Raw genomic sequence first — 70313 nt, forward strand, 5'->3', positions numbered from 1 at the left:
TCCCACCTAAAATTTTTATTTTCAGGGAAACTTTGTGGCAATACTACTTCATAGTAGATGGTGTGTTTTTCCTATTTCACCGCATTAGAAAGCACATAATGCCTGGGGCTTCCAGATTTTGAGCCCCTGACACCTGCAGTCGCCTATGCAGTTCAAGACCCAGCCCAAGCACCTTAAAGCCAAATTTCAGCAACCCCGGAAGGACTGCCAGCAGTAAGGGGCGGGGCGTCGCACAGGCTTAGGCGGCGCGCGTGCGCACAGCGGCACACCAGCTCGGCTGCCGTAGTTCGCGTTTCCCCGCGGGCGCCGGCCTGTCATGGCGGCCGTCCGGAAGCCAGTGCTGCTCGGGCTTCGAGACGCTGCGGTGCACGGCAGCCCCACGGGGCCGGACGCCTGGACCGCCAGCAAGCTGGGCGGCGTTCCGGTGAGTGTGGGCGCCGGAGCTGCGGCGGGCGGGTGCCGGCGAAGGGTGTGGCGTGAGGGGGTGGGCGGAGTGCTGGGGGGCAGGGTCGGGGTCTGAGCGCCTCCCCTGCCCTCAGGATGCTCTGCCCGCCGTGGCGGCGCCCAGGCCGCGGTGCGAACGCTGCCGGCAGCCACTCGCCCTGGTCGTGCAGGTGTACTGCCCGCTGGAAGCCTCCCCGTTTCATCGGCTGCTGCACGTGTTCGCCTGCGCCTGCCCTACCTGTGGCGACGGCGGGGCGCGCAGGTAGGCGGGGAAGTCCCGAGGGTGTTCGGAGAGGCCGGGGCGGGCCTGCGGGGGCTGGGCGTCACGGGTGGACCCCTCACGGCCGGCTTCCTTCACCTTTCAGCTGGAAGGTGTTCCGCTCCCAGTGCCTGCAGCTGCGAGAGAAAGAGGCGCAGGACGCTCAGGTAAAGCGGTTGTCATTGGCCTATTACGTTTTGCTGGGATTTCACGATACTTTCCAGAATATCGTTTAGAGACAGACTTTTTTTTTTTTTTTTTTTTTTTTTTTTTTTTTTTGAGACAAAGAGTCTTGCTTTGTTGCCCAGGCTAGACTGAGTGCCATGGCGTCAGCCTCGCTCACAGCAACCTCAAACTCCTGGGCTCAAGCGATCCTGCTGCCTCAGCCTCCCGAGTAGCTGGGACTACAGGCATGCCCCACCATGCCCAGCTAGTTTTTTCTATATATATTAGTTGGCCTATTAATTTCTTTCTATTTATAGTAGAGACGGGGTCTTGCTCTTGCTCAGGCTGGTTTCGAACTCCTGACCTCGAGCAATCCGCCCGCCTCGACCTCCCGGAGTGCTAGGATTACAGGCTTGAGCCACCGCACCCGGCTAGGACAGACTTTTACAACGTGTTTTTTGTAGTACATTGGAATGGTTTTGGCTTTTTTACAGAACCACAAAATGCTATTTTCTTAAGGTTTTGTGAGTTCATTTTATTTATTTACCTTTTGCTTTTAGTCTGTTTTTATGGTTTCTTTCTTTCTTTTTTTTTTCCTTTTTTTCAGGTCAGCAGCAGCATCAGATTCTGTTTTTAATGGTTTCTAACTTCTTTGTTAAAAGAAGTTGGAGGCCGGGTGCGGTGGCTCAGGCCTGTAATCCTAGCACTCTGGGAGGCCGAGGCGGGCAGATCGCTCAAGGTCAGGAGTTCGAAACCAGACTGAGCAAGAGTGAGACCCCTTCTCTACTATAAATAGAAAGAAATTAATGGGCCAACTAATATATATAGAAAAAAATTAGCCGGGCATGGTGGCGCATGTCTGTAGTCCCAGCTACTCGGGAGGCTGAGGCAGCAGGATTGCTTGAGCCCAGGAGTTTGAGGTTGCTGTGAGCTAGGCTGACACCACGGCACTCACTCTAGCCTGGGCAACAAAGCGAGACTCTGTCTCAAAAAAAAAAAAAAAAAAGGGAAACGGAGACTTCCTCCTGGATTTCTTCAACAACTTTTTTTTTAATTTACTGTAAATTAACAGTTTATTATGTATAAAATGCACGAGGTACAAAATGATGTCATGATTTATGAATCATGATTTATGAATCATTTATGATTTATGAATATAGTATGGCATAATGAAATCAAGCTAGTTAACATATTCACCTCAAATACTTATTTTTGTGGTGAGAACATTTGAAATTTACTCTTAGCTATTTTGAATTGTGTAGTAGTCTGTTTTTAACTATATTCACCATACTCTGCAATAGAACTAAAAAAAATCCATCATGTTCCTGAGATTTTGTACCCTTTGACCATCATCTCCCCATTCCCCCCACCCCCAGCCTCTGTAACCACATTCTACTCTCTGCTTTTATGAGGTGGATTGTTTTAGATTACACATATAAGTGAGTACATGCTGTTGGCTAAAGAAAAAAAAGTTTGAGCTTGCTGTGAGCTCTTTTCAACCCAAGAGTTGAAAATGGCATGGGAATAGGGGTGGGGCAGGGAACCACAGAAAGGCATGATGAGTGATTAAATATTTTTGAGCTTAAATTGTGTACATGTATTTCTTTGATAATGTTTAACACACGAGAAGTCACCCACGTGTGCTTGAACGCCATTCCCTGGATGTTCTTCCAGAAACAGGAAAGTGGCTTTGCAGCTGAGGACTGGTGTGAAGGTGCAGATGACTGGGGAAGTGGCATTGAGGAGGTGCCTTCACCACAGCTTACCTTGGACTTTGGAAACGATTCTAACAGCGCCAAAGACACAGACTGGACTGCTCAGCTCCAGGACCTCCACCTGCAAGATGCTGTCCGGGATGCTGCTTATCCTGTACCTCCTGGGGAACAGATGGCCTTGTCCGCAGTGGTGCCCCAGTTCCTGCCCTACTACATCTGCGTTGCAGATGAGGATGATTACAGGGACTTTGTCAGTCTGGATCATGCCCACAGCCTACTGAGGGACTATCAACAGAGAGAAGGAATTGCCACGGAACAGTTGCTTTCCCAAAGGTGAGAAAGTTTGCTGCTGAGGTTCAGAGGGGTCTTGGTCAGGAAGCAGCCACGGTAGGTACCCTTCAGTTTTGCCCCAGGATCCGGGGAACCTTTTTCAGTCAGAACTTGCATGTGTAGGACCTTCCTGCTTTACTCCTCTTAGGAAAACGAGCCAGAGACAAGGGGATCTCCTCATCAGCCAACCTTGAGTTAGCTCGAAAACACTGCTCTATTTTTAAGTGCCATTAGGAAAATGAACATGGAAGAAGAGACAGAAGTGAGAGATGCCATGCATTTACAGAAGATGTGTTCACTATCTCTTTAACTGTCTTTTATATTTTTAAAGGTCTTTCTAGGTGAGACAGGTGAGTTAGAAAAATGCCATTTATTTATTGAGTCTTGGCTGTGGCTCCAGAACTGGCCCAGGATCTTGGACACCCTTCCATATCCTCGGTTCTCACCTGTAAAATGGGAGTGATCGTGGTATCTCTGTTGTCTACTTCATCAGATGATTTTGGGAGTCAAGTGAGAGAATAGATCTTGAAAGGCTTTATAAACCGAAGCACTCTAAAGAAGTAAGAATGATCATTTCTGCTATTAATAGAATTACAGCAAGGTATTTAGATAGATGCTGTGTTTTCTTACCAGAGCTACTTCACTTGTAGGCTTTTCCAGAATAATGTTAAAGACAATAATGTTAAACACAAACGTGTTGGTGTTTGAAAATAATCTGTAATAGAGGGAGTTGGTGGGCATAATGACTTTTTAAATTATAATTACCCAAGAGTTGAAAATGGCATGGGAATAGGGGTGGGGCAGGGAACCACAGAAAGGCATGATGAGTGATTAAATATTTCTGAGCTTAAATTGTGTACATGTATTTCTTTGATAATGTTTAAAAAATTATCTTGTTTCCTTTTCCAGATAGCATAATTTTCTGCTTCTCTCTTTAGTCTTTCTAGTGTTGGAGATGAAAAATATGAGAAGACTGTAGTTAAAAGTGGAGATCAGATGTTTTACAAATTTATGAAGAGAATTGCTGCTTGTCAGGAGCAGATTTTAAGGTACAGAAGGCACATTTTCTTTTATTTTTCTTGTTTATAAAAGCAATACTATTAGTTTGGAAAACACAGGAAGATGCAATGAGAAAACACAAATCTACAATATTCCCAAAACTAAGAGAGAATCACTGCCAAGACTTTAGTATATTACCATCACTTCTTTTTTATTTTTTGGATACATGTATGTATGTAGGTGTTGTGTATTTTTTCTTTGAGACAGTCTCATTCTGTTGCCCAGACTAGAGTGCCATGGCGTCAGCCTAGCTCACAGCAACCTCAAACTCCTGGGCTCAAGCGATCCTGCTGCCTCAGCCTCCCAAGTAGCTGGGACTACAGGCATGCGCCACCATGCCCGGCTAAGTTTTTCTATATATTTTTAGTTGGCCAATTAATTTTTTTCTATTTTTAGTAGAGATGGGGTCTTGCTGTTGCTCATACTGGTTTCGAACTCCTGACCTTGATCCGATCCTCCCACCTAGGCTTCCCAGAGTGCTAGGATTACAGGCCTGAGCCACCGTGCCCAGCATGTGTTGTGTATTTTTTAAAACATTTGTCTCTGATGCTTGAATCAGAAGGTATTAGGTATTATTTTTAAAAAAATAATTGGAATCATAAAATGGATGTTTTCTTTCTTTCAGTAGACATTTATTGGTTTTGAAGATTGTCTTATATTGTTAAAAAATTCTTAAGAACAAAAATATTTTGAAGTTTAAATTTTCAAAAGGTAATACATTCGTAAGGCTCAAAAGTATAAAAATAATGCATATGTATATATGTGTAAATACAATGAAGTCATTCCTTTCCAGCCATCCCCAGGCTACTCAGGTAACGACTGTTACTAGTTTACCTATGTGTCTTTCTACGGTCTCTTTGTGCATATGCAAGCAAATATGACAACTCGTATATTACTACCTACTGCCACACCCCCACGCTTTTTTTATTTTGAGATGTCTGCCTGTGTTGCCCAGACTGGAATGCAGTGGCTATTTACAGACATGATCATAGCACACTGTGACCTCAAGCTCTTGGCCTCAAATGATCCTCTGGCCTCAGCCTCCGGAGTAGCTGGACTACAGGCACATGCCATCGTGGCTGGCTTACCCCCTCCTTTTTTTTTTTTTTTTTTACACAGAAGGAAGTATTCTAGACACATTTTCTAGGTGTCCTGCTTTTTTTGAACTCCACACTATATCTGAGAGTACTGTATCTTTTTCATTACTTTGAGAGATTTGTTTACTTTTCCTCACATTCACAGATTTTTTAAATTGTTATTTTCAGTTCACTGTCAACTTTTGAATGAAGTTCTTTATTTCGGGTACAGCACTGTTTTATTTCCAGCATTTGTTTCAGTCTTTTTTAGTTTATATTTGTGTGCTAAATTTCTCATCTGTGTATGCCTGTTCACCTTTTCCACTAGATTTTTTTTTTTTTAAGATAGCGTCTCGCTCTGTTACCTGGGCTAGAGTGCTGTGGCGTTTGCCTAGCTCACAGCAACCTCCAACTCTTGAGCTCAAGTGATCCTCCTGCCTCAGCCTCCTGAGTAGCTGGGACTATAGGCACTCGCCACCATGCCCGGCTAGTTTTTTCTGTATATATTTTAATTGTCCAGCTAATTTCTTTCTATTTCTAGTAAAGACAGGATCTCGCTCTTGCTCAGGCTGGTCTCAAACTCCTGAGCTCAAATGATCCACCTTCCTTAGTCTCCCAGAGTGCTAGGATTACAGGCGTGAGCCATTGCGCCTGGCCTAGATTTTTTTTTTACATCTTTATTACTGGTATATATATATATATTTTTTTTTTCTTTTAAACTTCCATTTAATCAAATATTATTGGTATTTTAATGTTTTTGTCTGATAAACCCATCATCTTGCCCATGGGTCTCCTTGTATTAACTTTCTTTATGGGTTAAATTTTCCTGATTCTTTGCATTTCCAGTATTTTAAATTATTTATCAGAAATTGTATGTTGAAGAATAGTAGATACTGATAAGGAGTATTTACTCCTTATAAGGGCATGCCCCTTCCTCTGTAAGGACAGCAGCGTGGAGGTCTGAGTCCATTTAATCTGCATTTCAGCTGGGTCTGGGCTTTGTTGCAGCTTTAGATAGATTCACTTTGACGTTGGCTATCGTGCTTTGAATCAAGCAGTGACAAGACTTTCAGATATCTTGCTATGCTTTATAGCCATGCTGCTAGTTTTCTTGGCCTCTGAGAGATTTCTTTGCTTTCTTGTCTTGCTCCTGGTGCTCTGTAAGACAGGAAGGAAGGTTGCAAAGTCTGGCCTTAGATGTTGGAATGTGACTTCTGCGTTCTTTGTCCTAGGTATTCCTGGAGTGGAGAGCCACTCTTTCTGACCTGCCCTACATCTGAAGTCACTGAGCTCCCAGCCTGCAGCCACTGTGGAGGCCAGAGGACATTTGAATTTCAGCTTATGCCAGCATTGGTCAGCATGCTCAAAAGTGCTAATTTAGGTAAGAAGCCCTTTATTAATTTAAGTCTGTGAATTTCTGGCATTACTTAAGAATTTTTTTAAAATGAAAGACTATGTTTTTATTTTTGTTTACTTATAAAATATCAAAAGCAAATTATAGAAAATTTGGGAAATTAAAATTATTTAGTAAACTTCTATTTCATCCTATCTTATCACAAGTACTGATATCATTTTGGTTGATTTAAGGCCAAGTTCTTTTCCATCCTTAATAATTTTATCACATTATTTATAACCAAAAGTAATTAATTAATTAATGTATTTATTTATTTTGAGACAGAGCCTCAGTTTATTGCCCAGACTAGAGTGAGTGCCGTGGCATCAGCCTAGCTCACAGCAACCTCAATCTCCTGGGCTCAAGCAATCCTTCTGCCTCAGCCTCCCAAGTAGCTGGGACTACAGGCATGCACCACCATGCCCGGCTAATTTTTTTTCTATATATATTTTGTTGGCCAATTTTTTTTTCTTTTTATAGTCTAATAGATGCCACGGTTAGTTGTTTAGTTGGCCAATTAATTTCTTTCCATTTTTGGTAGAGACGGGATCTCCCTCTTGCTCAGGCTAGTTTCTAACTCCTGACCTTGAGCGATCCACCCGCCTCAGCCTCCCAGAGTGCTAGGATTACAGGCGTGAGCCACCACGCCTGGCCAAAATTTATTATTTTTAAAAATAGCTTTTAAAATGATTATAATTATTTTATCCTCATTATATATTTTTAGAATTTTTTAAAGAAAAATTAGAAGTTTTTTTTTTTTTTTTTTAGAGATGGGTTCTTGATCTGTTGCCCAGGCTGGAGTGCAGTGGCACAATCATAACTCACTATAGCCTCCAACTTCTGGGCTCAAGTGATCCTCCTGCCTTAGCCTCCTGAGTACCTGGGATTATAGGCACATGCCACCATGCCCAGCTAATTTTTCTATTTTTTGTAGAGATGGAGCTCACTCTTGCTCAGAGTAGTCTCAGACTCCTGACCACAAGCAATCCTTCCACTTTGACCCCCCAGATTTCTAGGACTATAGGCATGAGCCACCTTGCTCGGCCTGTAACCATAATTCAATTTTTTTTTTTTTTTGAGACAGAGTCTCACTCTGTTGCCCAGACTAGAGTGAGTGCCCTGGCTTCAGCCTAGCTTACAGTAACCTCAAACTCCTGGGCTCAAGCAGTCTTTCTGCTTGAGCCTCCAAGCCTCCTTCTGCTTGAATCCTTCTCAGCCTCCCAAGTAGCTGCGACTACAGGCATGCACCGCCCATGCCCAGCTAATTTTTTTGTATATATTTTTAGTTGTCCAATTAATTTCTTTCTATTTATAGTAGAGACCAGGTCTCACTCTTGCTCAGGCTGGTTTCGAATTCCTGACCTTGAGTGATCCACCTACCTCGGCCTCCCAGAGTGCTAGGATTACAAGTGTGAGCCACCATGCCTGGCCTGTAACCATAATTCTTTTTTTATTTTTTTATTTTTTGTGAGACAGAGTCTCACTTTGTTGCCAGGCTAGAGTAAGTGCAGTGGCGTCAGCCTCACTCACAGCCACCGCAATCTCCTGGGCTCAAGCGATCCTGCTGCCTCAGCCTCTGGAGTAGCTGGGACTACAGGCATGCGCCACCATGCCCGGCTAATTTTTTGTATATATATTTTTAGTTGGTCAATTACTTTCTTTCTATTTTTAGTAGAGACCGGGTCTCGCTCAGGCTGGTTTCAAACTCCTGACCTCGAGCAATCCTCCTGCCTCAGCCTCCCAGAGTGCTAGGATTACAGGCGTGAGCCACCACACCTGGCTGTAACCATAATTCTTACAGCTGTTTGGTTAGCCTTAGTTCTGTTTAAATGGATTCAGTGTTCACCACCATTCTCATAATGAATTTTTTTATTCCTGATCTTTTATTTTGATTCTTTTGCTAACAGCTGAATTTTATCAAGAATAGCCTTAAGCAGGGCTCATAGGTATTCTTGCTTCAGAATATGCATGCCTTTATATTTAGTGCCTTTATGTTTGAAGGGCAAACCCATGTATAAATTTTTTTTTTTTTTTTTTTGAGGCAGAGTCTCGCTTTGTTGTCCAGGCTAGAGTGAGTGCCGTGGCGTCAGCCTAGCTCACAGCAACCTCAAACTCCTGGGCTCAAGCAATCCTCCTGCCTCAGCCTCCCGAGTAGCTGGGACTACAGGCATGCGCCACCATGCCTGGCTAATTTTTTCTATATATTTTTAGTTGGCCAATTAATTTTTTTCTATTTTTAGTAGAGACAGGGGTCTCGCTCTTGCTCAGCCTGGTTTCAAACTCCTGACCTCGAGCAATCCGCCTGCCTCGGCCTCCCAGAGTGCTAGGATTACAGGTGTGAGCCACCGCGCCCGGCCAACAGGAGTTCTTGTTGCTGGTGTTTTCTTGGTGTCATTTTTAGTGGCTCTATTCAATGACAAATTTCTATAAACTCCTAGGATTTATTTTGTATTTTTTGCCTGAATCCTTTCTTGGCAGTAGCGTGCTCTTTTTTTTTTTTTTTTTTTTTTTTTTTTTGAGACAGAGTCTCACTTTGTTGCCCAGGCTAGAGTGAGTGCCGTGGTGTCAGCCTGGCTCACAGCAACCTCAAACTCCTGGGCTCAAGCAATCCTCCTGCCTCAGCCTCCCAAGTAGCTGGGACTACAGGCATGCACCACCATGCCTGGTTAATTTTTTTTTTCTTTTTATATATATAATTAGTTGGCCAATTAATTTCTTTCTATATTTTTTTATAGTAGAGACGGAGTCTTGCTCAGGCTGGTTTCGAACTCCTGACCTTGAGCAATCCACCCGCCTTGGCCTCCCAGAGTGCTAGGATTATAGGCGTGAGCCACCACGCCCCACCAATAGCTTGCTCTCTTATGTGATATATTTTAATATGGATTTTTCTCTAGACGGTTGTAATGAAGATTTGTTGAAATTTTTGTTTAATTTTTTAAGTATATTTTCCTCCTCCTTTTGAATAAATCTGCTTTCCTTCAATAGTGTTCAGTCATTATAAGGTAGACTGCGATGGATTGCAGCTGAAAGCAGGAAGCCCTGTTTTTGCTTTACCTACTTTTTTCAGCTTCTAAGGTAAAATCACTCCCTTTAGCAACACTAGTTATCGTTGAGCCTTTCGCCTTCACTTCTAGTAGCTTCTAATTATGCAACCTCTTTGTTTCACATTGAACACTTAAAAGGTGCCAGGCTCCATTCTAAGTATTTTATATGTATTAGCTTATTTAATCTCTCTCACAATCTTACCATCGTGATAAATACTACCTTTATCACAGAGAGGTGAAATAACTTGCCCAAGGTGGTAGAGCTGGCGTTTCAACCCTGGCAAGTCTTGCCCCAGAGTCTGCTTTGTCCACTAAGTGGGTACATTTTGAGTGTATCTCATAACTTTCTCTCTCCTGGAATCCTGGATATGTCATATTTTTCAGGTCTTTCTGTGGAATTTGGAACAATTCTCGTTTACACATGTGAGAAGAGCTGCTGGCCTCAAAATCATCAGATTCCCATGGAAGAATATTGTATTATACAAGAAGACCCAGATGAATTATTATTTAAGTAGAGCATTTCGTTTTATTTTTATAAATTAAAATAAATTTTAATGTCCAAATGTGTGTTTATTTTAACTCACAGTTGTTACCTTCTGGGTTTTTTTTTGTTTGTTTAGTTATTTGTTTGTTTTTGTTTTTTTTGAGACAGGGTCTCTCTCTTGTCACCCAGGTTGGAGTGCAGTGGCTTATCATAGCTCACTGCAACCTCGAATTGGGGTCCAAGCAATCCTCCTACCTCAGCCTCCTGAGTAGCTGGGACTACGGGCGCAAGCCACCACACCTGGCTAATTTTTTCTATTTTTGGTAGGCAGGGTCTTGCACTTGCTTAGGCTGGTCGCCAACTCCTGACCTCAAGTCAGCCTCCCACCTCAGCCTCCCAAAGTGCTAGGATTACAGGCATGAGCCACCACGCCCAGCCAACTTGTTTTACGTGTTTCCCTTTTTGCTTTTTGGCACCTGTGCTGGGGCTTTAGCCAGGACCTTCTGACTGTGGGCTGATCTATCTTTCAAGGGTCAGTGGCCTGTCTCTACAGTGGCAGCTCAGAAAGTGGCTCCTGTCAAGCCCAGAGGGCCAGCGTTCCCTGCACAGGCATCCCGGTGGGCATTCTAGGAGGAGGGGAGAGCTGCGGCAGAGCCAAGAGCAGAATCCAGCCTCTTGGTACTCCTCTGGCCTCTGCATTCTACTCCACCCTGTTACTGTCCCTGGATGGTGCCAGATGAAACCACTCGACCTGCTCTAGGTGCTCGAGGCTCTGGCTCTGTGACACTGGCCATGAGACTTGCCCATGTTTCCCAGCCCAGGCTCCTACCCTCACCCACTCCCGCCTTCTGCTCTTGTAGCATCATCACAGAAAGGGGTTCTGTGACACTGTTCTGGACACTGTTCCTGTACCCAGCTACCATCTTTCCAGGCTCCCCTTTCTTCTCTCACTGTTTATGTTATCAACCACTTCCCTTCTTCTGCCCCTTAAAAACAGTATGAAAACACTCCCAGTCGTGTTGAGACATGCGCTGCCTGTGTAGATGAGGATAATGAGGCCTACGTTATCCTGGGGTGCGGTTCTCCTGAGCAGTGTGTGACTGGGGAGAGCCCCACCTGATCCCACCCCTGGGACACTGTATGTGCACAAACTGAAGGTGCTAGTCAGTGAAGCTTCAGGACTGCTGGGCCTGCAGGGCCGAAGCTGAGCATAGCCCTGCAGAGAGCTTCTGATTCCTCTCTCTGCATGCTGGAGAAGCCACCACCAGTTTCCCTGTGGCACACTCTGCTGTGGGCAGAGAACGCCTCAGGCTGCCAGACCACTTACTCCAACTGGAACAGAAAACAGACTGCTCGGTCTGACAACTACAGCACTTAAGCATATTTAAATGGCCAGGGAGTACCCTCCTTTGATGAAAGGGTAGAGAAGAGTTGTTGCATAAGAGTATATTTTTGTGGATCAGAAGTTGATACAGACATTTTCAGATATCTGAGCTAGGTGTTATGTTTCTGCCTTATTAGAAACATAATGGAGACAGACTGCTTGTACTTCTGATCAAACATAGTTGTTTTTTTTTTGAGACAGAGTCTCACTCTTTTGCCTGGGCTAGAGTGCTGTGGTGTCAGCCTGGCTCACAGCAACCTCATACTCCTGGGCTCAAGCAATCCTGCCTCAGCCTCCCGAGTAGCTGGGACTACAGGCATGCGCCACCATGGCTGGCTAATTTTTTCTATATATTTTTAGTTGTCCGGCTAATTTCTTTCTATTTTTAATAGAGACAGGGTCTCGCTCTTGCTCAGACTGGTTTCGAACTCCTGACCTGGAGCGATACTCCCACCTCGGCCTCCCGGAGTGCTAAGATTACAGGAGTGAGCCACCCTGCCTGGCCAAGACATATTCTTGAATCTAGTTACACACATTTGTATCAGGTTTTATCTATGTAAATAGAATACAGATTAGCAGGGTCAGTCCCGTGATCCAGTAGAAACACATCTGTGATATTGTGAAGAAAACAAGATATAGGAAACCAACTCCAGTATAAACCCATTTAAAAGTAAAACTCTATATTGCTATTAAAAGACCTAGTTCTACAAAGATAATCACCCAGCAAAGGTCCTAAGGAGTAAGATTTGGTTGCCATGAAGGTGAACTTTCAGCTCTTACTTCCTGCACTTATGTTCTATTAGAATTTGTTAAGGTGGGCATGCATTTTATACTTCATACATACACACGGCACACCCTCAAAGAAAAAGGCTCTCAGAGTTAGGCAGCAAGCCCAGCCCAGCCCAGCCCAGCCCAGCCCAGGCCCAGAGGAAGAGAGGCAGGAGAGAAGGCAAGGAAGGCAGCTCCCATTCACAGAGTGCAGAGAGGAGGAAGGGCAGTATCTGTAGGAGGACATTTGTTAAGTTCAGCAGCAAGGTGAGGCCTTTGTGAGAGCTGAGCTGGTGTAGAGGAAGGACTCTCAGCAGCCCACTTTATAAGGGTACCTCCAACCATGGTTGGGTGCCCTGGTCCTTCATGCATCAAGACAGCGGCCTGAGTATTCATCACAGACTTGCCTGATGGTGAACCAAGCAGCTGATGAGAAAGACCACAGAAGTGAACCAGCGTTTTTCCGTTTTCAATCTTTTCCCACTTTCTGCTAAAAATTTTTTCCTGATTTTTAAAATTAATGTTTGAAGAACATGAGCATCTGAGAAACAAAAGTCTAAAGAACTAATAAAAATTACAATTTCACGGCACACAGATGCACAAAAGTATTAACTGTTGCTATTCCTGTCTTTTAATATATTTTGGGGTTTTTCTTTTACAAAATGTAATCATATTGTATACATGCTTTTGTATCTTCTTTATTTAACATTGTATTGTGAGCATTTCTCCCATCAGTAAATGATTTTCCCACAATATAATCTGTAATTGCCGCAAAGTATTTTTTAAAATATACATCAAAAGCTTTATATAATTTTTAGCATTTTTTTCCTCCAACTTTTGTTCTCATGACCATGCCAATGGCTACATTTTTTTTTTTTTTTCAAAACAGTGGTAACTGCCTCAGAACAAATTCCTAAAATTGGGTTGAATAAGTCAAAAGCTATGCATAATTTTAGGTTTTTTGAGTCATATTGCCAAATGGCTTTCTGGAGAATCTTTGCTTTAGAATCCTTATCTGGAGTTTATGGAAGTGCTTTTTCCGAATCCCTTGATTATTATCAAGGGTATTGAGTATTATAATTTCTTCTTTTCGCCAGTTTAATAGGTGAAAATAATCTTAATACTATTTTTTGCGTGTTTTGCATTTTAATATGGTTATTGATCATACTGTCCATTCTCTTTGTGGGTGCCTGTTCACATGCTTCGCCTATATTTTTTGTTTGGGTGGCACTTGTTAATTTGTAAGTAATTCTTTGCATACGCGGACGGACGTTAAGTTTCCAGACCTGTAGGAAGTCTTGGGGCTGGAAGCTCAAACCCCTAGGCCAAAAGGCGACCCTCAGGCTTCCCTGGCCGGATAGCAGGTCTGAGCTCCCGCGTGAGAGACACCACCAGCCCCGGCCGGAAGTCTGCGGGGCCTTCGCAAGGAGCCGGGCCAGGCGCGGGGCTGCCAGACCCCGCCGGTTGCCAAGGACCGCCCGCCTGTCGCCGCCGGGCGGCCGTACTGCGCAAGAGCGGAAGCGGGGCCGCCCTTCCCCCACCCGCTTCCGGCCGCGGCTCGGTTCTCCCGCCTCCGCCTCGGCCGCAGCTCGTGGTCGTCCCGCCATGGCTCTGTCGCGGGGACTGCCGCAGGAGCTGGCCGAGGCCGTGGCCGGGGGCCGGGTGCTGGTGGTGGGCGCGGGCGGGATCGGCTGCGAGCTCCTCAAGAACCTGGTGCTCACCGGCTTCTCCAACATCGACCTGGTGAGGGCCGGGCGCGCGCGCGCGCGGCTTGAATGGCGGGCCGGCCGGGCTGCGGGGGCTGGAGGCTCGGGGCCCCGCGGCTCGCGTCCGGAGCCGGGGGGCGAGGGCCGGCCGGGAGGCCCGGGGGGCTGCGGCGGGCCGCGGAGACGGAGCTGTGCGGCGGGGCTGGGGCGGGCCTCGGGACGCCGGGCCGGTCCTGGACTCCGGGGAGGCCGCGGCCCCCGCCTCACGGCGTCGATTTGTGGCGCCTCGAGGGTTTGGAAGTGGACGCAGCCTCGTTATCTTTTCTCCTCAAAACAGTTCCCCAACTGTAACGCGATGTGGCGGATGATTAAGCCCCTCACGGACGTTGTGGCCTAAATTCAGAGGTTCCCCCCTTAATTCGGTAGTAACGACCCGGAGCACGGGATCGCGGTAACAGCAACCAGCACGTATCCCTGAGCGCTTGTCCCGAGTCCGGCGCGGCCCCGAGCGGTCTGCACGCACTAACGTGTGTGTGTGTAGTCTCACTCCCACCCGTGGAGTGCAAACGCTGTCCTCATCCCGTTTTATTTCCAACAGATGAGAAAAGTTGAGATGCATTGAGGTTTAATTTAGTAGCTTACTCTGGGTCACAAAGCAAGGACAGGAGGGCTCCTATATAGCCTACGTGTGATCCCAATAGGTAGTACGTTTGCTTATTCCATTAAAGATGTTAGGATTTTTAACCTTTGCATTGGTGTACAGTGACGGGAAGCCACTGTGATATTCAATCAAGTTATCTCTGTGAACGTAAACTTTTTTAGAGATTGGAGATGTTACCTGGAACTTGGATGTGAGTTTGAAGTGTCTTAAAGTTGCAGTAGAAACATGGAATGAAAAAAAAAAAAAATAGAGGTGGCAAACTGAACTAATAAATCAATGATGAGAAAGGGAAGAAAAATGTACACATTTTTCCTTTGGTGTTTGGGTTAGTCTTTGTTTTTGTAGGGTTAGTCTTCATATCCGATTCTGTACCGCACATCCAAACATTGTACTTTAACGGATACCTACCGATACTTGTTTAAAAGAACTGTTTTGTAATAGACAATATAGTGAATTTGGGTACCTGAAAAATAAATGCTTATCCTTTATGTGGTTTAATTTTTCTAGTAAATTTAGAAAGTACAAATAAAAAATGTTTTGTCAGTTAAGTGTTTTGATGATTTTTGCAAATTATAACCCAAACCATTAAGATATAAGTATCAGATACAGCTTAAAACATGACACTTTTTTAAAATTATGTGTAGAAACTTCCTTCCACAGTCCTCAGGTAATAATTGTAAATGAAATCATGTATGGATAAAGACAGCAGAAGTTCAGTAAATCTGTTTTGCTGGGCAAACAGGGCATAGTAAAATTTAATCTGTTGGATTTGAAAGAGTAATTAGATTAATAGATTTTCTCTATTTTCAATACTGCTCAGTTCACATATATTTTCAAAAAGTTCACATCTATTTTTATGCCATCAAAGCGAGTTCTTGAAACATTTGCCAGGATGATTAAACAAAACAAAAATAATGCCATTCTTTCAAAGTGTTTTTGAGAAGGTTATCTGACATTAAATCTAGGTTCTTCTTGTATGCACTAAGTTATTTTTTATCAGTTTAACAATTTTAGTACGACTGGTTCTAAAAGCATTTTTTTTTTTTTTTTTTGAGACAGAGTCTCACTTTGTTGCCCAGGCTAGAGTGAGTGCCGTGGCGTCAGCCTGGCTCACAGCAACCTCAATCTCCGGGGCTCAGCGATCCTACTGCCTCAGCCTCCCGAGTAGCTGGGACTACAGGCATGCGCCACCATGCGCGGCTAATTTTTTGTATATATATTTTTAGTTGGTCAATTAATTTCTTTCTATTTTTGGTAGAGACGGGGTCTCGCTCAGGCTGGTTTTGAACTCCTGACCTTGAGCAATCCGCCCGCCTCGGCCTCCCAAAGTGCTAGGATTACAGGCGTGAGCCACCACGCCCGGCCTCTAAAAGCATTTTTTCTACTAAGGTAGCACATACAAAAGTTCTGAGTTATAGATGCTGAGGATAGTGACATTGCTCAAACACACTGGAGCATTTGTGATTTATCTGGGGTTTCTGCATTTGTAGATTGATCTGGATACTATTGATGTCAGCAACCTCAACAGGCAGTTTTTGTTTCAAAAGAAACATGTTGGAAGGTCAAAGGCACAGGTAACTATATTTCTCTTACCATTTCTATAATCCTTTGATGCATCTTCTATTTATGATACTAGATTGATTCTGCCTCTCCTGTAGGCTGGGTGGAACAGTCCCTTTAGCTGAGAAATTTTTTTTTTTTTTTTTTTTTTTGAGACAGAGTCTCGCTTTGTTGCCCAGGCTAGAGTGAGTGCCATGGCATCAGCCTAGCTCACAGCAACCTCAAACTCCTGGGCTCAAGCAATCCTCGTGCCTCAGCCTCCCGAGTAGCTGGGACTACAGGCATGCGCCACCATGCCCGGCTAATTTTTTCTATATATATTAGTTGGCCAATTAATTTTTCTATTTATAGTAGAGACGGGGTCTCGCTCTTGCTCAGGTTGGTTTCGAACTCCTGAACTCAAACGATCCGCAGGGCTCGGCCTCCCAGAGAGCTAGGATTACAGGCGGGAGCCACCACGCCTGGCCTAGCTGAGAAATTTTGAAGAATAAAAGATATGTAAAAGTCTTAGACAAAAGACTAAGACTTTACAATCAAAACGATCTGATTGTTTACTTAAGATAAGCCTTGTGTTTCTACACCCATGTTTGAGGGCAGGAGAAGATAGTGTGGCCTGTGCTGTTGTCCCATTTAAAGCAGGGCAGGCTCCCCTGGGACTCTAGCCACTCTGACCTTTCTCTAGTTTCTTAAATGTTCCTTCTTGGTTCAGGGTCTTAAAACATCTATTCCCTGTGCTTCTCTCCCAGCTCTTTGACAAATTCCCACGTGTTTCTACTTTTCATTTTTCATATTGGTTTCTTTCTCCAGGGGTGCTTTCCTGAACCTTTTAGACTAAGTCAGGTCTCTTCTCATAACAATCTTTACTTTTCCTCCGTTATCATAGTTTGTAGTTACTTATATGGGCAGTTATTTGATTTTTTTTTTTTACTCATCATGTGCATTACATAGGTCCTGGTACATAGAAGATGCTCAGTAAATATTTCTTAAATAAATGAATGACATTTGGTTACCACATTTTATAGATTTGCTGAAGCTTGCCATTCAAGTAGAAGTGTGTTTGGTGGGGTGGGAGAGGGCTCTACATATGTGTATGTAGCTTCTAATGGCATTTTGTCAAATTTTTGTATTTCTTTTGTGTTTAATATAAGTAAGATACTATGTAAGTAGGTAGACAATAGCATTATTTCTGCTAGAAGCAGATTTCAAATAGGAACAGTAATGTTATAGTAATTAAATGTTATTTGTTTTTCCAGGTTGCCAAAGAAAGCGTACTGCAGTTTTACCCGAAAGCTAATATCATTGCCTACCATGACAGCATCATGAAGTATGCTCTAATTGTTATGTTGCACAGTTGTGTTTGCTGTGAATTTTTAATTAAACTTTAAAAGTATAAGGTATTTTTTTAGCCCAATATGTGAGCTCAGAATCATTTGGCTCTTTTTTTTTTTTTTATCCTATTTTTTTTTATCCTATTTTTTTATCCTATTTTGTGAAATAGGATCTCACTCTGTCACCCAGGCTAGATAGAATACAATGGCATCATCATAGCTCACTGCAACCTTAAATCCCTGGGTTTAAGCAATCCTCCTGCCTCAGCCTCCCGAGTAGCTGGGACTACAGGTGCATGCCACCACATCCAGCTAATTTTTCTATTTTTGTCAAGCTGACGTCTTGCTCTTGCTCAGGCTGGTCTCAAACTCCTGGCCTCCAGCAGTCCTCCCACCATGGCCTCCCAAAGTGCTAGGATTACAGGCATGAGCCACTGTACCTGGCCTCATTTGGCTTTGTAAAATGATTTTTCTAGCATAATTAAAATTTGGTAATTTATGCCTACAAAGTGGCATTCTTTTTACCAGTTTATGTATATGGCTTGAATGATTTAGATAGGTGATGAGATATTTTAGTACTTCTAATAAATGAGTTACTTGGAAATTTATAAAGGACCTTATATTTTTGCCTTAAATAAGATATTTTAAAATATGAAATATCCTTATATATGATGAATCACACTTTGCTAAATATGTTACTCTCATTCTGATTGATTTCAGCATTCACCTTTAAGGTTCCCTCCCAAAATAATCTGTTATTAGAACTCTGACTTCTGTAATACAACAGTTGGAATTGTGGTGGGGCAGCAGTTTTGACAATACGTGAATACTCTTCTCTCAGTAAAGATAAATAGAATAAATGTATAATTTTGGAGGTATTGGAGTGAAGGAACTCTGGACCTAAATTATCCTTTATCTACAGTTGTTGTCTAGTTCACAAGTAAATGGTATTAAAAATAGTCCTTGTTTGAGGTATTAGAATTGGGGAAAGTCTTGGGGCATTTGTATCTCCATCATATTTTTTAATCTGAATGTTTGCTCTACGAACCTGCCTAAAGCCCTATAGCGTCTTACCCTGTGTTGCTTTCCCAGTGCTGCTAAAAGTAGAGACCCTAGGGGCCTGAGCCCTGCCTGATCCTGACCATTTGAGGTGAAGCCACAGGCCAGGCAGGTCCTGGGAATGTGTTCTTTGTGTGTTCCCAGCAATTGCTGCCCGAGAGGGCCTGGTGGGACTAGTTAGGTCATGCCATCTTTCTGCCAGTTAGAGATCCTGTTCTTGTGCCCTAGATAGCTGGCCAAAAAGGATAGGAATTTGGGGGAAATAATTTGAAGTCTGCTTGCGTTTGGAAAAAGTCAAACCTTACTATCTATATGGCATACACCTCTAATATCAGTTATTTTTACACTTACTAATATGTTTTTTCAGGACTCTGTATTATACTATGAAGATCACATATAAGGCTAGTTGTTTCGGTGACCTTTTTTTGTTTTGCCTTGTAGCCCCGACTATAATGTGGAATTTTTTCGACAGTTTATATTGGTTATGAATGCTTTAGATAACAGAGGTGAGATGATTTTAATATTTCTAATTTCTCAGTATTTCCCCTCTCCCAAATTAAAGCTGTTTACAAATTTATTATTAATTAAAATATTTCCTTATGACTTAGAACTTAAAAGACCTAAGGGAAGCATGATCAGGTTTAAAGCTTGCCAACTGATTGCAATTTTATCTAGAACTGATTTGGTACAGGCAGAAATTTAGCTTTCGCATACTCTGCTGTTCTATCAAAAGGTATAAATAAAAGTGAAGTTAAAAGATCTAAAGAGTATGACTGTATAGGATGTGTGTTGGTAAAAATACTTAAGTAGTATTCCTTGTCTGTAATTATTTCCATGTGTAAAAGTACATCTGTCAAATGAGTTTGTAATGATTTGGGACCAGAAATAGCAAAAGAAAAAAACACAAGAAAGAGTCAGAATGACTCTTCTAATGTGAATCATCTTTTTTCCCCTAGCTTTAAACTGCCTTAATAGATCCAAATTGATAATTATACATTTCTCACTGACTTCCATGTATTACTTGTTAATTATGTTGGAGTAGTTGTGAGTTAAGGAACACACTGAAACAATGTTTTGGCTAAGGTACAATAGAAGAGGAAGATGGCACTTTGAGATTCAAAAATTACTTGTTTCCAGGGGTGCTTTTCCTGGAGTAAATTTGTGATACATAAATTCCTTATGTTTGAAATTTTGCTAAGTGAATGTCTATAATTTACAGTTGTATTACTCTAGCCTTAGCCATAAGGAAATTGTACATAAAATAAAAATAATGAAATAGTTTGAGTATATGTCATGCTAATTAAAGATAGTTAATTGTTTTTTCAAAAACTGCTGCTAACTAGTATTTTTCTTCCAGCTGCCCGGAACCATGTAAATAGGATGTGTCTGGCAGCTGACGTCCCTCTTATTGAGAGTGGAACTGCTGGTTATCTTGGACAAGTAACTACTATCAAAAAGGTAAAGAAAAGTTTTGGTTTTTTTAAATTTTCCATATATTTATTTGAGACCTTAACAAGGGAAGAGGTAAACTTTGGATTTATATAATAGGAGCAGGTTGACATCCAATATAAAAGGATTTTCATCTACATATAAAACTTAGGATGCTGTAAAGGTACCCAAAAAGAGTATGGGCAGGGAGATATTTTAGGTCTGCCACTTTGTTTGATTTAGTCTGTGTATCAGAATCCTTAGACTGGTAAGCATAATAAACTTGCCTTTAAGAATTTTTGGTAGCCATGACAACATGTCATGCTGTAGTTGATATATGATAAGCCAGTCATCTCAAAGTTACTTTCTGTGTAAAGGAGTCTGGATTTATATATCTGAAGCTTTGAAAGCTTTTTGGGGGTGTACTTGTGAAATATTTCAAATACTTAGATACTAGAGAATAATAGAGCAAATGGCACCTGTGTGCCCACAACCCAGTTTTAAAAATCTCAACATTGTGATTCATTTACTTTTCAAATATTTTTTCTTTTACTTCTTTTAAGAAATTAAACATGGCCAGGCGCAGTGGCTCATGCCTATAATCCTAGAACTCTGGGAGGCCGAGGAGGGGAGGATTGCTCGATGTCAGGAGTTCGAAACCAGCCTGAGCAAGAGCAAGACTCCGTCTCTACTATAAATAGAAATAAATTAATTGGCCAACTAATATATATAGAAAAAATGAACCAGGCATGGTGGCACATGCCTGTAGTCCCAGCTACTCGGGAGGCTGAGGCAGGAAGATAGCTTGAGCCCACAGGAAGATAGCTTGAGCCCAGGAGTTTGAGGTTGCTGTGAGCTAGGCTGATGCCACGGCACTCACTCTAGCCTGGGCAACAAAGCGAGACTCTGTCTCAAAAGAAAAAAAAAAAAGAAATTAAACATTATGGATACATTTGAAGAATTGTTTTATAGGTTTTGAAACTATGGAAAAGGGTATTATACTGTATTTAACATTTGCTGACTTTTTGTCTGTTTTTTTGGCAGTTTATCCATGTTTAAAATTATGACTTTATTTGTTTTAAGTGTTAAATATTATCCTTGGAAATTTATTCACTATCATTCTATAAAGATCATTGTACACGTCAGTGTGTGTCAAATTTAATTGAATAAATGGAGGCTTTCAGTATCTGTTAACAAATCAAGGCAACACTTTTTCCGCACTGTTAATGTGAGAGAGAAGTGTTTGCCTTGTAGCTACCTCCAAGAAAGCCTTAGAAGGCTAAGGGCACAAGAAATGGTGTTATTGAGAAAATGCTGAGTCTGCTGCAGTTTATATTAAGACAATATTTATGGGTTTTTGTTCTTTAACAATTATTAGAATAACATTGCTTTTGATATACCTTGTTACTGTGATCCTGAGTCACCAGTGTATATTAAGACTGAGGTTGAGAATTGTTGACATAAAGAAGGATGATAGTTTTGAAAAATTGTCACAGGTGCCATAGACTTGATACATCTTGAAATTGATTACTTTTAACTCACTTCATATAGATTATAAGTATATGGATATGAATAACATTTAAATAACAGATTTACAACTTTAAGAAATAATTGGTTGGGAAGCTGTTGTTTTCTTTCTAGTAGCTTTTCTTTCTGTTTAGCGCAGTCAAGATGAACTTCTTATATTTGACACTCAGGTGCAGTGACTTTTGTTTAGCTTATAAGTAATGTTCACTGAGCCAGGAGTCCAAGGAGTCTTGGCACAGCCCTCAGTGTAACTGGTTGATTCAATTAATTTTTGTGTTAGAGTTTGTTGGTAAAGTAAGGATTAAATTTCCTTGACAACATTAAACCCAGTTGGAATGTAGATGAATGAAGTGTTTATAATTATATTACCTTATAATTATAATGTTGAGTAACTACCATAATGAAATAAATACTTTTCTCATGTCCTGATTTTGTAGGGTGTGACCGAGTGTTATGAATGTCATCCTAAGCCAACCCAGAGAACTTTTCCTGGCTGTACAATTCGTAATACACCTTCAGAACCTATACATTGCATCGTTTGGGCAAAGTATTTGTTCAAGTAAGAGTATATATATATATGGACATACTTTTCAGTACTAATGATGGAAAGTGGAGTCATTTTTATTTAAATATCTTAGATTGTACTTATGATGTTTAAGGATAGTGAGGAGATACTTTAGTAACTTTCTTGTAATATTTATTGGGTTAAATTAAATTCAGCCATGACTATTTAGGAAACTTAGTTTGATATTAGAAATAGACATGTAACTAAGTGACTACAAATCTATATATTTGGAAAGATGAAAACATGAAATAACCATTGATTAAAAAACAAATTGCAGTATAACTTAAAAATACTAAGTAATAGTAGTGAAAATACTATACCTGAAACTTTTACAATGCATTGAATATGGTAGTTGGAAAAAAAGTTATAGGTTTATTTTTATTTTTATTTTATTTTATTTTATTTATTATTATTATTATTATTATTTTTTTTTTTTTTGAGACAGAGTCTCGCTTTGTTGTCCAGGCTAGAGTGAGTGCCGTGGCGTCAGCCTAGCTCACAGCAACCTCACACTCCTGGGCTCAAGTGATCCTTCTGCCTCAGCCTCCCGAGGAGTAGCTGGGACTACAGGCATGCGCCACCATGCCCGGCTAATTTTTTTTTTATATATATATCAGTTGGCCAATTAATTTCTTTCTATTTATAGTAGAGACGGGGTCTTGCTCTTGCTCAGGCTGGTTTTGAACTCCTGACCTTGAGCAATCCGCCCGCCTCGGCCTCCCAAGAGCTAGGATTACAGGCGTGAGCCACAGCGCCCGGCCTATTATTTTTTTAAGTTACAGGTTTATATACATGAGAAAAGGCTGAACATTAATTAGTAATTTTTTTGGTGGGGATGAGACAGGGTCTCCACCCTGTCGCCTATGCTGGAGTACAGGATCATAGCTTGCTTCAGCCTCCATTTCTTGGGCTCAAACAATCCTCCTACCTCAGCCTCCTGAGCTGCTAGGACTGTAGGCACATGTAACCATACCCAGCTGATTTTTTAATTTTTGTAGAGATGGGGTCTCGCTTGGTTGCCCAGGCCAATCTCAAACTCCTATGAGAGTGATCCTCCCACCTCAGCCTTCCGAGTAGATGGGATTATACATGCAAGCCACTGTGCCCGGCAGTATTTTTTTCTACTAAGAATCCAGCGTAAGTTAGAAAATGAACCACAGAATAAACTTAAAAATGAGAAGGAAGGATATAATTGAAATAAGAGCAAAAGGCAACTTTGATTATGGAATAGAGTAGAAATATAATTTCAGATAGCACAGATTAATAAGAAAAAAATTATAATAAGACTATGCTATTACATAGAAAAATATGATCTGGATAAATTCATTTTTAAAAGCTTACAAAACTGACTCAGAAATAGATGAATACCTGCAATGTATAGTGGGGAAAAATTTTTAAAAATAAGAAATAGAAAGCCTGAATATAGTACTATACCTTAAAGAAAGTTAATAGTTTAAACTCTTCTGAATATGCACCAAACCTATGTGATTTTATAGATGAATTTCACTAAACTTTCAAGGAATATATCATTCTAATGTTAGCTAAACTGTCCCAGAACAATTTTAAAAAGCATCTGCTTACTTAGTTAATGTTATAGGACTAGCATGTCTTTGATACCAAAACCAGTCAAAACCATTATGGTGTAAGAAGAAGAAAATTGTGAGTCTCACTGGTAAATATAGATGTAAAAATTCTATGCAAAATGTTACCATGTGGATCTAGAGTCATAAAACAAGGGATTCCATTACCAAGTTGTATCTATTAGGAATGCAAGCATGATTTTAATACTAGAAAGTCTGTAAATGTCATTCACTTCATTAGGAAGTTAGAAAAAAACTATATAATCTTCATAGAGGTGGAAAAAGCATTTAGTAAAATTTAGCAAATACCGTTTCATGATAAAAATTCTTTTTTTTTTTTTTTTGAGGCAGAGTCTTGCTTTGTTGCCCAGGCTAGAGTGAGTGCCGTGGCGTCAGCCTCGCTCACAGCAACCTCAGACTCCTGTGCTCAAGCGATCCTCCTGCCTCAGCCTCCTGAGTAGCTGGGACTACAGGCATGCGCCACCATGCCCGGCCAATTTTTTCTATATATATTAGTTGGCCAATTAATTTCTTTCTATTTTTAGTAGAGACAGGGTCTCTTGCTCAGGCTGGTTTCGATCTCCTGACCTCGAGCAATCCGCCTGCCTTGGCTTCCCAGAGTGCTAGGATTACAGGTGTGAGCCACTGTGCCCGGCCTTGATAAAAATTCTTACTGAAACAAGAGTAAAAAATTCTTAATAAAATGAGAACTTCTTCCACATGATAAACGGTATTTTGTGGAAACAAACCTTCACCATAGTTTGTCCTTTTTTTTTTTTTGAGACAGGGTCTTGCTCTGTTGCCCAGGGAATAGTGCAGTGGTAATCATAGCTCATTGCAGCCTCAAACTCCTGGGCTCAAGCAATCTTGCCTCAGCCTCTCAAGTAGCTGGGACTATAGGCATGCACCACTGTCCCTAGCTAAATTTTTTAAAAAATTTTTTGTAGAGTTGGAGTCTAAGATGGAGGCTAAGTACCCAGGCTGGTCTTGAACTCCTGTCCTCAAGGAATCTTCCCAGCCTCCCAAAGTGCTGGGATTACAGGTGCGGGCCACTATACTCAGCCTGTCTTTAATTTTTGATTAAGGTATAATATATGTACACTCAGAAAAGTATACATAACAGTGTTAACTTGATCAATTTTCACAAAAAATAGACTTGTAATCTTTATTTGGTGAACCTTTTTTTTAATAGACTTTAATTTTTAAAACAGTTTTGGATGTACAGAAAATTGAGAAGATAGTACAGAGAATTCCCATGTATTGCTGTACTCAGTTTCCCCTGTTACTAACATTTTGTATTAGTATGATGCATGCTTTGCCAATGAACCAATATTGATACATTATTATTATAATTTATTTAGATTGCCTTAGGTTTTACCTAATGTCCTAATTCTGTTCCAGGTGTCATTCTCTTTAGGCCCGTCTTGTTGTGACAGTTTCTCAGACTTTCAGACTTCTTGTTTTTCACAAGGAGTACTGCTTGAGTATTTTGTAGGATACCCTGGAAATGAGATTTGTCTGATATTTTCTCATAATTGGTCTAGGGTTATGGGTTATTAGAAGGAAGACCACAGAGGTGCCGTTTGATACCAGCATACTTTGTTGATGATGACTTTGATCACCTGGCGGTGTTTGTCAAGTTTCTCTGTTGTAAAGCTATTTTTTCTTCCCCCTCTCCATACTGTACTACACACTTTAGAAGGAAATCACTGTGGGCAGTCCATGCCTAAAGAGTAGAAAGTTGTGTTCTACTTCCTTGAGGGCCAGAGTAGCTACATAAATTATTTGAAGTTACTCTGCGTAGGAGATTTGTTTCTCCTCTGTTTATTCATGATTTATCCAATCATTTATATCAGTATAGACTCACTGATATTACATATATTTTCTAGCTTTGGCTACTGGGAGCTCTTTTAGTTGGCTCTGCTCTTTGACACTCCCATCAATGTGTGATTTTTTGGGTGGGGTAGCAATTCCTTATTTTCTGGCAATACAAGATGCTCCATCCAGACCGTCTTGTGTCTTCTGCCCCAGGCCTAGTATAAGCCACTTCTGCAAGGAGCCCTGGTTCCTTTTATTGAAAAATGGCATGAGAAATCAAAATCTGAGTGCTTAATGCATACTGCTGGGGTGTCATTTTAGGCCCTCTTAGTTGACAAAACAAAAAATAAATATTTATTCTAATTATGTACCTATCTATGACTTTCATTTTCTAACCATCCGTATGGGAAACTAAACATGAGTTTATATCAGTGTCTCCACCTTTAATCCATTACTACCTGGATCATTCTAGCTTCCTCCTCTTGCTTATGTGTAAATTGCCATTCCACCAGTCAGAAACCTGGCTCCCATCCTTTGTCATCCATATACTTAATGCAAGCATTTCTTTTTTTTAGAGACAGGCTTTAATACTGTTAGGTTTATAATTTATCAACTGTTCATTCTGTATCCTTGCTAAACACTTGGAATATGCTACATTAGGCATTTCTGAGGAAAGTGGGAAAAATAAGCCACATTTTTTCAGAATGCTTTGTTGTATATAAATATTTACTACTCTTAAATTATAGCCAGTTATTTGGGGAAGAAGATGCTGATCAAGAAGTATCTCCTGACAGAGCTGACCCTGAAGCTGCCTGTGAGTTAAACTATTTGGCATATGTCTTCTTAGTGACTACTACCTTTATTTTGCTAATTTAATATTGGTAGCTTAAGAGAAAAAACTAGTTGCTGTATGTGCTAGATAATATGTGCTTACCATGGATTATTTCATTTTAAAGCAATGTTACATAAAAGTATAGTCCTGTTTTACGGGTGAGGAAGTCATAGTGAAGAAAAATTTCACAAATCTAAGAAATGGAGCTGGGAGTAGTTTCTAGATCTGTTGATAGGTCTGTGCTTTGTACTATTATATGTGTAGCCTTCAGAAATTACGTATAAAAAGATGCTGATAGGCATGTTATTTTCCTTCCTCCTTGAATTTGGCATGTGTCATATGTGGGTGAGTTCCATGAGTGACGCCCCCCCTTTTTTTTCCCCACTAAGATGAGTGAGAGCTCAGTTCTACATTTTTGCAGTTGAAAATAAAATGTTTGTTTCGTAGGGGAACCAACAGAAGCTGAAGCCAGAGCCAGAGCATCTAATGAAGATGGTGACATTAAACGTATTTCCACTAAGGAATGGGCTAAATCAACTGGATATGATCCAATTAAACTTTTTACCAAGGTTTGGTTTGCTTTCCTTATAATTGTGGGTAGATGTATTATTTGAATTCTTTTAAAATAGCACATAAAATTGAATTAAACTTTTTTCTATGTATATGCCTAATGCTGTCCTAATAAAATGATTGATGTAGTGGAGATAAGCTGGTTTTGAAATTTTAGCACCTGTACTAAATATCAGTGTAGCATCTTTATAGGAGGTAAAATGCAGAGGTTTCCTTATGTATCCTCTTGGTTGTCTTTTATTCCCTCACTTTCACAGAATTTCTTGTTTTATTTGCTTCTCCTCTTCACTTTTACCCTTTCCCTGCTCAGATCTTCGTTGTCAGTTTGACTGCTGTGTTCTGAATCACCCTAGCATCCCTAAGCCTGTGTTCTTGGTGAAATAAATTCCTTTGCACCGGTATATATTATTTGGCTGCTGAATATTTCTAGAGATATCTACAAGAGTGGGTCTACCTAATTGTTGCTCTGCTAGGCCCCTCAGGGCTGTGTTTTAAAAGTCCTTGTATTTGTACTGTCTTGACTCCTTAACAAGGTTATTACAGTAGATGCTTAAAACTTTCTCAGCTCTTCTTAAACTACCTCATAAATACTCTGGTCACGCTCACTGAGCAGTTGACCTTAAGAATATGTTAATAGGTTTGAAGCCATTGGGCACAATTTACCTGTTGAGAGAATGTCCCACTTCACTGTAAACTCTTATCTTTTTCTTTCTGTTGGAGAGAAACCTCTTTCAGCAAAGTTTAACTTCTCCACATGGTGTTTTTTCTTTCCCTTTGTACCTTAATTCTCTGTGCCCTGTATCTTGGGTCCTCCTGGCTCATTGTTTCTGCTTTCTGACATGCACAAGTTCTGCTCTCTAAGCAAATGACCTATTGCTGTCTCTACCTGATACTTCATCTCTATTTTCAGTGGTAACAAATGGTACAGGTTGATCCTTAAGCCTGTTGCATTTATTTCCTCACTACAGCCTTTTTCTTAGAAAATGGTGTTTACTTTGATTATACTTAAAATGTGCTAAACTCTGATGTTGACAAGAGCAGTATTTTCCAAACTGGTATCTTTAGTTTTATTTCAATCTGAGCAACATTTAAATGTCAGAGAAATCTGAAGTACATCTTTAGTTTATTGTTCAGCAGATAATTCTAAGCATCTGCTGTGTGCTAGGCACTTCTTTTAAGTACAGGGAATTTAGTTGTGAACAAGATAAAAGACAGGGTCCCTGCTCTTTGGAGGGAACTCACAGTCTAGATTGGAAGTCAAACACTGAACAAGTAAGTAATTTCAGATTCAGAGTATTATGACACTAAGTTCAATGTTTTGGGATTCTTTAGTAATAAGTAGATCGAGGTCGGGCGAGGTGGCTCATGCCTGTAATCCTAGCTCTCTGGGAGGCCGAGGCGGGCGGATTGCTCAAGGTCAGGAGTTTGAAACCAGCCTGAGCAAGAGTGAGACCCCGTCTCTACTATAAATAAATGAAATTAATTGGCCAACTACTATATATATATATAAAATTAGCCAGGCATGGTGGCACATGCCTGTAGTCCCAGCTACTTGGGAGGCTGAGGCAGCAGGATTGCTTGAGCCCAGGAGTTTGAGGTTGCTGTGAGCTAGGCTGATGCCACGGCACTCACTGTTGCCTGGGCAACAAAGTGAGACTGTATCTCAAAAAAAAAAAAATTTTTTTTTAAAGTAGATCTAACCTGGAGGGTTCAGAAGAGACATTTTAGAGGAGGTGACATTTAAGCCTAAGACTTGAAAGAATGGGGTGGGAATAGGAGTGCAGCATGTACAAAGAAAATCTCAGGTTGGAATGGTGAAATAATTCCCATTAAAGGAGAAAGTGGAAAGAGATTAGATAACTGGAAAGATAAGCTGAGGTCAGTTCAGGCAAGGCTTTCTGGCTGTGTTAAGGATGTTATGCCAAGATGGTAGGAGTCCATTGAGAGGTAGAGGTATGAGCATGGAAGGGATGGATGCACCACTCTACAACCTGATAATTCATATTGAAACCAACGTGAGACAGTGCCCTGAAGTTGTGCGTTGCCTGAGTAATCTGAAATACAAGCCATCTGCATTCACCTTGGAGCATGGGGAAGGAGACTCAGCAGGAGGATTTTGGATGTATACAGTGAGGAATCAAGAATAGTACCTGGTTTGTTTTGGACAGCTGGATGAACAGAGGTGCCATTCTCTGAGATAGGTGACGTGGGCTGCAGGTGTATATGTAGGGGTTGAGGGGGTCGAAGGTTATATAGTCAGTTGTCAACTAATTTGAAGTTCTTTTGGAACATAAGGTAAGCAGAGAGGTTTAGACTAGGCATGTGGTTGACATTAGGTTTATAGATGTGATTTAATTAAAGGAAATGGACATGGTAGAGAATTGAGTCAGAAGATGGGTCAGTATTGCACTCTGAAGGACTCCTAATGTTTAGTAATAGTTGAGTAAAGGAGAAAGACGTAGAGTTTATGCATAGAAAACTGCTGGTTCAAGCATTCAAATATCTCTACAAAATGTCTCTAGTCACATTTGTTACCCAAAGCATGATGGACTTAATCTCCTTGCTTGTATACCCATTTCAGATGTTACTATGTCTTTGTACTCTTTCCTTATTTCTTAGATAAAATAAAAATCCTCATAGTGCTCAAGGCTTTGTGATTTTAACACTAAGTTGTATTCTAATTATTTATGTATTTGGATTGTTTTCCAAAGGTTAAGGATACTCAGTAAATATTGATTGAATTGAGTATATTTTGATAGAAATAGTTGTAATTTCTAAATTTAGCCAAATCTAGATTCTTACCTGGTACCTGCAATGTGTTGGATAAATTCATCAACAATAGGAAATGCAGATGAGAGAAAAGCAAAAATATTAAAATCACCTGAAATTCCACCACATATTTTCATGTTCTGGTTCACTCAGTCTACATATGGTAGTGTTTTTGTAGTAATTTTGGTTTGGGGTTTTTTATGTTTAATTTTGCTTTTTTGGTTTATTTTTGTTTTTTTGTGGGTGTTTTTATGTGGGGGGGCATATTTCAAAGACGTATCAGTTCAGAAATTCTGTTGAGGATTTTACTTTCAAAGTATATATGCTTTATTGGCACGCATCCATGGTCTTAGAGGTATTGCTAACTGGTATCTCTGCTCAGTGGTTAGATTCAATTCTTGTGGGGTTGATGTGTCTTTATTGAGCTCCTTAATATGTATGATTGTGCGTCAGATTGATGTTTGGAGTTTTAGGGGAACTTTTGTTGGGTAACTGATGAGGGCAGGGCCAGTCGTCACAGCTCAGAGCCCTCTTGCTCTGCATTCCCAGAGCACTTCAGCTTTTAACTTTTTTAAAATGTAGGGATTCTATATAAAATTGCCTTTACAAATGGTTTTGCTTTTGAAAATTGTTGTTCTACTGGCCCATGACATCTGTCTTTACATCACATTTCACAGTGTAATACTTATACTATTAAATAAGCAATGAAATTTTCTTATATTTTATCAATTTAAGGATTGTAGGGTTCATGGGATTTATCTTTTTTTTTTTTTTTAAGCTTTTTAAAGATGATATCAGGTATCTATTGACAATGGACAAACTATGGCGGAAAAGGAAACCTCCAGTTCCGTTGGACTGGGCTGAAGTACAAAGTCAAGGTAAAGAATACATTTTAGTCTTGTGGTAACTAAACTGGAAATACCCTCACCTAAAATCTTTGTAAATAACCCTACTGTTTCTGGAAAATGGTATGAATTTATTATACATTCAAACACTTTAAGAAAACATGAAGAAGAAAAATCACTGAGGTCCCATCACTCAGAGAAATAGCCACTGTTATCATTTTAGGGAATATTCTGATGGTGAGGTTTTTTGTTAGGTTGGGGATTTTTTGTTTTTGAGACAGAGTCTCCCTCTGTCTCCCTGGGTAGAGTGCAGTGGTGTCACCATACCTCACTGCAACCTCAAACTCTCAGGCGATCCTCCTGCCTCATGCTCCCAAGTAGCTGGAAGTAGGTTGGGCCTTAAGGCATGAACCAGGATGCCCAGCTAATTTTTCTATTTTTAGTAGAGACGAGTCTCACTCTTGGCTCAGGTTGATTTTGAACTCCTGAGCTCAAGGGATCCTCCCACCTTGACCTCCCAGAGTGCTAGAATCACAGGCGTGAGCCACCATGCCTGGCTTGGTGGTCAGTTTTATGCACGCAGACAGAAGCAGTCCTGTATACACTTTACATAAATAGAATCATACCATTCATATACTCTGACTTGCTTTTTTCAGTCAGTATTACCTAATCTATCAAGTAACATGTATTTGTTTCATATTTTTCTTGTTATGAGCATTTGTGATGAGTGTGTATGTATACATATGCATCTTTGTATTCTTGTGATTATCTCTTTAAGATTGACTTTGGAAACACATTTAAGTTAATTTTTTAAAATTTTAAAATATTTTTTGGGACAGTGTTTTGCTGTGTTTCCCAGGCTGGGGCAAAGTGGTTATTCATAGGCACAGGCGCAGCGCACTATAGTGCCCTGAACTCCTGCAGTCCTCCTGCCTCGGCCCTCCTAGGGAGCTGGAACTTCAGGCCTGGGCTACCACACCCAGCAAATTTTAAAATTTTAATTGCAGGAAAAAAAAAACTATCGTAGTGACTACTTCCTTATCCCACTCCCCCTTAACACACTGTTTATCTATTTTGTTTGAACTGTATTGCAATTAATTTTGCAGAGCAATGCAGAGCAAACTGGAACTTGAAAGATCCCAGGAGACTTGGGATGTCACTTTGGAGCAGTTCTCAGCAATATGGGATACCTCTTAGATACTCAGATATGACTCTAGTAGATTCCACTTTTTGAGTGCTGTGTGCTCGGCATAATGCTAATCTTTGTCTACATTATATTCTTGAATTCCTCAATCCTGTCAGGTCCTGAGGTGGTCTTGCACATTTCCCATCTGAATTTTAACAGTTTTCTTATACAGATACTTGTATTATAGTGATAGTTATTTTAATGGAACTTGTTTCATATTCATTGATTTTCTTATTGGTCAGGGACTGAATTCATTGATTAGAAGAACACAGTAGTGGAATGATGTTTATTAGTGAAGTTCTTAATATTTTTTTCCCTTAGGAGAAGAAACCAATACATCAGATCAACAAAATGAACCTCAGTTAGGCCTAAAAGACCAGCAGGTTCTAGATGTAAAGAGCTATGCAAGTCTTTTTTCAAAGAGCATTGAGACATTGAGAGTTCATTTAGCAGAAAAGGGAGATGGAGCCGAGCTCATATGGGACAAGGTTGGTTTTTACAGTATGTGGCAAGTACTTACATATCAAATATATGTTATTTCTTAAGCTGTAATAGAAGGCTAGTGAATTTTTTTGATATTTCTTCTAGTAGATTTTGAGGAAATTATTGAATTTGGTTTGGTTTTCATTACTAATTGGTATATTGCACTGTGAATTTTCTATACACCCATTCAATTAATGTCATAAAACTTCATTTTGGATTCTTGTGTTCATAGTTAATAATTATGTTGACTGGGAAAATAATGTGAATTTATTTATTTTTTACAAATTTTTGTTTTATTTATTTTTTCAATGTTCAGGACATGTGCAATGTGAATTTATTAAAGTGAAATGTTTCACTGACTTAAGAAAATAGACTTCCTGTATAATTTAGATGTGTTAATAGAAGTCATAGATCCTTAATTTTAATTATACTTAGTATTTTCTATGGCTAAAAGTGTTTTATCAGATAAAGTTTATATGTTCCTATGGTGGTAAAAGTTTATCATGGGTTTTAAAGTAAAAGAAAAGAGTTTTGACAATTTTAGAATCCTACGATAACTGTGTACACAAATTTTGAAACTTTGGTTGAATCAGACATCTAAAATAAAGATAGTAAATTTAGATTATTCTTACAAACATTAGTCTTGGGTTTATGTGATATAAAGGGTAACTTTTTCCATATTTTCATTGTTATACTAGTGATTTGGCAAGTTTTTTATTAGTATACAAATGTTAAATAAACCTAGAAACTGGTAATTGTTACCTTCTTGAGTTGAGTCTACATCTAATGGGTGTGATAAGCCAGTTGCCTGGGGATGGGGAAGTACCTGACTACTGTTAAATATTCTTGCTTGGTCCTCAACACAGCCTTCTGAGATGGTGGATATAATTTCCCCCATTTAACAGATTAAGGGATTTTTGTTCCGGGATGTTGACTTGCCTGAGGTTTCACACCCAACCAATAAGGGTATAAAGAACCCTCATCCTGTCAGTGCTTTTTTCTATACTGTGGTGTTTCTGTATTCTAGACTAGGTTAGGATCTTCTTAGTTCAAAGCAGGAAACCTTGCCGAAATCTAAAGAAACTAGGATGTAGTTTCAGGGAAAATGCAAGTTGTAAAGGGAAAGCTTGGATCGTGTTGCCTTATCTGAAGAAGTGGTGTGTATAAAGAGTCTGGAGAAGGAGAGCTCAAAGGAGTCATCAGGTTTTTCTGAGGCTTTAATGAAATAGCTTTCTCAAATTGTGTCTGTCTTTTTGCCTGGATTCTGTGCTTGTCCAGCAACCTTCTCATTACTAATGAATGGTCCCAGGACAGGGTTCCTGTCAGCAGTGGGTGGGGTCAGTGCTCTGTTGTACACATTTAGTCTCCAGTGCATTTGTTTAAGCTGGAGTCAGTTTCTAGAAGCCTGGTGGTTCTTGGTGTCCTTGTCAGACTGCATTCCTGGACCAGAGAAGCTGATGATGAGACCCTGCCCCCTATTTAGCCAACCTCCATGCTACCTTGAGGCTTTATCTGATCGGCCTTTCCCTCAAGACCACCTCTTATTCTAGCTGACCGTCTATAATGTTATAAACACGGGAAAGTACTGTTCTGAAAGAAATACTAATCAAAATAGTAATTTGTAGGAAGACTTGTTAAATTGTTTAAATTATTGGCAGGATGATCCATCTGCTATGGATTTTGTCACCTCTGCGGCAAACCTCAGGATGCACATTTTCAGTATGAATATGAAGAGCAGATTTGATATAAAATGTAAGTTGTTTGTACTTTACTTGCATCACTGCAATCTCAAAGTTTTGTTTTTTTTTTAACAGCTAAACATACTTATCTTTTTTCTTTCCAGCAATGGCAGGGAATATTATTCCTGCTATCGCTACTACTAATGCAGTGATTGCTGGGTTGATAGTATTGGAGGGATTGAAGATTTTATCAGGAAAAATAGACCAGTGTAGAACAGTGAGTATTTCTATTTGCATTTTTTTATTTGTCATCTTTGTAAAAGTAATTTATAAAAAGGACATTAAACAATGTTTTAAAACAATAAAAAATTGGTTTAAAGCAGTGGGAAAATAATTATTCTAATTACCTCATGAGAGTACATATTAAGCTTCCTGGAAATTAACAAAAAGAAAAAAACAGCTTTTTAAATTTTTGTCTAATAAATGGAAACAAGCTAATTTTACTAAATTCTTGGAAGAATTCATTGTGGGGTCCTTACACTAAGAAGTTTTTTCAGTTGATGTTTTTAATTCTAAGAGTTCCATGTAGTTTTTAAATTTTGCTTGGTCATTTTTCCTTTTTCAAGAGGAGTCTCACTCTGTCACCCAGGCTGGAGTGTATAGTGGTGTGATTGATTATAGCTCACTGCAACCTCGAACACCTGGGTTCAAGTGATTGTCTTGCCTTAGCCTCCCAAAATGTTGAGATAACAGGCTTGGGCCACCACACCTGGTCTTGCTTAGTCATTTTATAGTCAGTCCCTGTTCTTCAGTCATTGTTTTCAATCTTTGTTATTTAAAAGTCATTTTATATTTTTTGATGATACTTCTTAATGTCTGAAATATTTATGGGTGAGTGTACTATCATTTCTTCTAGATCTCTTTCATAGTGTTTTGTTTTGTATGGTCTATGATTTGTTTTAAACTGAATTAATGTGTGTTCGAATTTTGTCTGTGATAATTCCATTGGAGGTGTATTTTTTCAACAAGTATTTGTGTTTATTTATATTTGGGTGCTTCAGGCACTACCAGTGCAGGAGCACTTTTAAATTCCCACCTTTAGGATTTTCAACCCATATACATATTCAGACAGCAAATCCACATGAGCCCTGTCTTATTCTAATGAATTATATGGGAAGATATTTCCCCTCCACTAAACACCAAGGTTAAGATAAGTTTTCTTGCTATTTCTATAGGAAACATAGTTCTCCTCTTTACTCTTTTCCCTTTTCAGGTTCTTGATTTTATACCAGGGTCCTTATTTTAGCAGTTCCGACATTGGTGGAGGAGGGCTAGGTTTATTTCTTAAAACTAACACCACTTGGATGTTCTTCTTGGATTCCTACTTTCACTTTTTTTTTATTGAGTTTGTGTCTAAAGATGCTTTGTTTTCTTAACCAGCTCAAAAAAACTACTAAAAATATTGTAGCCAATACTTTTGCTGCTATTTATGTTCTCCTTTTTTTTTTTTTGAGACAGAGTCTCACTTTGTTGCCCAGGCTAGAGTGCCGTGGTGTCAGCCTTGCTCACAGCAACTTCAAACTCATGGGCTCAAGCAATCCTTTTGCCTCAGCCTCCCGGGTAGAGTAGCTGGGACTATAGGCATGTGTCACCATGCCTGGCTAATTTTTTCTGTATATTTTAGTTGCTCAATTAATTTTCTTTCTATTTTTAGTAGAGACGGGTCTTGCTCTTGGTCAGGCTGGTTTCGAACTCCTGACGTTAAACAGTCCGCCGCCGTCTTGGCCTCCCGGAGTGCTAGGATTACAGGCGTGAGCTACCACGCCTGGCCTATGTTCTTTTTAATGTTGAAATAAAAGGACCCATTTAAAGAATTTCTAAAAAATATCTAGTCTGCATTGGTACTCTTACTTTTTAGTACCATTATTTATGTACTCTTTTTTTGTTGTTTTATTTTTTTATTTAAAAAAAGGGTGTTCAGTTGCCTTTTTTTTGTTGTTGAGACAGAGTCTCACTCTGTCACCCTAGGTGGAGTGCAGTGGTGTCATTGTACCTCACTGCAACCTCCAACTCCTGGGCTCTAAGCCATCTTTCTGCCTCAGCCTCCTGGGTAGCTGAAACTATAGGAACTCTCCACAATGCCTGGCTAATTTTTCTGTTTTTAGTAGACATGGGATCTCACTCTTGTTCAGGCTGGTCTCGAGCCCCTGAGCTCAAGCAGTGCTCCCATCTTGGCCTCCCAGAGTGCTAGGATTACAGGCATGAGCCACAGCACCTGACCTTAATTTCTACCTTTTGTAGCAGCCTAAATTTATCTTATGGCTATAGTTTCCTTATGAGCTCACAATACTAATTATAAAACTTACAAAAGCATCTACTATTTCCTGTAACATCCTTCTGGTTTCTTTTTCTTTGCCTGCTCAGCTCCATCCTAGTCTTGGATTGTGGATACCTATATGTCTGGATTTCATTTATTGACATTTACAAGTAAATAACAGGACAGATTAATAATGTTAGCCTGGATATTAATAGTGATAGCGTTTTTTTTTTTTTTTTAAGACAGGGTCTCCCTCTGTTGTCTAGGCTGGAGTGTAGTGGCACAATCATAGCCCATAGCTGTAACGTCAAACTTCTGGTCTCGAGAGATCTTCATGCCTCAGCCTCCCAAAATACTAGGATTACAGGCATGAGCCACCGTGCCCAGCCTGTTTCTCAATTTTCTATGTTCTCCTGACATTTGTTCTGTTTGTATTGAATTTTACTGGTGTTCTCCAGACTTAAGTATTAATAGTAGGAACTTGGGGCTTTTCTTAATTTCAGTGTAATTTTTGTGTTTGCCTTTATTCTTAAATTTTTTTAATTTGGATATTAAAGAAATGGTAAATGGGATATATGCTGCCAGAAATACATTATTTTTCCCTAATTATATAAATGTTATTATAATAAATCATCAGAAAGTTGGGAAAGAATGGCAGTCGCATTGCTTCCAGATATCTGTGAAAGCATTATCATTAATTGGAGAAATGAGTGTATTGGTCTTGTCAAGAGGTTTCTTAAAGACAAGTATGGCTATGCCCTTACTTTTGTAAATTAGGTTGCAGAAGAATGTGGAGTCTTGCATTATACAAGGAGATGTCTTTGCAGTAAGCCCAGCCTTTTACATGGTAGCTGATTAGAAAAGAAAGTTGGAATACCAGGCACTTAAGAAAGTCATGATTGTCATGATTTTCCTGATCCTTTTTGCCCTCCAGAAGGGCATATTTACTGGTTAGCAATAAACAACATTTCAGATTATAATGGTGTATACAATTATAACTCACATTTCTGATTTCTTCATGTTTTTTTGCCTTCAAAGATTTTTTTAAATAAACAACCAAACCCAAGAAAGAAGCTCCTTGTGCCTTGTGCGCTGGATCCTCCCAACCCCAATTGCTACGTGTGTGCCAGCAAGCCAGAGGTGACTGTACGGCTGAATGTCCATAAGGTGACTGTCCTCACCTTACAGGATAAGGTAAGTGCAAAGGCTGGTTCTCTTTTCCTTTAAAAAACAATTTAAGTTTCCTTTTGTCTTTTTATACTATTGCTGTGATAACAAACTAAGGCAGTTACTCTGAAAGGTTCGCTACTGAAGCATGTTGCTCCAATTTCCTGGGTTACTCCACCATTGGGATTCCTGCAGGCCTTTCCATCTGTGGTTCCAGCATATGTGCCGCATATCCCAGAAAGGAATAGACGCATTTGGCTGGAATATGTGCCACAGGCAGCACAGCGGTGGCACAGTATCGTGAGAAGCAGAAAGAAGACTTCTTTGCTCTTTGTTTCCCAGATAGTGGGTAAATTCTGTAATTTTTGAAAAGAGATAACCTTGAATGGTCTTGTCTATGGCAGTGAACAGATCCGTATTTGCATGCAGTGAGAAGTTTTGCATTTCCAGTAGAGCAAAGCCCCAGTTGCTAGCTTTGTATCAAAGGGTAGGGGTAACCTGCAGAGTTTTGGGTTCTCTGGATTATGAACAGTGCCCACTCCCACCAAACTAGGGGTCTCGTCATTTCCGAGGTCTGAGTCGAGGCTTGCGATGACACGTGCTCATCTGCTACAGCCTGATTCTGATGTGGTGAGCTAGTCCTGGAGGCTTGTGCACACCTGGGTAACCTGTGGAACTGGAGTGAGGGGGTTGAGGGTTCGGGATGTGGTCTGCTCCTTAGGTTCCTCCTAAGTTGGCTAGATTATAGTTCCTTTTACTAGGTAAGGTTTTTTTTTTTTTTTTTAGGTTTTGTCACTTTCCATTTTAGGCTCACTTTGGATTGTTTGTCTGTCTATTATAAGGCTACAATATTTATATACCTCCTGAGAGGGGGAATAGGCCTTTTCCAAAGGGGAAGTGCTGCTTGAGAGTGAATGATTTTTCTCCCAGAACTAGTTACACGGGGCAGATTGGTTTGAGCTCATGTTTTGACCAGGGAAGCAGCAGGTCCAGCAGAGCATGGTTGCCTCACTTTCTTTCCTACAAATTAATTATCTTTATTATCTACAGATTGTTGAGCTTAATGGTGATCCCGCTATTTGTAGGGTAAGAGAGTTTCTCCATTCTTTTTTAGGAGCAGGTAGAATTTAACAATATTATCACTTCTAAATGCATCTTGGAATTCAAAGAGAGAAGGCATTTGGAAAGGAGAGGTTATGTGAGAATCAGGTTAATGAGCAATTTTTTAATCAAACACCTGCCATTCATTACAGGTTGGCACAGAAACTGAGATGAAATATGTCAAGTATATAGCTCGCTACCCAATCTGCAGGGAAAGACAAAAGAGCAAGAGCTGGTCAAGGAATTCTCAGTCCCCTATTGGAGGAAGTTTGATCTGCATCAGTGGCCAGGTGTAGGGATGGAACACTGGTGAATCCCCGTGGCTTTCCTGCTTGCCTTAAGGGATCTTAAAGAATGACTCAGTCCCTTTCCAGTAAAGGGGGAAGTAAGAGCTTTTATAGAAAAGAAATCTAGGGTTTTTTATGGTCTTCAGTTACCTATATTAATATTTTGAATCTGTTTGTTTTTTTTTTTTATAGATAGTGAAAGAAAAATTTGCTATGGTAGCACCAGATGTCCAAATTGAAGATGGGAAAGGAACAATCCTAATATCTTCAGAAGAGGGAGAGACAGAAGGTATTATATATTGGATTTATTCACTCCCCTCATTTGGGTGGAGACTGCCTAAAGGAAGGAGTTCACATTAGATTATCCATTGACTGTATATGTTATTCAGTGATAGGGACAATATTTGGTCATGGAGGTGCTCTTCCAAGGTGGCATTGCCTTGGTGGGGTCACCGCAGTGCCAGATTTCAGAACTCCATGTTGTCGGGTGTCAGGGACTGTTTCCAAATAACTCAGTAACTGACCATTTTCAGTGACTGAGATGCTCTTGCCCACTTCCAAGGAGCCTTCTTGCCTGTGTCATGAATCCTGGGAGATAAATTAGTGATGAGAAGGCTGTTCCAGGTGTAAAATATGAGTGAGGAAGGTAATCTGAAGGGGGTTTGGTTTAAGAATGGGGAAGCCCTGATTGCTTTCTCTACTATATAGCAGAAAGTATTGCTGAAAATCAGTGCCCAGTTTTGGCTTTCTCATCTTGCCTTTCAAAAGTTCAAGCAGGCCACCATTTTGTTAGTGCATTCGTTGTACAAAGTGAAGTACATTTGATTCTGTTGAAGCTTTTCTGGTGAGAATTACATTGTAGTTATTCCTCTTTCAAACTACAAAATACGATAGTTGGTCTGTTTGGATTTAGAAGTTCTTACACATACCTCTGTCTCTTTTGCAGCTCATGTCTTGGGTTGCTGTTGCAGCTGATTTCTCCACGTCCCAATTTTTGCCAGTATACCATTACTTTCAAAGGTTCAAGGCACTCTATATTGATGTATTCGTACCTATTTGTCCAGTGGTCATTTATTCGGTATATTTTGCCAGATCCTGATGGAGATTCAGGTGTCAAGGCTTGTTTAAATTAAAGTTTATTGTCAGGATTTTTCTTGGTTGTAGTTGCTTATTGAGAAATTATTTGGGATATTAGGTCATCTGTAATTGGAGGCCATGTTTTGGCTGGGTGATACTCTATTCTGGGAGTCTAGTTGAATGCTTAAGCCCCATTGTAGCCAGCTGATTTCACCAAGAAAAAAAAAAAATGTTTGTCCATGATCATATGCTGTCCGCTTAGTTCTAGCCAGCTTTTTGGGATGTTAGCTTAAAAATGGAAACGGGTCAGGAATCTCAATGATTTACAATGTAGCCCTTTTCTATGGAATATATTGTGTGTTACAGAGGGTGCTACAGCATTTATTTAAATATGTTTGGAGTTTTGTGTTATAGGCATAGTCTTAGGTATTCATAAATCAAGGATAAATAAGACATCAGTCCCTGGCTCGAAGTACTTTGCAGCCTGGAAGGAGAAGGAGAGATCATCGCCAGGGAGATGTAGGAGTCTAGTACAGGGCTGTGCACTGGGAGATCTGAAGATGAAGCAGAAATGACATGCGGAAGATAAAACTGGAATTTCAGAAAGAGCATGTACAAGCTGTGAACTGAGGGAAAGTATATTTAGCTTCGTGAAGACGGGGAGTCACAGGAGAAGGAAGACTCTTGGTTCAGAGGAAATAAGGACCCTCTGGGCAGAAAATGGAGCGTCTTCATTTGGACAGAATGAGTAGCATTTACAAAGGCATGGACTCGTAAAACAACCTAAACGATCTTGGGACTAGCCAAGGTTTCACTGGAAGATGGGTTGGCAGGGGGGTGAGGTTGGAGGACATTCTGTGTCGTGGGTAATGTCTCTTCCTCCTCTTACTTGACTTCTCCCCTTCCCCCAGTTGAGGGCCCAGTATTTCGCTGCCACCAGAGTGTAAAAGTAATGTGGTTCAGTACAATCTGCAGAGTGGGTATTAAAAAGGGTGTGAGGGTAGAGGCAGGGAGCTAGTTAGGGAGAAAAAGAACGAGAGATTTTAACTGAGGCAGAGGCAGATGACGGTTTGGAGATTTGCAAGGTTAGAATTTGGAGCACAGAAGAGGAGGAGTCATATTGTTAGGCCCGTTTAGGACCGTTGCCAGGACTCTGGCTTCAGAGATGGTGCTAATTCATGAAATAAGAACCCACGTTAACTGGTTCTGGGTTTTTTTGTTTGTTTGTTTTGAGACAGAGTCTCCCTTTGTTGCCCAGGCTAGAGTGAGTGCCGTGGCATCAGCCTAGCTCACAGCAACCTCAAACTCCTGGGCTCAAGCGATCCTCCTGCCTCAGCCTCCTAAGTAGCTGGGACTACAGGCATGCGCCACCATGCCCGGCTAATTTTTTCTATATATATTAGTTGGCCAATTAATTTCTTTCTATTTATAGTAGAGATGGGGTCTTGCTCTTGCTCAGGCTGGTTTCGAACTCCTGACCTCAAGCAATCAGTCTGCCTCGGCCTCCCAGAGTGCTAGGATTATAGGCGTGAGCCACTGTGCCCGGCCATAACTGGTTCTGTTTTGAAGATGGTACTTCTAAGGGGTTTGTAGTCAGTGGAGAGGTATGAAAAGGCTTGGAGATGGAAATTTAGGTAGAAAATAGTCTCCGAGGACATTCCAGATAGAGTAAAAAGTCACAACAAAGGCCAGGCGTGGGGCCAGGCGCGGTGGCTCACGCCTGTAATCCTAGTACTCTGGGAGGCCGAGGTGGGCAGATTGCTCGAGGTCAGGAATTTGAAACCAGCCTGAGCAAGAGCAAGACCCCGTCTCTCCTAGAAATAGGAGTATGCCTGTAGTCCCAGCTACTCGGGAGGCTGAGGCAGGAGGATCACTTGAGCCCAGGAGTTTGAGGTTGCTGTGAGCTAGGCTGACGCCACAGTACTCACTCTAGCCTGGGCAACAAAGCAAGACTCTGTCTCAAAAAAAAAAAAAAATAAGGCTGGGCGCTGTGGCTCACGCCTGTAATCCTAGCTCTTGGGAGGCCGAGGTGGGCGGATTGCTCAAGGTCAGGAGATCAAAACCAGCCTGAGCAAGAGCCAGACCCTGTCTCTACTATAAATAGAAAGAAATTAATTGGCCAACTGATATATATATAAAAAAAATTAGCCGGGCATGGTGGCGCATGCCTGTAGTCCCAGCTACTCGGGAGGCTGAGGCAGGAGGATCACTTGAGCCCAGGAGTTTGAGGTTGCTGTGAGCTAGGCTGACGCCACAGTACTCACTCTAGCCTGGGCAACAAAGCAAGACTCTGTCTCAAAAAAAAAAAAAAATAAGGCTGGGCGCTGTGGCTCACGCCTGTAATCCTAGCTCTTGGGAGGCCGAGGTGGGCGGATTGCTCAAGGTCAGGAGTTCAAAACCAGCCTGAGCAAGAGCGAGACCCTGTCTCTACTATAAATAGAAAGAAATTAATTGGCCAACTGATATATATATAAAAAAAATTAGCCGGGCATGGTGGCGCATGCCTGTAGTCCCAGCTACTCGGGAGGCTGAGGCAGAAGGATCACTCGAGCCCAGGAGATTGAGGTTGCTGTGAGCTAGGCTGACGCCACGGCACTCACTCTAGCCTGGGCAACAAAGCGAGACTCTGTCTCAAAAAAAAAAAAAAAAAATAGTCAAAACAAGAAATAAATTTGGAAATGAGCTCAAAGAAACTTTTAATATTTTGGGGGTGTCAAGGTAGGGTAAACCTTTCTAAGTACTTTCCTTACAATCAATAAAAGAAATGATAAGCCAAAAAAGAAAAGAATTATGGTACTGAAAAGTGAAATTACGTAGAAAATTATATCCTTTAAACATGATAATCAGAATTTAAAATATATTGTTTACCCCAGTATGTGCCAGGCACTAGGGATATGCAGGTCAACAGATTCTAGATAATCTGTGGACTGAGAGTTGTGAGGAGGGAGTATAAATTGGGAGCAAAATGAAGAATCATTTTTGTGAAAGATTTGAATGCCTTTATAGGCCAGGAGAGAGGAGCATGTGAACAATCAGGAGAGGAGGGATAATTTAGGCAGAAAAGCCCTGGAATTGGAGGGACAGGGGACGGGTGGGGAAGAATGTAGTGACACTAAAAGTTTGATTGGAGGGCTGGTTCTTTATTGGAGTATTTAGAGTTTATTGAAAAATGAAAAATCCATTCAAATAAGGTTTTCTTTTATTTTTGGGTTGTACAGTTTACTAAAATGTTGGCTAAGGTTGTCACAGATAACCTCTTGTAAAGTAGAATATATTTCAGACTACAAAAGTTACCTCTGACTCTTCCAGGACTCCAGAATGAATTTAGTTTGAATGGGAAAAAGTTCTCAGAACTTTTCACAGTTTGGTGCCCTTGAAGTAATTTTGGTAGTTGAGTAAATTCCTAAGTGCCTAATTTGTTAGTGTCTTAGTTTGCCAGGGCTGCCATAACAAATACCACAGCCTGGGTGTCCTAAACAACAGAAATTTATTTCCTCAGAGTTATAGAGGCTAGAGGCCCGAGAGCAAGGGGCTGGCAGGTTTGGATTCTTCTGGAGGCTTCTCTCCTTGGCTTGCAGATTTTTCACTATGTCCTCACATGGCCTTTCCTCTGGAGGTACACATCCCAGATGTCTGTGCGTCCAAATTTCCTCTTTTTATAAGGACACCAGTCATACTGGATTAGGGCCCACCCCATTGGTCCCATTTTAATTTAGTCACTCCTTTAGAAAGACCTGTCTCCAAATAACAGTCACATTTCTGAAGTACTGAGGGTTAGGGTTTAAACTAAACCTTTTAATTGGGGAGACACAGATGAACCCGTAACAGGGGTGGTTTAGCTTTTTAAAAACTAACCAGACTGTTCCATGAAGATATAACTAAAGTATCTAAATTCGCTTCATATTTCCTAGCTAATAATCACAAGAAGTTGTCAGAATTTGGAATTAGAAATGGTAGCCGGCTTCAAGCAGATGACTTCCTTCAGGACTATACTTTATTGATCAACATCCTTCATAGGTAGGAACTACCAATATTTTTAAGTGTAAGAAATTATTTGAATATATAAACCAGAAAAAGTGGAGGAAAAATGTTTTCTTACTCTTAAACCCTATTGCTCATTTGAAACTGCACGGTCTATTTGCTGAAGTTGGCCACAGGGTTCCCTAAGTTTAGACCTGCAGAAAAATTTTGGGATTGAGAAATAAAAGGGATGAACAAAAAATGGTTAGTGGTGGCTGATCAGAAAGACCTAGTGTGTAGGCCTTTGAATAGCTCTAATCAGAAGTGGATTCATTTTAGTAATTGGACTGAAATAAACTTTTCAATTATTTTTAAAGTTCCCTAGGAGAAATATTTCTCCCACAAAACAAATGATTTTATTTGTGATTTTGTGACAATAACAGAATACTGAGAATTATCTAGTACAGATTCTTGAGTCTTGTATTTTTTCTTTTATTTGATTTTTACGTCTTGATGACTTAAAAAAAAAAGACATAGTACTTGCTTTATAGACTATGTACATATATGCAGCACAGCTAAAGTGGTCCTCCACTTTGATGTATTCATCTCTTGAGTAAGGTACCTTTTTGTACATGCTCACTGATACCACTAAACTGTGCCCTGACTTAGGAATTTTAACAAATATAAAGAGTTGCAGGGGTGCTGCCACCTGCATGCTGTTGTTTTGCCAGAATTGCCATCTGTATACAAACATTGTGGTTGTTGGGAGGGAACTACATTTTCTGTTTGATTTATAAAAAGCATGAAATGACAAGAACAGCTGAATGTGGGTTATTAGTAAGAAGTGTAAGTTTCCGAGTTACATCGTAGAATCAGAAGCATATGTGCTAGGTTGTGGTCTCCAGCCTCATTTTGACACCAACTGGATGTAAGTGGTGTGCTTGTGTTTAGTGTAAAAGAAGTCAGTGAAAGGACAAGTACAAGAAAGTGGAAATGTCACATGGCGTCTAAAAGAGGAAGCATAATTAGGGTTTTTTTATTTTTATTTTTATTTTTATTTTTTTTTTTTTTTGAGACAGAGTCTCACTTTGTTGCCCAGGCTAGAGTGAGTGCCGTGGCGTCAGCCTAGCTCACAGCAACCTCAAACTCCTGGGCTCCAGTGATCCTTCTGCCTCAGCCTCCCGGGTAGCTGGGACTACAGGCATGCGCCACCATGCCCGGCTAATTTTTTATATATATATCAGTTGGCCAATTAATTTCTTTCTATTTATAGTAGAGACGGGGTCTCGCTCTTGCTCAGGCTGGTTTTGAACTCCTGACCTTGAGCAATCCGCCCGCCTCGGCCTCCCAAGAGCTAGGATTACAGGCGTGAGCCACAGCGCCCGGCCTTAATTAGGGTTTTTTTAAAATCATATTTTTTTAGCTCTCTGGGAACAGAACCCCCCCTTAAAACATGTAAGTCTTTTGTTTGACTTTCATGCATTAAACTTTCATACCTCTTTTTGGGAACTTACTTATTACAAAAGCAGGGTGCTACCTGTAAAGCCTGGGGGAGGGGGTGGTGCCCAGAAACCATGCAGCCCTACCCCTAAAAACACCAATCACTGTGGTCAAGATCAGTTTATGAGTATAGTGTGTAGAATTTTTTGACATAGTAGCTGAATAAATAAAGTCTGCTTTAGCAATAAAAGTTTTCTAAAGCCTTTCCCTGATTTGAAGGTGCAGTGGTTTGACCATTTCAGTTAGAGTTTTGAATTATCACAAAAATGTATTATGTATAGTCTTTTTTATTATAATTTTAGCTCTTCAAAAGTCAGAATCTAAATACTTGGTGTGTACATACTGTATACTTTGAGCTTTGGGGAGCAGTATGTCTCTGGTGGTCCTTTGCTCTGTGAATAGTCATAGCAGTAGTCCTGTTTTATAATGTGTGATTCTCTTACAGTGAAGACCTAGGAAAGGATGTTGAATTTGAAGTCGTTGGTGATGCCCCAGAAAAAGTGGGGCCCAAACAAGCAGAGGATGCTGCCAAAAGCATAACCAATGGCAGCGATGACGGAGCTCAGCCTTCCACCTCCACAGGTGAGTCGTGGCCCCAGCCAGCAAATTGTGAATTGCTCGCCAAGCATAAAGTAAAAAGCCACAAAACTACTAGACATGTGTATCAGTTTGAATGGATTGTTATAAGGGAGCTTTGAGTGTATTTACCCTGAAGACATTTAAGACTGGGGGAATGTGTGTGTGTGTAAGTAAAGACAGGGTCTCACTGGTTGCCAAGACTGGTCTCCTGGCCTTTAGTGATCCAGAGTGCCGGGATTACATGGGTGAGCCCTCATGCCTGGCTGGGGGAGATTCTTATAGAAAATAGAAACACTTTGTTAATTGGTTTTTACAACTAGAAATGCCAGTTTACTAGTACCCACAGTCAGTCAGTTCAGTCTAGGTAGTAAGTAGTTTGGGATTTTGTATTCCTGTTTTATTTAGGAGCTGCAAATCTCAATGCATCTGACTATTTTGAGTAAACATGCTTGGTGAGTATGGAATTTTAGTATTTTAGGGTTTCCTCATAACCAGTGTGACTTGGTGGAGTGCACCGGAGAGATCTGTTCCCCTGGTTTCCAGTGCCGGCACTTGGTGCTTTTCCAAATAACTGATTTTTGACTGTGTTCTGATTTGGATTTTTATTCCCCTCTCCTTTATTCTTTGGTTAGGAAATTGAAGTTACCAATTTTTTACTTCTCTATTTCTGTGTCTTTGTCATTCTTTAGATTATGTTTACACTTGGTTCTAATGTTCTCTTGAGAGTTTAGGAGACAGATTTTTAGAGTGTGGTCAACAGATGGGCCATTGGTTCTTGACCTGCTTTTCCCCACTGAAACTAGAAAGGTTCATCATCCTCCTTTAAGGAAGAGGCTATCGTAGTTCTTGTAAGAATCACAATTTGAAATATGTATTCATTGATCCTCTACTGTGGGTAGGTTTCAGAGGTTACAGCAATGAGTCAGGGGTTCTGCCTTTGATTTTGGTGGCGAGGGAGATGAAACGACCTTCAGTGTGAGGTTAAGCGTGTGAGCTGTGGCGCTGTACCGCATGGGTTTGGATCCTGGCCTTGTCCTCTGCCACTGTGTGAGCTTGGGAAGTCAGTCTCTCTGTACCTTGCGCTCCCTTTCTGGAAAATGGATAATAATGTTATCTTCTTTATAGGGTTGTTGTGATGATTAAATGAGTTGTTGTATGCAAAGTGCTCAGAACAGTTCCTGGCACATTGTAAGTGCTATATTTTGTTGTTGTTACCACCACTACCATTATTAGAATATGCACCCTCCACTTTTCTGCTGGAGAAGGCAGAGATAGAATCAAGGAAGTTTAATGATAACTTTGAGTTAATAATACTTGCTACAATTTTGTGTTTTGATTAGAAGAGAAATAGGTGCTTGTTATAAAACATTTTATACAGTATGGAAATATGTAATGTGTAAAGTGAAGATTCCCTAAGGGTAGCGATTCTTAAGGTTAGTGTATATTAGAAGAGTTAGCTTTCAATTAAATAAAATATTGGTGAGCCACTAGTAACTCCCACACTTGTAACCATTTTTTTCTTTTTTTCTGAAATAAGCACAAGAGCAGGATGATGTGCTCATAGTTGATTCAGACGAAGAAGGCTCTTCAAATAATGCTGACATCAGTGAAGAAGAGAGAAGTCGCAAGAGGAAATTGGATGAGAAAGAGAATGTCAGTGCAAAGAGGTCACGTGTGGAACAGACAGAAGAGCTTGATGATGTTATAGCATTAGATTGAACAGAATTGCCTCTTGACAGACCCTCTTATTACATTAGCTTATCTGGGCAGAACCAGATTATTTGTTATGTCCTTTGTTCCAAAGGGAAGACATTGACACCAGTGACTTGAAAATGATTCTGCTCCCTTTGAAAGCATTCATTTTGCTAGAACTGTTAGAAACATTATGATATGCTGTATTGAAAGTAGAAATAGCGTTTTAAAACCCTTTGAACAAAGTGTGTGCATAACCAGTCATGAGATGAAACAACACGATGCATGTTGCCTTTTTAATGTAAATATCCTTAGGTATCATTTAATAGTTTCAAAATACTGTGGTTTAGTAAAGTTGATACCTGGTTATAAATATTATGCCTTTATTTTTGGCTAGAAGAAGAATTATTTTTAGCCTAGATCTAACCATTTTCATACTCTTAACTGACTGAAACAGATTCAAAAAAGTATCAAGTGCTATGCATTGAAACTTGTTTTTAAATGTTAACTGGCACTATGTATATTAATGTAAAACAATGTTAATTTACTCAAGTTTTCAGCTTGTACTGCCTGGTATGTCTGTGTAAGAAGCCAATTTTTGTGTATTGTTACAGTTTCAGGTTATTTATATTTGATGTTTTGTAAAACTCAAATAAGACTATACTGTACTTATGGACCAAATAAATGGCATCTGCATACTTGTTACACATGCCTGCACAGTTCCTGTTTCTGCCACTTTGAGTTTATGCATTTTGTCTACTGCAAGCACACTGAATTCTTTCCATTAAAAAAAATTAACTCTTAAAGCGTGGGAAGGTTTAAAAAATCTCTGCTGTTTGCCATAGATGAATACTTTCTAAAAATAAAGCTTCTGCTAGGTGCAGTGGCGTGCACCTGTAGACCCAGCTACTGGGAATGCTGAGGCAGGAGGGTCACTTGAGCCCAGGAGTTCAAGGCCAGCCTGCGCAAGATAATGAGACCCTGTTTCTAAATAAGTAACTAATAAATAAAGCTTCTGATGGCAATGGTTTTAGATTTGGATTGTCAACAGTTGGCCTTTTATTGAGAACATGTAATGTTAAGTGTTCTTTGTTCAGCCTTAGTAACTTGGAGCCTTGGATTTGAGATACTGGAGAAGGGAGTCTTTCCTTTCTGCAGTCTTTGTCTGGGTTGTCCCCTAGTTTACCAAAGTCCCTTTCTTTTTCTTTCTTTCTTTTTTTTGAGACAGAGTCTCACTTTGTTGCCCAGGCTAGAGTGAGTGCCATGGCGTCAGCCTAGTTCACAGCAACCTCAAACTCCTGGGCTCAAGCAATCCTCCTGCCTCAGCCTCCCGAATGGCTGGGACTACAGGCATGCACCATCATGCCCGGCTCATTTTTTCTATATATATTAGTTGGCCAATTAATTTCTTTCTATTTATAGTAGAGACCGGGTCTCACTCTTCTTCAGGCTGGTTTCAAACTCCTGACCTTGAGCAATCCACCCACCTCAGCCTCCCAGAGTGCTAGGATTACAGGCGTGAGCCACCGCGCCCGGCCCAAAGTCCCTTCCTTGAGTGTACCATTCATGGCCCAACTCCAGCCTACAACTTGCCAGGCCAGCGTTGGGTGAAGTAGCACTTACATCTTCCTTGTCACAGAGCCTCGGCCCTTAGCATACTCTGATCGCACACAGATGTGCCCTTGCGTTTTCAGAGACCCTAAACCCATTAAGCTGTTTCCCTCACTGCATACTCTATCAACCTAGTTTCAAGTTGATGATTGTATTGTTCCACTTTGTGTGATTCTTACTCTGCCATTCAGCTTATTAACTCTCCTTGTTTTATACCATTTGTAAATTGAGCATGAAGTACAACTTTCAGAAAAATGTTGAATAGAGCCCTCAGGAGCATGCCTCTTGATGCCTTCAATGTGGACTGACTTCCAGCTGGAGGGAACTGCTAGCAAGCCGGACCTCCATCCACAGCTCCGTGAGCCTGTGAGTTTCTCTCTGCTTTTATATTTTTAGAAGGTGTTTCATTTCCCTCCAGAAAAAAAAAAATTTCAAACTTACAGAACTGTGTTAACAGATAAAATGAAATATCTTTGGATGCCATCTCAATTTTAGGAGTTTTTTATTTTGAATATTCTCTGTAGAAATTTCAATTCTGAAATTCCCTTCAATCTTTACACCTTACCCTGTGTTTTAGACACAGTCATCAACAATGTGTTTCTGGTATTTTGTGTGTGTTCTTTTGTTTTTTTCCCTTTGAACTGTCCATGGTAATAAGTGCCGGTTAGATCAGCAGAGGTGTTTCTGTTTTGGTAGACATTTCCACCTGTTTTGATAAAATCCAGGTTTATCAGCAAGGCTGGTCTGACTACTAAGTGCAGCGGTCTTGTCCAACTGGAGAGTAAACCAAGCAGATCCAAGCTACCTCCTTATCCCTGGAAGGTGGAGATCCTTAGGATCTTGCCTCATATTAATGGTTTTTCCATGTGAGTTGTCCCCATCAGTGGGAAGCTGGAACCCGTACCCGACCATGATTAACCATTACCATGCCAATTGGAAATTTGAAGATGGAATGAGTGTATATAAGATAAGACTATTTTGTTAGGTATGATAATATGGTAGTTGTTTAGACCAGTGTTCTTATTTTGAGGATATTAGGGATAAATCTTCAAGACATCTACAAATTGGTCGGGTGCGATGGCTCATGCCTATAATCCTAGCACTCTGAGAGGCCAACGCGGAAGGATAGCTTGAGCTCAGGAGCCTGAGCAGGAGTGAGACTCCATGTTTACTAAAAATAGAAAAAATTAGCCTATTCAACTTTTCTAGTTTCTTGATTAAAGTCAGAAAGGCAATAAAGATTATTAAAAATAGAAATTGGTATGAGAGTATTGTGGAGTTTCCTGAGTCTAACATATGATCTTCCTTGTTGCTGTGACTTAGGAAGAATTTGCTTTCATTTGAATCTCCAGAGAACTAAGAACCAAGTTGTTCCCACTAGATATTAATGGCCCACTCAGAAGCTGCCAGAAAGCATTTGGTCCATAATAAAAGTTCCTGTTCCTAAAAATTGCCCCTCAATGGCACACGTGTCTGAAGTGGACTTGCCCTATGGCCAAGAAACAAGGACAAACTTAAGCCATATGCTAGTCTTTTATAATATATAAAAATATTAAGAGCAAAAGAACACCTCAAGAGATCTGGGAAGAAAAATGTTGGCAGATGTTTATAATCATAACTTGTAGAGGTAGGGAGGGCCTGCCTCCTGTTTCTTTGCATTTTTAAGCAATATTCCTGAGGTCTAAAATCTCCATTTGACCATTTTGAGGGAGGATATATTTAGAGAAGTATTTTTATAGATACTTTCGTAGTGGGAAAACATTATTTGCATTCTGCTCACAGAAGGAACATTTTTCCCCTACATTCACTTCAAAACAAATTCCAGCCCAAAGCTTATTTGAGAAATTTTTGAACTGCTTTTGCTGGAAAAAAAAAAAAAAGTCAACTGAGTGGAACGATAAGGGCCATAGTGCTGCTGTGCAGTTGGATTATATTTTGCAGACAATTATTTCCGGGTAAAGTAACATTTTAGAAGTGTTGCTAAGTGTCTCTTACTCATGCCAGCCTTAAAAATTTTATTATAATAATAAGTCTGGCAATCAGTGATGACTCACTAGATCAAAAAAGGTTCTGAGCAAATATTTTAGGAGAATGTACAGTGCTCCAGAAGGTACTCAGGATTTGTACTTTAGAAATCTTTGAACAGTTTCATCTCAGGAAATGTAGGTCTCGTGCACAATATGCCATTCCATCATCCTATAAACATGAATTGCATTCCTACTCCACTCTGTGCTGCGCTCAGTGGAAAATGTCAACCTGGGTGAAACCTTTGAAAGCAGGAAGACACTAAGGACTGGTGTGCATGGAAACCCAACTTCTCATATTATTATGGTAGCAGTAAGGGGTCGGTTGGGGATCTGAGCACCCACATCCTGTTGTGCTGCCAACCTGAGAGGCAGCCTGACCAGGCGGTCCCAGTGGCAGCTTCCAGGAGCTCTGAAAGTCATGCCCAAATACGTAATACCAAGAGCTCGCCAGTCTGTGCATCCCCAGATAGGTCCTCCCCAGGAAGGGGTTTTTACCATGGTACAAAATTGGGAGGAAATTCCAATTTCCCATGGCTGGGGTTTTTACCATGGTACAAAATTTGAGAGGAAATCCCCATTCCCGAGTGCATGGCAAGGTTTCAATCAAAGAACAGGTGTCCTCTTGCTCCTTGATAAAATAAGCAGCTGCAGGTATCATATCTTAACCCCAATTCTTAGATTGGGAAACCAATCCATGGATGGCCTGTCAATGCTTTGAATCTTCTTGTGCCTCCAGAGAGGCCTAAGGAGGTTAGCAGGACCAGGGAAAGTTGAGGTTAGGCTCAATCTGGTAGAAAGAGTGCGGCCTCAGAGAAGAAGGCAGAGAGAGATGGAAAAACCTTGAGTACACCCAAAGAAAACTCCAAGTATATTGGACAGACCATGCATCTTGAGCCCAGTGCTGTGTGGATTCGAGGCCTGGCCCCGAGGAGCTGAACTGGGAGACAAATACAGTTATGCTGTAGGTGAGAGGTTGGTGCTGCTCTCCCAGAAGAAATCTGTAAGGGTGAAAACCTGCAGGCTGAGGGGACAGAAAGAATGTGGATTCCAGCAACTTCTCCATGTGCATTTTGGCTGCATGCCCTCCCCTTGACTCAACCAGAGTGATCCAGCCACAGTGATTGACATGGGGCGCAAGAGTCTATAGAAAAACCTCTGAATTGTGTCCATAATTGGGGTCCAGACAGATAATGGGTGGTAGGAGCTAGATTACAAAGAAGGACAATGGGAAGAGCCCTAAAAACCTCACCGTAGTGTGGACAGAGGCTGGGTAGAATCAGTCCCTGGGTCCTCAGAAGAAGATGGTGGTTCAGGACATGGTATGAGACCAGACTGAACATGTCCTGTTGTAGCCTTACTGAGTGTGTCCATTTGCCTAAAGAATGGAGACTCTGGTTAACTTGAGAGAATGATAAACCAGAAATCCCAGCAATTCTGTTGTGAAATCCCTCCTTTCTCCAACAGTGGGACTCAGGCAGTGAGGTACCAAAGCCTCTTTATCCTTGCTCGTGAGAACTCATATGCCCATCTCTTCCCAACTTGGAAAGTGACCCCATATTGGTAATATGAAATTGGCCATGGCTGGAGTATTGACACCATGGTCATTGGCAAAGGCTACAATTCCTTCCCCCAAAGCTGGTTGTTAAACATTTGCCAGCACACTACCAGGCCCAGGAAGAAAATGGCCAGAGAGAGGTGAACAAAGGAACATTCCTACAATAGTGGAGGCCAGAGAGGGCATCAGTGGAGGCTGGGCAGTGGTCCGTGGACAATGCTTCAAACCCCATGAGCTAGCCCCTGTCCCTCTCCTCCTCCAACATGGCTGTCAGAATGAGCCAGTCTACCGAGACCACTCAATGTGCCTTTAGGGAAGACACAGAGTAAGATGGAGTCTGGGGAACAGTCAGGCAATGTACAGATGAGACCCCACAGTTTTTTTTTTTTTTTTTTTTTTTTTTTTTTGAGACAGAGTCTCACTTTGTTGTCCAGGCTAGAGTGAGTGCCGTGGCGTCAGCCTAGCTCACAGCAACCTCAAACTCCTGGGCTCAAGCGATCCTCCTGCCTCAGCCTCCCGAGTAGCTGGGACTACAGGCATGCGCCACCATGCCCGGCTAATTTTTTATATACATCAGTTGGCCAATTAATTTCTTTCTATTTTATAGTAGAGACGGGGTCTCGCTCTTGCTCAGGCTGGTTTTGAACTCCTGACCTTGAGCAATCCGCCCGCCTCGGCCTCCCAAGAGCTAGGATTACAGGCGTGAGCCACAGCGCCCGGCCAAGACCCCACAGTTTTGAATACTGTTTTGTATCCACTTAACATTGCAATGATACTGATTCCCACATCATTAAATTATTTTGAATATATTTATAAATAATTGTTTAATGAATTTCCCACATCACAGTACTTTATTCTAATGTTGAACATTAAACATTTTATGTTGTTTCTGGGCTTTGTTGTTGTTCATGTGTTACTCTTGGAGTCGTGGGTTTTAGCGGACCCTGGACGCTATGGTTGCCAAAACCACAAGGGGATTTCTTCAGTCTAGATCCAGTTGCTTGTTGCACAAAGATCTAATCACCGAGACAAGGCGGATTGCCAAGGAAGAAGGGACCGAGGGCTTGGGAGAATGGGAGAAGCTGTCTCAACTCTGTCTCTAAGGGATATCATGGGCTTTTTTTTTTTTTTTTTTTTTTTGAGACAGAGTCTCACTCTGTTGTCCAGGCTAGAGTGAGTGCCGTGGCGTCAGCCTAGCTCACAGCAACCTCAAACTCCTGGCTCAAGCAATCCTCCTGCCTCAGCCTCCCAAGTAGCTGGGACTACAGGCATTCGCCACCATGCCCGGCTAATTTTTTTTGTATATATTAGTTGGCCAATTAATTTCTTTCTATTTATAGTAGAGACGGGGGTCTCGCTCTTGCTCAGGCTGGTTTCGAACTCCTGACCTCAAGCAATCCGCCCGCCTCGGCCTCCCAGAGAGCTAGGATTACAGGCGTGAGCCACCGTGCCTGGCCTTATCATGGGCTTTTAAAGGAGGGCCATGTGCCGTGGGGCAGGTCCTGGTGTATCTTACAAGGGGTTACATGCACTGGGGGCTGGCTGTGGGGAAGGGTGAATCTTGGCATCTTGTAGAAAATCCACCATTTCCTGGCTGGTGTGGTGGCTCACATTTACAATCCCAGCACCTTGGCAAACAACTCTAAGGGTCAAGTAGTTAGTTAAGGGACAGGATTATTAAAAAACATGTACGGGTTCATGGAGCTGGTTACACTAATGTTTAAATCTTGAAAGTTCTAAGTGGGCGGGTAGGGATAGAACAGTTATTTAACATTAAATAACTGCCTTTAAAGGCAGAGAGCTCCCTCTGAGCTCCTTTTCGGAAGGTGGGAGGTCCCAGGACAGTATAGTTTACGTAAATAACGTGTTCAACACTGTTGTGCCTAAGTTATTGTCTGCATTTTAGATGACTTCCCTTGCTCGAATAGATTCTTAGAAGGAGCATTATTACTGCTCGTAAGAGTGTTTATATTTGTGAGAATGTTGATGCACTAAATCTCTCTTCCCAAAAGGACAGCCCAGCTTACACTCGTACACACCAGTGGCGTGTGTGCGATTGTTTCACCACAGACCTGACAGTACTCTCATTTTAAAATGGTAGATAATGTAACAGTGAAATGTGATGCGATTGATTTAATTTGCTTTTCCTTTCTCACTAGAGAGGTAGCCAATTTTTCATGGAGTGGCTCCCCTGGATATTGGCCCCGCAAAGTGCTTGCTCCCAGGCCCTGTGCCTAGTCGGGCAGGGCGGGCATTCCGCGAGCTCTGGGAGGTGCTGGGGTCAATGTGCCACAGCCAGGCTGGGCCAAGACAATTCCCCACGTGGGCTCCTTGCCCTCTGACCAACCTTAGGCACGGCCCGAAAATCTCTGCGTAAGGGGTGCCTGGAAAAGAGGGAACCCTTCCACACAAGACTGTTTTCCTGGATCCATCATGCCGTGACAGATTTGGTTTGGTTTGGTTTTCCTCCCTACCACTTGTGTTCTTGGGGACAAAGCCTCATCACTTCTGGTCCTCTCCACGCATCCCAGGACCGGTGGCGGCAAGGTGCTTTCAGGAGCACCCCCTCGACGCCTGGCTCGAAACTCCGGGCCACAGCTGAGCACGGCCTGCTTCCTGCCTGGTCTGGCCCTGAGGGCCTGCGCATAGCGGCCCAGCGCGAGGACAGTCCCCGGCCAACGCTGGTCCCAGCTCTAGGCACCCTCCCCACCAGCCAGGGGGGGCTTTGAGGCCAGTGCTCGGCCACATGGCCCCGGGTTGGGTGGGGGGTCGTGGGGTCACTCGAGGTCCCGAGGACGCATCTGTGCGAGGCACACCGTGTGCTCCGGGGCGCAGCGCCGTCCGTGCGAGGCTGAGCACGCCTGGCCGGCCCAGAAACTGAGACAGGCGGCGCTGGGAGGTCCAGGGGGGAGGACGTGGGAAACGTCCGTCTCCTCGGACTTTTCTGGCCGGGACTGGGGAGCCGCCTCCAGCTCTCCCCGCCGGAATCCGGGATCTTTCCGCAGGCCCGACGGCTCTCCCGGCGGGACCCCGAGGCCGGCCCCAGCCCGCCCGCGCCGCGGCGTCCCGGCGCAGCCTCCGCGCCCCTCCGGCTCGGGCGCAGCGCGGCCCCCGCGGCCCGCCACTCCCCCCACATTCCAGCGGCCGCAGCGCCGTCTCCTTCCTCGCATTCCTGCCCCCGCAAAGGAGTCCCTCCGCCCCCCGCGCGGCCGCGGGGCGAGGGGGCGCGGCCGGCGCCGCGAGCGCACATTCCTCCGCCGCGCGCGCCACCGAGCGCCGCCGCGTGCCCCGGCCCGCGCGCGGCCGGACGAGCGACCCCGGCCCGCAGCGGCCCCGCCCCGCGCCCAGAGGTCCCGGGGCGGGCTCCGGGCTCCGGGCGGACGATGCGGCGGCGCGGCCGGAGCGGCGGCGGGAAGTGGAGGCGGAGGTGACGCGCCGGGCCGGCGGGCCGGGCCATGCAGCGCTCCCGGGCGGCCGCGGACGAGGCGGCCCTGCTCCTGGCCGGGCTGGCCCTGCGGGAGCTGGAGGCGGGCGGCGACTCTCCGGGCCGGGGCCGGCGGGGGCCGCGGCCTGGGCCGGGCGACGAGGCGGCGCCGGCGCCGGGCCGCAGAGGCAAGGGCGGCGGCGGCCCCGAGGCCGGGCCGGACGCGCCGAGCCGCGGGGAGCGCGGCCCGCGGCGCGCGGGGGCCCCCGAGCTGGGCGCGCCGCCGGCCAGCAGCCCGCGCGCCAGCCTGGCGGGCTCCGACGGCGGCGGCGGCGGCGGCAGCGCCCGCTCCAGCGGCATCAGCCTGGGCTACGACCAGCGCCACGGCAGCCCGCGCCCCGGCCGCCCGGACCCGCGCCCCGGCCCCGGCCCCGGGCCGCCGTCGGCGGGCAGCGCGCGCTCCAGCGTGTCCAGCCTCGGCTCCCGCGGCTCGGCCGGCGCCTACGCCGACCTGCTGGCGCCCGGCGCCTGCCCCGCGCCCGCCCGCTCCCCGGAGCCCGCCGGGCCCGCGCCCTTCGCCCTGCCGGCGCTGCCGCTCGCCGCGGGCCGGGACGGCGGCGCGAGCGCGGCCGAGCGGCGGCTGGAGGCGCTCACCCGGGAGCTGGAGCGCGCGCTCGAGGCGCGCGCCGCGCGGGACTACTTCGGTGAGCGGGCGCGGCCGGCGCCGGCGGGGAAGCCGCGTCGCCGGGGGGCTGCGGGGCCGCGAGTGTGGACCGCCGGGTCTGGGGTTTGCTTCCGACACGGGAACGTCGCCTCCGGGTCCCCGCGCGCTGGCGGGAGCTGACGCCGTACCCCTAACTTAGAGAAGAGTCAGGTCGGTAGGGAGGGAGAGTGAGCCATTTGCAGGTAACGTCTCAGCTCTCAGCACTTGCCTCTGCTGACCCTGCCTGACCCTCGGATGCTGCGTGATCAGCAGAAGGGACCTCCCCCCCAGGCCGCCGCCACCCCATTCCCGGTGCCCCGCCCCCAGAAGTACGGGTGTGGACGGGAGCTGGGGGTGGAGTGAGTGGCTCAGGTACCATCCGACCCCGCCGGACCCGAGGCTTTGGGGGTGGGTGGCCGGAGGTGGAGAGTGTGTGACGGAGACCCCCCCCACAGTCACTCTGGGCTGCCATCGCTCCGGGCCGTGCTGTGTACACGGGAGGTTTCCTAAAAAAACTGGCTTCACACGCACTTGCAGACCCACCTGTGTCAGACAGGCCCTGTCCCCTCTCCCCATCCCTTGAGGGCTCTTAGGGTGAGGCTCTGAGCAGGGGCAGGAGTTCGGTGGGGCCTGGGGACAGAACGCCCCTCCCTCCCTTCCTGCTGAGCACCTGGCTTTGGAGGCCCGTGTCTGGTTTTCGTGCCTGGGACTGAGGCTGCCCAGGTATTGAGTCCAGCCAGCAGCCCAGACTGCCCTTCGGGGGCTCTGGAGGGGCGAGGGGGCTGTACCTGCCGGAACAGATGGGGCATTCCAGGCAGAGGGGACAATGTCAGCAGGAGACAAGTAAGGATGTCAGGGTGATCCGCGCGTGCCCCCAGGGCTTGCAGCCAGGAGGGGTCAGGGGGTCAAGGGCACGTGGGCTAAAAGGTTGGCCTGCCTTTGGCATGGGGACCGCATCCTGTCCTGGAGGTCAGGGTGGGAAGTGGTGGTTTGGCAGGTCTTGTGGCTGCTGTCGATGGCCTGGGCTCGCTTAGGTGCGTTAGGAGCTGTTTCGTCTGGTGCCAGGCAGGTGCCAGCAGCAGGAGCTGGGGTGGCTTCCGGAGAGAATGCTTTCCGGTGGTGTCTTCAGGGGACACTGCCCATTTTCTGTCCCCTGCTCAACTGCAGGGCCTGGGTGAGGTGCGGCATGCTCTATCGGCCTTCCTGGACACTCGTAAGTCTTTATGTGACACTGGGGTGGCCGTTGTCCCCGGCAGGTGATGTGCTGATGCTATGAGACGGTAGGGGTGGTGGGTCCTTTTTCGAAAGAGGAGCCGCTGCTCAGCTCTGGGACATTCGCCACTCGGGAGTGTGCGGGGAGCGGAGACTGAGCTTTGTTGTTTGCAAGAGAAGCCAGAAATGGAGATTTATTTAACATTTTCCTGGCTTTTAAAAACATGGGCAGCTATTTTCTGGAGCTATATGGTTCTGATAATTGAGTTTTTCAAGCTTGGAAGTAGCAATTTTATATAGTTCAGCCGGAATAATAAAAGTTGTAAAAGGGGAAGTTTGCAGGTATCCTGAGCTCAAGAGATCTCTGATGAACCTTATCCTGGGAGTGTGTTTTTTCTCTCTGTGCCATCTGTCATCCCTTCCTCCCCTTGGCCCTGGTACCAGCCGACCTTTTGTCCCTCTCTGCCATTCATGGATGTCTTTGGAACTTTCTCTTCTGCCCAGTTTCCGCTGCCTCCGCTGGCCTGGGCCAGCAGCCTCAGGTGTCCGGAAGGAACCTCTATAACTTTGGTGACCTCCCTGCCTTCTCGTCAGCCACCCACTGCCAGGGCCACACCCTATTTTTGCTTCACTTCGGCAGGCTTTGGTTGTGACTCTGGCCTGCCTCTCACCTCTTCTGTGACCCTGGAATGGCAGAACCCCGACTCCGGGTGGGTGTCGCAGCGCCGCTCTGCTGCTGCCCGTGCCGGGCTGGGAGGGACCAGGGCATTGGCGCGGTCTTCAGCCTCGGTGATCTTCTGGGCACCAGCCGGCCCCCTGAGCCTTGGTCAGTTCTCTCTGTCATCCCCCCAGCAGCCTTCCTCTCCCTCTCCCTTCGACCCCTAGCTTTGCTTTCTACTTGGCTCAGAATGCTGAGGCCGGCGGTTGCAGTCTGTCTCCACCTGCTTCCTGTCCCCACCTGCAGGCGCTCTCGTGGCCCTGCCCAGCCTCGCTCTGCCACCGTCTAAGCGGGCAGGGGTCCTTCCATCTGCAGCCTGCACCTCTTCCCCTTTCCACGGCCCTTTTCCTTTGGTTGCAAAGATGTACCGGAAGGGTCTTCCCCGAGAACGAGGCAAAGAAAACACTCCCCCACCTGCACGACTGCAGTCTCCTTCATCCCGTCCCAGCGTCTTGCTGAGGTTGTCCTCGCTGCTCACCCTCCGATGTCCCCTCAGCCGTCGGCTCTGCCTCCTCTCGCTGGGCTGACCCGGCTCTTGCACGGGACACTGGTGACACCCCGGCCCCGGTGGCTTGTTCTCCAGGCCTTGTCTGTGCGGATCTCACTGTTGCATCTAGCGGCATGAGTGGGCTCCCCTCAACGCATTCTGTTCCCTTCGTTTCTGGGGTACCTCGCCCTCCCCATTTTCCTCCTTCAGCGTGTTTTTAGTAAAGGGATGCAAGCACATATTTAGAGAAAAACCAAGCTCAACCAAAAAGCCAGTGATACAAGCTAATAGCTTCCCCTCCCGCCCCCATTTTGTCCTGTTTCCCAGAGGCGGTTGAGTTTTATTTTTTTCATCGTTTATTCTAGTAACTTAACTTGGGGGGGGGGGATGACAAGGTTGGATTTTCAAAGCTGAGAGACAAGAGTGAAGGTGTGAGGGTAGACCACTTTCCCTTTAGAAAGACAAGTGGGGGCGGGGCCAGGTGGCTCACCTGCCTGCAATCTAAGCACTCTGGGAGGCTGAGGCAGGAGGATTGATTGAAGTCAGGAGTTCAAGACCAGCCTGAGCAAGAGTGAGACCCCCATCTCTACTAAAAAATAGAAAAAATTAGCTGGGCGTGGAGGGGCAAGCTTGTAGTCCCAGCTACTCACCTATAGTTCCAGCTACTCGGGAGGCTGAGGCAGGAGGATCGCTTGAGCCTGGGAGTTTGAGGTTGCAGTGAGCTATGATGATGTCACTGCACTGCAGCCTGGGTGACAGAGCGAGACTCTGTTTCAAAAAAAAAAAAAAAAAAGGAAGGAAGGAGGGAGGAAGGGTCTGGCTGCAAGTTCAGGGATGGATTATTGGGGCAACAGCCGTTTGCACAAGAATCCGTGTTCTGTATCAGGCCAGTGGGAATGAGAGGATGGAACGAGTCAAGATCAGGGAACAGAGAGTCAGAGCTGGAGGGGAGGGTGGACCTGGATGTTCCCCAAACCTGGGTATACAAAAGTGCCACTTCCTGAGGGGGAAGTTGTCTCTGTTCTGGGCAGGGGGTGTGGTGGGTGGCCAGCGGGGAGGTGGATCAGAGACTCAGGGGAGAGTATGGGCTGGAGCCCCAGCAGGCTGAGAAGTCAGGAGGGGATGGCACTGCCCAGGGAGCCCAGGGAGGGCCACGCCACCTGCGGAGACCTGCAGGTGTGGTTTGTGTGGCCTCCACAGTTTCCAAAACATTTCAGTATGGCAGCATTTCATATGCACATCTAGATTTCCAGCTTTTCTTTTTCTTACTTCTTTCTTTTTTTTTTTTAGAGACAAGGTCTTGCTCTGTCACCCAGACTGGAGTGCAGTGACATCAGCCTAGCTCACTGCAGCCTCAAACTCCTGGGCTCAGATGATCCTCCCACCTTGGCCTCCTGAATAGCTGGGACTACAGGTCCCACCACCAAGCCACCACCAAGCCTGGCTCATTTTTTTATGTTTTGTAGAGATGCCCTTGGCCTTCTAGCTTTTCTTTAAAAACGAGACTCTCAGGTAATGCTGCTGGGCCCGTGTTCCCACCCCGAGGCTGTCAGCAGGGCCGAGCTGTGGCCGCAGCCTCTGGCAACGGAGCCTCTCTTTACCTGGGTCCCCTCCTGGCCACGTTTATAGTCCTGCCTGGTTTCGAGAACATTCTGAGCCGACCTTCCCTCCCGCAGGGAGAGAGTGAAGCCTGGGAGGTCTCTGAGGGAGACAGGCAGCTAGGAAGGGAGTGGAGCCAGGTGCTGCCTGTATCCTGGAAACCACAGGGGTGAGGACAGGCCACCTGCTGCATGACCAGAATGGAAAGTCCACAGCTGTGGACAGTTAGGAGATGACCAAGTGTGGACCGCGCTCGCTCGCGTGCTCTCTCTCTCTCTCCTCTCTCTCTCTCTCTCCTCTCTCTCCTCTCTCTCTCTCTCTCTCCCCCCTCCCCCTCCCTCCTGAGGGAAGCGGGAAACCCTCGGCTGGTGCAGCGGGAGGGGTCTTCAAGGCAGGAGAGGAGGTCATGCAAGGAGAAAGATCTGGTAGGCAGCAGGAGGCAGGGGGAGGGGCAGCCTGTGCTGGAGCAGCCAGAAGACTGAGGGTCCAGAGGGCAGGTGGAGCCCGTCTGCCTGCCCTGTGGGGCGTGAGAGCCCCTGGGCAACTCTGTGACGGGGACAGGTGACGTCAGCACTGGCTGCCTGCTGTCTGGGTCTCAAGGAGGGCTGGCCAGGCCGGGACTGCCCTCTCCTCTCCACTGTCCTCCCTCCTGCTGTGCAGCCAGGGGTGGCCCCGGATACCCCCTTATTCCCCTGTGTCCTCGCTCCTTATGTTTCTCCTTAGCACTTGTTTCCACCCACCCGCCGTGTCATTTAGCTGCTGTCGTCTGCCCCCCTGCACTGGGACGCAGGCTCCGGGGGGGAGTGGGACGTGGGGACATTGGGGATTCTCCCGCCCCCGACCTGCGGGCGCGTGGCAGGCCCTCAGCACCTGCGTGCAGGTGACCGAGAGAATCAGTGACCTCAGGGTGCAGATGAGGAAAGAGTGGCTGGGGCGGGCAGGTGACCGCCCTGGGGTACATGGTCTTCATTCTTTGCATGTGGGTCAGAAAATGTGTATTTTTATTTTTATGATTTTTTTTATTGTTTTAGAAAATATGTATTTTTATTTTGAACAGTAAGATTTGGTTCGCAGACAGGAGAAAGGATTTTTCCCTCGGCCCAAGAGTAGGTCGCGGGTGAAGGAGCCGAGGGGGACTTTCTGTTGGAAAGTCATAGACTGTGTTTGAGAAGGAAAAAAAACAAAAAACAAAAAAAGAGCAGCTGTCCAGGCGTAAATATGTCGTGGTAACAGCGAGTCTGTCCCGGGCACCCTGCTGAGCTCTTTGAATCCCCTACAACAGCAGTTGCCATCGGTCCCTAAGTGATGGGTGCCCCATGGTTGCCATGGCGATCGGTCCCTAAGTGGTGGGCGCCCCCCCCGTGGTTGCCATGGTAACCGTTAGTGGCCAGGTGACGCTGGCCCGAGGCCGGGGCAGTGGGCAGGCTCCCCGGGAGCTGGGGACATCGCGTCCGTCCCACTGCGCGGGGCGGGCCGCTGACGGCCGCTGTCTCCCGTCCCCACGCGCAGGCATCTGCATCAAGTGTGGCCTTGGCATCTACGGGGCGCGGCAGGCGTGCCAGGCGATGGGGAGCCTGTACCACACCGACTGCTTCACCTGCGACTCCTGCGGTAGGTGCCCTCTCCCCCGGGCGGCTCTGCGAAGGGGGCCCGCGAGGCCGCCCTGGTCCCCCTGAAACGCCCAAGCCCCAGGCGCGTGGACCAGGCTGGGGCGTGGGGGACACTGGTCACAGTCTCCCCGTGCACGTGCGTGGATTGTGGCCTCTTTCCCTCTGGGCCCCTGGGAAGACCATCTGGGGCCGAGGAGCGGGGCCTGGGGCCGTGGAGAGGCCTTCTGGCGGCTGTAGGGAAAGGCTGTGGAGCACTGGTGTCACCCATTCACCTGGGGAGGGGACGTGGAGCCTGTGAGGGTCCTTCTGCCTGTCTGGACAGAGGGCTAATATTTCTTGCTGCTGCATTCTATTTTTTGCACACAGCGTAAGCTATTCATGTTGCAGACCTGCGCGCGGTGGTTCCGGCCTGTGATCCCAGTGCCTTCAGAGGCTGAGGCAGGAGGATTGCTTGAGGCCAGGAGTTCAAGACCAGCCTGGGCAATGTAGCAAGACCCCCATCTCTAAAGAAAATAAGGAAAATGAGCTGATCGTGGTGGCAGGCACCTGTAGTTCAGCTGTCCATGAGGCTGAGAGGTGGGAGGACCCCTCGAGCCCTGGAGTTGGAGGCCACAGTGAGCTATGATCACACCGTTGCACTCCGGCCTGGGTAACAGAGCAAGGCCCCATGTCTGAAAATTTTTTGTTTAATTTTAATTTAACCTAGACAAAGTTATAAAACAAACAAGTAGCTATAATCCATCCACCATAATAAATCTTCATTCTTGATTTTCCCACCGTTCTTCAGGCCTTTGCCCTCTAAGCAGACATCTTTTGTTTATTTGCACATTTTAAGATTTTATTATTTATTTATTTATTTATTTTTTGAGACAGAGTCTCGGTTTGTTGTCCAGGCTAGAGTGAGTGCCATGGCGTCAGCCTAGCTCACAGCAACCTCAAACTCCTGGGCTCAAGCGATCCTCCTGCCTCAGCCTCCCGAGTAGCTGGGACTACAGGCATGCACCACCATGCCCGGCTAATTTTTTCTATATATATTAGTTGGCCAATTAATTTGTTTCTATTTATAGTAGAGACAGGGTCTTGCTCTTGCTCAGGCTGGTTTCAAACTCCTGACCTCGAGCAATCCTCCCACCTCGGCCTCCCAGAGTGCTAAGATTTTATTTTATTGAAGTATAACACGTGCACAGTGTTAAGTCAGATAAGCCTGAGAAGCTATTTTTGCAGTAGCAACAAACCTCTTATCTTTCCTGGTTTCGTTCCCCAGAGGCGACAGCCACCTCGTATCTCCAATGTGCACGTACTGCTATTTCTGGCAGGATCAATTTTAGACGTGGTCCACTTAGTTTCGCTGTGATAATGAGGAACAGGTTCTTACACCTCCCATTGGCTTCTCTGTTTTTCCATGTTCTCAGTGTAGTAATAGTTTTGGTTAAGTCGGCAAACTGAGTTTCTGTTACTGTCACATAAATACTGTTCACTGCAGAGCCGAGACTCCTGCTGTGATCACGTTCTCCCTTTTCTACACTCTTGTACTTCTCCTGGAGTTTTTTTTTTTTTCCTTAAAAATGTTTTTGTTTGGCCGGGCGAGGTGGCTCATGCCTGTAATCCCAGCACTCTGGGAGGCCGAGGCGGGCGGATCGCTCGAGGTCAGGAGTTCCAAACCAGCCTGAGCAAGAGCGAGACCCTGTCTCTACTATAAATAGAAACAAATTAATTGGCCAACTAATATATATAGAAAAAATTAGCCGGGCATGGTGGCGCATGCCTGTAGTCCCAGCTCCTCGGGAGGCTGAGGCAGGAGGATCACTTGAGCCCAGGAGTTTGAGGTTGCTGTGAGCTAGGCTGATGCCACAGCACTCACTCTAGCCTGGGCAATAGAGTTAGACTCTGTCTCAAAAAAAAAAAAAATGTGTTTTTTTTTTTTTTTTGATGCTGCCTTACTGTGTCATATCTGCAGTTTTTTTTCCTCTCACATCTTCCACTGCATCAGCCATTCCGAGTTCCCGCAGGAGCCCGGCCCCTGGTCATTGGAAGCCAGCTGCCCTCCAGGCCCCTGTGGAGCGCTCCGTCTGTGCCTTCCCGAGCATGCTTCCCAGGTTGCAGCTGCTATTTCCTGGAAACTTTCATCTGCAGATAACAGGGAAACCCTAGGGAGGCTTCAACTCTTAGGAATATTTTTTGGCTCAGTCCACTGGGACTGAGCCCAGAGATAGGGCAGGCTTCAGGCTGGGATTGATCTAGGGTCTCAGGCCCTGGGAGTAGCTTGGCGGGCTTTCCCTTGGGTTTGGGTTTATCGCTAGGGCCACTCCTCTCATGGCGGTGACATGCTCGAGACAGCTGAAGGCTTCACTTCCATCCGTCTGGAGAAGGAGAGGTGCCTCTTTTCTGGGCTCTGTCTTGGAGTAAGAAAACTTCTTTTCCAGAAGGCACCTGGCCTGTCTCCGTGTGTTTCACTGGCCAGGTCATCTCAGCCATCTGTTCCTGAACCCGTCCCTGTGGCTGGGGGTCGCGCTGCGATTTGATTGAGTGTCTGAACCGACAGTGGTGAGGGAGGAGGAATCGAGGGCCGCCCGTGGGTATGGAAGTGAGTTGGGGTTTCCTGAGACACAGCCAGCCCTGCGAGGGAGGCTGGATCCTGAACACAGCCTGGAGAAGAAGGGAGAATCAGTTCTGTGAAGTACCCCAAAGTGTCTCCCACTCATTTCACTGCAGCTATCTAGAAAAGGGCTCCTGGGAGGTCGAGTTTCTGAATTCTGGTATGTCTAAACTGTCTTTATTCTGTACTAACACTTAACTGATATTTGCTTGGGAATGGATTGCCCAAGTTGGAAATAATTTTCCCTTAACATTTTGAAGTCATAGTTTTTATCTCCTAGCAGCCGGTGGAGCTGCTAAATTCCTTTTTTATGGAGATGGGACCTCACCCAGACTAGAGTCCGGTGGCTTGATCATGTAGCTCACTGCTGCAGCCTCAAACTCCTGGGCAAAAGCCATCCTCCCGCCTCAGCCTCCCAGAATGCTAGGATTACAGGTGCAAGTCACTACTCTTTTTGATGCACAAATTGTCCCAAATTTGACCAAAGTTCCTTCAAGTGGCTTTTATGCCCTTTCTCGATGTGTCCCCCTCCTTCCTTGAGCACTTTTTACTCTGGCACAAGAAGTTCCCAATCTATTTTTGCTTTTGTTTTAAACTGAGAACAATTTATATATATATATATATACACACACACACACACACACACAGTACAGCGTACAGATCTTAAGTATATGGTTAAAGTATTTTGGGCAAACGTGTACATTTATCTATAAGAACTCATACCCCTAACCAAGAGATAGCAAATTTTAAACACCCTAGAAGCTTCTATTTTTAAACATCCTTTTTCATATATGCCCCCATCATACCTATCCAGCTAGTATTCTGATTTTTAGCACTAAAGATTAATTTTGTCTGTTATAGAAATTCGTATAGATGCATTTATATAGTATGCACTGTTTTGTGACTGATTTTTTTGCTGAGCATGTCTTTTTTTTTTTTTTTTATTTAAGTCCGTTTTGTTGCATGTCTCCTTTTTCTTGCTGAAAGGGAATCCATTATGTGAATATACCGCAATTTGTTTATCTATTTAACTGTTGATAGATACTAGATTGTGCTGTGAACATTCTTGCGGAGTTCATTTTGTGGACATATGTTTCCATTTCTCTTTAGTAAATTCCAAAGAGTGGAATTTCTGGGGCGTAGGGCAAAGTGTATGTTTAACTTTATAAGAAACTGCTGAACTGTTTCCAAACGGGTTGTACCATTTTATACTCCCACTAGAAATGGAAGAGAGTTGGGTTTTTCTGCATATTTGCCAACAGTTGGTAATTTTAGTCTTTTTAGTTTTAGCCATTCTAGTGGGTGTGAAGTGGTATCTCATTGTGGTTTTTCCTTGCACTGCCCTGATGACTATTAAGGTTAAGCATCTTTTTATTTGTTTCCTGGCCATTGATATATCTTTTTTTGTTAAGTCTGAGGCTTTTGCCTGCTGCTTTGTTATTGGGGGTTATTTGTCTTTCAATTATTGAGTTGTGGGAGTTTACATATATATGTATTCTGAGTACAGATTCTTTGTCAGATGTATGTTTTGTGAAATTTTCTCCAAGTCTGATTTTTAAAAATATATATTTTTTTTGAGACAGAGTCTCACTTTGTTGCCCAGGCTAGAGTGAGTGCTGTGGCATCAGCCTAGCTCACAGCAACCTCAAACTCCTGGGCTCAAGCGATCCTCCTGCCTCAGCCTCCCGAGTAGCTGGGACTACAGGCATGCGCCACCATGCCCGGCTAATTTTTTCTATACATATTAGTTGGCCAATTAATTTCTTTCTATTTATAGTAGAGACAGGGTCTCGCTCTTGCTCAGGCTGGTTTCGAACTCCTGACCTTGAGCAATCCGCCCGCCTCGGCCTCCCAGAGTGCTAGGATTACAGGCGTGAGCCACCGCACCCGGCCATAAAAATATTTTTAATGATGACTTTTGATAAGAAATTTTAAATTTCGATGCGATTTAATTTGTCATTCTTTTTTGTTTTATTGCTATTGCTTTCTGTGACTTAAAAAATCTTTGTCCTCTTTTATTTAGTTAAGGGGACAGTCTCATGTTTTCTTCTAGAAGCTTTAGATTTCTAATGTTTATGTTTAGCTTGATAACTCATTTCATATTAACTTTTGTGTATGGTGTAAGGTAAGGAGTGAATTGAGTTTTTGGTTTTTTTTTTTTTAAGTTTTTTATTATTTTTAGAGATGGGGTCTTGCTTTGTCACCCTGGCTGGAGTGTCACCCTGGCACAATCACAGCTCACTGTAGCCTCGAACTCCTGGGCTTAAGCAATCCTCCTGCCTTAGTCTCCTGAGTAGCTAGCTGGTAATACAGGCGTGAGCCACCATGCCTGGCTAATTATTATTATTATTATTTTATTTATTTATTTATTTTTAATTTTTTTGTAGGGACAGTGCCTCCCTCTGCTGCCCAAGCTGATCTTGATCTCCTGGGCTCAAGCCAATCCTTCCGCCTTGGCCTCCCCATAGTGCTGGGATTACAGGCGTGAGCCACTGCTCCAAACCTAATTTTATTTATTTATTTTCATAAGGATATCCATTTCTGGGATCATATGCTGAAAAGACTTTGCTTTCCTGTTTATATGTTTGTTAAAATACTTATGGATTTATTTTTGGATTTTATCCTGTTCCATTGACCTTTGTTTCTCTTTACCCCAATATTACACTGTCTTGATTATTGTAAGTCTGCAGAATAGGTAGTATAAGTCTTCCAGCTCTGTCGGTCTTTCTCAAGATTATTCTGGCAGGGCCAGGCGTGGTGGCTCACGCCTATAATCTATAATCCCAGTTTTTCGGGAGGCCAAAGTGGGATGATTGCTTGAGGCCAGGAGTTCAAAACCAGCCTTGGCAACATACTGAGGCCCCCCCTCGCCCGTCTCTAAAAAAGAAGTAAAGAAAAGAAATATGCCCATGTTGTGGTGCACACCTATAAATCCCAGCTACTCAGGAGGCTGAGGAAGGAGGATCGCTTGAGCCAGGAGTTTCATGCTGCAGTGAGCTGTCATTGTGCCACTTGTACTCCAGCCTGGATGACAGTGAGATCCTGTCTCTAAATTTAAAAAAAAAAAAAAAAAGTCTGTTTTGTTACTCTGGCTATTCTAGGCCCATTGAGTTTTTGAATAACTTTTAGAATTGACAGTTTCTACAAGAAAAGGAAATGCTGAGATCTTGATTGGGCGGCTTTTGGGGAGCATTAACGTCATAACATTTGAAGGCACGAACACGGCTGTCATGAACTGTGAAGCGTCTGAGACTTTACCCTGTGTGCCAGCTGACAAGTTCACCTGCCACAGTGTCACGGGTGCTGACGGAAGGCACGAGAGTCCTGGGTCAGGGACTCACGGCGCCGAGAGCAGCGTGAGCCTCGTGTTCACATCAGTTCTGCTTGTCCTCGAGTTTCAGGGGCAACACGCAGCGGCAGAGGCGGATGTCGCACTTGCAGTGCGTGTATGTCAGGACAGAGAAACCCCGAACTTGGGGAACCGCAATATTTTATAATGGGCAGCCAGCAAAGCCACCTGACCCTTGTCCTGGTGGGACACGTGGTCTTCATTACACGGGATAGCAAACAGACCTGCCCTCTGGTCCAAAGACAGATGCTACCTCTTGTCTTCTAAACAGTTTACTCTACAAGTATTCTTTTTTTTTTTTTTTTTGAGACCAGAGTCTTACTCTGTTGCCTGGGCTAGAGTGCCGTGGCGTCAGCCTAGCTCACAGCAACCTCAAACTCCTGGGCTCAAGCGATCCTCCTGCCTCAGCCTCCTGAGTAGTTGGGACTACAGGCATGCGCCACCATGCCCGGCTAATTTTTTCTATATATTTTTAGTTGGCCAATTAATTTCTTTCTATTTTTAGTAGAGACGGGGTCTCGCTCTTGCCCATGCCGGTCTCAAACTCACGACATTGAGCGATCCTCCCGCCTTGGCCTGCCAGAGTGCTAGGATTATAGGCCTGAGCCACCGCGCCCGGCCTCTACGAGTATTCTTGAAAAGATAATTCAGAATAGCAGCTATCAGTCTTCTGGAAGGTGTGCAGAAATGCAAGAGACCCAGTAGAGAATTGTCTTCCAGCAATGGCGTGTCTTTCTATTTATGTAGGTCTTTTAAAATTTCTCTCAGCAAGCTTTGGTTTTGCAGTGTAAGGTCATATACATCTTAATCGTTAAATGTATTAGCATTTCATCTTTTGATGCTATTACAATTGCATTTTTTTTTTTTTTTTTTTTTTTTGAGACAGAGTCTCGCTTTGTTGCCCAGGCTAGAGTGAGTGCCGTGGCGTCCTAGCTCACAGCAACCTCAAACTCCTGGGCTCGAGTGATCCTTCTGCCTCAGCCTCCCGGGTAGCTGGGACTACAGGCATGCGCCACCATGCCCGGCTAATTTTTTATATATATATCAGTTGGCCAATTAATTTCTTTCTATTTATAGTAGAGACGGGGTCTCGCTCTTGCTCAGGCTGGTTTTGAACTCCTGACCTTGAGCAATCCGCCCGCCTCGGCCTCCCAAGAGCTAGGATTACAGGCGTGAGCCACAGCGCCCGGCCTACAATTGCATTTTTAAAAAATGGTGAGTTCATTTTCCAATTGTTTGTTGCTGGAATTTAAAAATACATTTGTTTTTCACATGCTAACCTGTCTTACAACTTCTCTCAATTCACTTATTGTGATTTTTTTTGTAGATGGCTTATGATTTTCTGTATAATACAATCATGTCATCTGTGATTAATTTTATCTCTTTTTTTTTTTTTTTTTCTTTTTACTTACTGCACTGCCTAGGACCTCTAGTACAATGTTGAAGGGGAATTTAATATTTCACCAGCATGTCTGATGTTAGTGGTGGGTTTTTCGTAGACACCATTCATTGGTTAAGGAAGTTCCCTCTTGTTCCTGGGTATTACCTTTCTCCTGACTGGTGGGAATGTCTCTCGCCGTTTGGTGCTAGGTCTGCGGCTGTGGTTTTGACTGGGACGTCTTTCTATGTGTGTGTGTGTGTGTGTGTGTGTGTGTGTGTGTGTGTGTGTGTGTGTGTATTTTTTTTTTTTTTTTTTGAGACAGAGTCTCGCTTTGTTGCCCAGGCTAGAGTTAGTGCCATGGTGTCAGCCTAGCTCACAGCAACCTCAAACTCCTGGGCTTAAGCGATCCAATCCTGTCTCAGCCTCCCCAGCAGCTGGGACTACAGGCATGCGCCACCATTAGCCCGGCTCATTTTTTTCTATATATATTAGTTGGCCAATTAATTTCTTTCCATTTATAGTAGAGACAGGGTCTCGTTCTTGCTCAGGCTGGTTTTGAACTCCTGACCTCTAGCAATCCGCCCGCCTCGGCCTCCCAGAGTGCTAGGATTACAGGCGTGAGCCACCGCGCCCGGCCTGTATAT

At 43.8% G+C, this 70313-nt stretch overlaps 3 protein-coding genes across 5 annotated transcripts in view; all 3 read left to right on the forward strand.

Moving 5' to 3' along the window:
- The first annotated feature begins 247 nt into the window (after nucleotides 1–247).
- Nucleotides 248–10048, forward strand: PDCD2L (programmed cell death 2 like). 2 transcript variants are annotated; one of them, XM_075992989.1, is made up of 7 exons: nucleotides 248–424; nucleotides 540–706; nucleotides 810–870; nucleotides 2543–2916; nucleotides 3852–3962; nucleotides 6281–6429; nucleotides 9177–10048. In XM_075992989.1, the coding sequence occupies exons 1-7, from the start codon at nucleotides 317–319 to the stop codon at nucleotides 9254–9256; spliced, it is 1050 nt and encodes a 349-aa protein (XP_075849104.1). In that variant the 5' UTR covers nucleotides 248–316; the 3' UTR covers nucleotides 9257–10048. The 2 variants fall into 2 exon arrangements, with proteins under 2 accessions (XP_075849104.1, XP_075849103.1); XM_075992988.1 differs by having other exon boundaries at nucleotides 9870–10048.
- A 3607-nt stretch (nucleotides 10049–13655) lies between these two features.
- UBA2 (ubiquitin like modifier activating enzyme 2) lies at nucleotides 13656–48203 on the forward strand. The gene is made up of 17 exons (XM_012775119.3): nucleotides 13656–13864; nucleotides 15979–16062; nucleotides 17302–17372; nucleotides 18877–18941; nucleotides 19793–19893; nucleotides 21828–21949; nucleotides 26100–26167; nucleotides 26633–26754; nucleotides 30303–30402; nucleotides 31877–32043; nucleotides 33697–33790; nucleotides 33882–33994; nucleotides 37073–37228; nucleotides 38782–38878; nucleotides 43578–43683; nucleotides 45572–45708; nucleotides 47243–48203. Exons 1-17 carry the CDS (start codon nucleotides 13727–13729, stop codon nucleotides 47422–47424), a joined length of 1923 nt encoding a protein of 640 aa, XP_012630573.1. The 5' UTR covers nucleotides 13656–13726; the 3' UTR covers nucleotides 47425–48203.
- Nucleotides 48204–55882: 7679 nt separating this feature from the next.
- WTIP (WT1 interacting protein) overlaps nucleotides 55883–70313 on the forward strand; it is a 21181-nt gene continuing 6750 nt past the window's right edge. For both annotated transcript variants that reach the window (XR_012912446.1, XM_012775118.3), the window contains exons 1-2: nucleotides 55883–56718; nucleotides 62243–62344. Coding sequence is in view for 1 of the 2 variants with exons in the window: in XM_012775118.3 (XP_012630572.3) it covers nucleotides 56046–56718; nucleotides 62243–62344 (775 nt within the window). In the remaining variant the exon portion in view is untranslated. The remainder of the gene's footprint in view (nucleotides 56719–62242; nucleotides 62345–70313) is intronic.

Source organism: Microcebus murinus, chromosome 16, assembly GCF_040939455.1.
Source record: "Microcebus murinus isolate Inina chromosome 16, M.murinus_Inina_mat1.0, whole genome shotgun sequence".
Classification (NCBI taxonomy): Eukaryota; Metazoa; Chordata; class Mammalia; order Primates; family Cheirogaleidae; genus Microcebus; species Microcebus murinus.

Bases quoted from the DNA above. Each gene is read 5' to 3' on its own strand.
- UBA2 (XM_012775119.3), top strand. From the start codon at position 13,727: ATGGCTCTGTCGCGGGGACTGCCGCAGGAGCTGGCCGAGGCCGTGGCC. The intron at 26,755-30,302 runs GTTTGGTTTGCT...TTTTTTTTTAAG, and splicing joins CAATTAAACTTTTTACCAAG to CTTTTTAAAGATGATATCAG. The intron at 32,044-33,696 runs GTTGGTTTTTAC...AATTATTGGCAG, and splicing joins CCGAGCTCATATGGGACAAG to GATGATCCATCTGCTATGGA.
- PDCD2L (XM_075992988.1), top strand. From the start codon at position 317: ATGGCGGCCGTCCGGAAGCCAGTGCTGCTCGGGCTTCGAGACGCTGCG. The intron at 425-539 runs GTGAGTGTGGGC...CCCTGCCCTCAG, and splicing joins GCAAGCTGGGCGGCGTTCCG to GATGCTCTGCCCGCCGTGGC. The intron at 707-809 runs GTAGGCGGGGAA...TTCACCTTTCAG, and splicing joins GGCGACGGCGGGGCGCGCAG to CTGGAAGGTGTTCCGCTCCC.